The sequence below is a fragment of the Haliotis rubra genome, unplaced genomic scaffold, assembly GCF_003918875.1.
Source record: "Haliotis rubra isolate DU_JTF1 unplaced genomic scaffold, ASM391887v1 Scf973, whole genome shotgun sequence".
Classification (NCBI taxonomy): domain Eukaryota; kingdom Metazoa; phylum Mollusca; class Gastropoda; order Lepetellida; family Haliotidae; genus Haliotis; species Haliotis rubra.
Window position 1 is genome coordinate 148,787 of NW_025767716.1, and position 52,568 is coordinate 201,354.

The 52,568-nt window shown below is 40.7% G+C and overlaps 1 protein-coding gene and 1 long non-coding RNA gene across 2 annotated transcripts; both read left to right on the forward strand.

Moving 5' to 3' along the window:
• The first annotated feature begins 259 nt into the window (after positions 1-259).
• Positions 260-25,662, forward strand: LOC124265354 (steroid 17-alpha-hydroxylase/17,20 lyase-like). Its single transcript, XM_046700129.1, has 11 exons — positions 260-435; positions 4,695-4,908; positions 10,059-10,136; positions 11,570-11,668; positions 12,026-12,119; positions 14,238-14,393; positions 15,212-15,297; positions 15,416-15,544; positions 15,824-15,928; positions 24,170-24,304; positions 24,683-25,662. The coding sequence occupies exons 2-11, from the start codon at positions 4,707-4,709 to the stop codon at positions 25,027-25,029; spliced, it is 1,431 nt and encodes a 476-aa protein (XP_046556085.1). The 5' UTR covers positions 260-435; positions 4,695-4,706; the 3' UTR covers positions 25,030-25,662.
• A 17,260-nt stretch (positions 25,663-42,922) lies between these two features.
• LOC124265352 lies at positions 42,923-43,833 on the forward strand. Its single transcript, XR_006895436.1, has 3 exons — positions 42,923-43,015; positions 43,361-43,445; positions 43,749-43,833. It is a non-coding gene; the product is annotated as an uncharacterized LOC124265352 (long non-coding RNA).
• Positions 43,834-52,568: the final 8,735 nt, after the last annotated feature.

The following is a 52,568-nucleotide window of genomic DNA, read 5'->3' on the forward strand; positions in this document are numbered from 1 at the left end:
TCCAAACTCACCAGCGAGGCCAGTCAGTCGGCAGCTAACCCACACAGACACGTGCAGGCAACTCGCTGTAAAAGTGCAATGATCTTGATCGTGATCTTAAATCACATTTCACGAAGAAATGGTGCACCTGCTGACACCCTCTGAGATATCTACTTTGTCCATACAGACCCTCAGTGCCACAGACTGCTCCAAACTCACCAGCGAGGCCAGTCAGTCGGCAGCTAACCCACACAGACACGCGCAGGCAACTCGCTGTAAAAGTGCAATGATCTTGATCGTGATCTTAAATCACATTTCACGAAGAAATGGTGCACCTGCTGACACCCTCTGAGATATCTACTTTGTCCATACAGACCCTCAGTGCCCCAGCCTGCTCCAAACTCACCAGCGAGGCCAGTCAGTCGGCAGCTTCAAAAATTATCTGCCTGTAAACAGGTAATGTCAACATTGCTTATTTCTGCTTGACGGTGAAGTGTAAAGTCACTAAAGTGCTGAACGAATGAGTTTACACGGTTCAAATAACAAGGTTTTTGATGTTGGCAAACACGACAGAGTTTTCTTTACAGATGTCGACTGCGAAACCAATGTAACACTGTTGAAATGTCATCAACTAACCAGCCTGTCCTTGCTTGTATGGTACATGAAAGTTTACACGATGCGACACATCGGCCTTCCCACTGACCTTCAAACATAGATCCTGTTTTCATTTACGAAAAACTGCGCATTTACAATACATTTTTATAGTTGACGTTGTTATTTTTATTTTTTTGGCATACCAATTGAGTGCACCACTTGCAATGAGACTCGTGATTCGTCTATCGTCGATAAGCGTGACCTATATCTGGCGCATTTTGTGTAGCTAGCACTTGAAATATTGTCTGGGGCGATATAGTAAAGGCGAGATATACTGGAGAGTCTTCCGTTGTGAACGTGTGTCCTGTTTGAACAAGCATGTCAACCTACTTGAATACATATACTGTTTTCGGCTAGACGTAGAAGGGCGGGTCACCTTTACAGACAAAAACAAAGAGGAGAGACCTGCAGGTGAGGGATAAAGATATGGTTGGTTTCAAATACGCATCCTGATTCATATTGGAATTACTTCTTTAAAATGTGTTTGCTACAAACAACTTTTAATGTGTTTTCATTTACACTTATAATAAAAACATGCAAAACTAATATAAGAATAATTTATTTTGTTAGCTCGCGCTCTATTACATAGATATTTTACATCAAAATACTCCTTTATCTTCAAATTATGTATCAAAATTTTAAAATTAACAAAAGACACACACAGAGAGAAATAGCGAAAAATAAGTTTGATTCTGTTAGAGGGTGAAGATTATGACAAAATGTTGTTACATAAATGAGGTCAAGTTATGATGGCATCCGATTGTAATAAGTACTTCATTAAGAGACACAACCAGTAACCAAAATGGTAGCTAAATAACCATTGCCACCTGTCACCAGTTAATAAGCATTTGTAATTTAATACACAGGTTCCACCTTGTGGCGGAACAATGAAATATAGATAAATGGCACCGGTGTTATTATATACTGAGTCAAAAAAGAAACTTCACAAAATGTAATTTGAAAAATAATGAATAATTTTTCTCTGATGATACATCTATGTATCCGAAATGGGATCCCTAGCTTTCGACTCTAGAAAAACGTTAGCAAAACCCACTCAAACCCATCCATTCGTCGTGCAAATGACGTTAGTGCCAAATCAGGTTTTGCACGCGCAGTCGATCGCGTGATCTTCGCATTGAAGTTTTCTTCATATGCACGTGATTGCATTGGCCTCAAGAATTGAAAAAACACTTTTAAACCACAGTTCTAACGGTACTTGAAATGCCACGATTGTCAAATGTGCAACGTGAACGTGTCGTTGGCATGTTGCAAGCGGGAAGATCAGTTATGTTTACGTTGCAAGAGCAATGGGATGTAGCCGTCATACTGTGTATGACTTGCGAGGTCGTCTACAACAAACTGGCACCACTTCTGATCGCCCAAGGTCGGGTCGTCCACGTGTGACGTCACAAGCAGAAGACCATCAAATCGTCCTACGTCACCTACGTGACAGATTTCTGCCGGCTACACGAACCAGGGCTGAGATGTTTAGAGGTCGACTGTCCTCACAGACCATTCGAAATCGGTTGCGGGCTGTCAATCTCTATTCTCGACGTCCATATCGTGGGCCAATATTGACGCCGTTTCATCAACGTCAACGTCTGCTGTGGGCCCAATGTCACCTCCGATGGACCCAGAGAGACTGGAATCGAGTCGTCTTTAGCGATGAATCCAGGTTTACCCTCAGATTCGCGGACGGAAGGCATAGACTCTGGAGACAACGTCGTGAAAGGTATGCCCAATGTTGTGTACAGGAAGTCGACAGATTCGGGGGCGGAAGTTGCATGGTGTGGGGTGCTTTCTGTGGGAACAACCGTTCCCGAGTTCTGGTCATCCGTGGAAACCTCACAGCTGCTGCTCACCGCGACCAGGTGCTCACCCCTGAACTCGTTCCTTTCATGGCGGCTCATGGCCCAGGTCTACAGTTCCAGCATGATAATGCTCGGCCGCATACCGCGATGTTGACACGAAATTTCCTTCAAAACGCTGGAATCAACGTCATGGACTGGCCATCGAGGTCCCCTGACCTTAATCCAATAGAGCACGTTTGGGATGCACTTGGGAGAAGGCTTCGTGGTCTTAGGAACCAACCACAGAATTTGCAGGAACTTGGCGCTGCCTTGCAAGAGCAATGGCGCAGAATCCCCAACCACGTGTTCACAAGCATCAGGCAGTCGATCAGGAGACGGTGTTTGGCAGTGGTGAATGCGCGGGGCGGCCATACACGATATTGAACTGAGAAAGTTAGCATTTTTATTCTTGTGACTTGACATTCTGTATACCCATGTTTTGGAACGGCGGTGTAGCCTAATGGAACTGATTATGGCACTGTCAGTGTATCGAGTACATAACACAGATCTCAGCAATGAAATAATAACAATTTGAACCATCTTACCATCTCTTGCTCTTTTATAGTGCCCTGAAGAAAGAATGTGAAGTTCCTTTTTTTAACTCAGTATAGATTCGTACCTTGGAATAATTAATTCGTGGGATCTGATTGGCTAAACCAACCATTTATGTTTCGTTTATGACATGCTGATTCTCATGTTGAAAAAACCCCAGTTAACCCAAGATATATTCGTAAATGGAATTGGTGTGAAGCCAAAACTAAAAAGTAAAAAATAAAAACAAAGACAGTTGCGCAGATAATAATGGCGTACACAATTAAGTGACTTAATGTTCACAAATCACTACAAAGGAATTGCAATAGCAGTACAAACTGGAGTGACAACACGAACCCAGTGACGGTACAAGAAGAAAGACAATATAATATATAAGCAGTGACTATACCAATATAGAAGTTTATAAATATGACAATACTCGCATAGCTGCTACAGTGGTCAGACTTCCATAATTGGCAATATGGGGCAAAAAGGTGACATTAACACAACTTCTTGTAATATTGTAATGCGAGATGACCAAGACAAAATGTCTGTATGTCTGTTTGTCTGTCTGTATTTATGGATGGATGGATACACGCGCGCACACATGCGCAGACAGAGATAGGTTATAATACGGACTGATATGCCTTGACCTGGGGCATTTGTTTAGTTACTGCCCTAAAACAGCAATTGATTGTGATACAGTGAAGTACATTTATTACGTGAACGCTTTTGTGGTTCTAATCTCTTGCACATTGTAGTCGAAATGCGAATAACAAATAACAGCCATATATTAGTGGTCCCTTTGAATTCGTTAAACCTCTAGTTTACTATACATAGTTGTCTTCAGGCATTTGCGATAATAATTAATAACACTGATAATATTAATGACGTATTTATTTGCAAGATCCTCATGGTCACTAGTAGTGTTGGGAATTGGTTGAAATCTCACAATTGATGATAAGTATAAAGAAAAAAAACATTTGGTTCTCTGTTGTTTTTTGTTTTATTTAGAAACTTACATTTGCAAATTTCACATCCAGTGTAAAATGATTCAGTTCTAGTGTAACATAAAGATCCCAGATTCTTCAAGAAATATTCAGTCATGACTTTTCAGAAAGTGAAGTGAGTTTTCTAAGAATTAAACACGTTTTCCGGCCCTGACAACGTCCTAGATATGTTCCACCATCAAGTATTTCAAACTCTATTACAGCGGTTCCAAAATCGTTTGTGTTCGATTATGAGAAAATGTGATCGATTGCTTGGTTGTTTGGCCACTGAGACCAATCTTCGATTATTTCAATTAATCGAACACCACTAGTCACTAGTATGGTGATCTACCTTCTGTTGGCGATCTATAGCCTGTTGTTATATTATGTATTGTCCAAATAGTACTATTAGTTTTAACTTCACATGCTAGTTTTAATTCGAACTGTCAGGGCCTAGTTGTTTTACTTTTCTTTGACGACAGGTTTTATCATATATAATCATTCTATATAAACGTCAAATTTGTTCTCGTCAAGATATGGCTGAAACATTCCGATGTGACGCTACATATTAACTCACTGACTCACTATTTGCAAACTTCAATACGCTCATGCTTATGTTACACATGAAAACCGGGATGTATATTTGTACTTCAATAAACGATGTCGATGTGTGTTCTTTTTGTGTTGGCAGTTGACTCTGGACATGGAGCTGATGGAGAACGCCCCCTACCTGGACCAGCTACTGGACTTTCTCAAGGGGAAGGAGGAATGGTTACCTAGGAGTCTCACCGGTCGGGCTGTTCTGGTGGGATCAATTGCCGGAGTAACCGTTTATCTGATCACAAAGAAGAGGTACAATTTACCGCCTGGGCCCCGAGGATTGCCGTTGCTTGGGAACCTCCTAGGTCTGTTGGTTTAGATGTATTTTATCAAATCAACTTTACCCTCACTGATAAACATGATATCACATGAAATATCCCTTGGCATACCCCGGGACTACAACGTATATCCGATACCTCTACCTCAGGAAATATACTCTTAAAAAATAGTAACGCAAAAGTGAACGTTTCCTTATAAATTTAGATATGTGGAAACCTAGCGTTACGAACGCTGAATATGTTGTGTTATGGAGCTTACAAAATGCAATTTAGTCACAATAATCGTTTGGAAATCGATGACTTGGTAAACAGATGGTTAACAGTGATTAAATTACATTTGTGACGTCATTCCATTGTCTTCTCGCCCCATAATTTTCAGTTTCAAATTAAAACCTTCATTTTGTGATTTTATGTTGATAACAGAAATATTCCCAATACTTTGAATGTAATTTAAGTAGGGTAATATCCTCGTAACTCTCCATCCCTTAAAATAATGTGCCTCGGCCCCTCCGGAACCTCGGCTCCATTATTTTTAAGTAATGGAGAGTTACTCGGACATTACCCTCTACAAAATCGCAAAGACGCAACTGCTGTTTTGAACCACTTTCGCAAAGGCATGGTATGCAAGTGCAAAAGGCACAAAAAGCTCTATGAAGGTGCAGAGTTCTCGATGTCGCTTCACCTCGGTTAAAGCTCTCAGCACAGATTTCATAATGTCAGACTGAACGAAGCTCAGAGGAACAGCGCCATCGGACAATTGCAAAGAGGAGAGTCCAGATCAGAGGTTGCGAGTTTTGAAATGTCTCCTCTGGCACCATATCGAGGCTATGGAACCGCTACCAGCAGCAGGGATCAACACGTGGCCTGCATGCTTGACTGGATAAAAGATTTCTTGAGGGATCGAACTATACAAGTTCGCATTGGAACTTCTCTGTCGGATGTATACATGTTAGAGAATGGAACACCTCAAGGTAGTGTTATCAGCCCAACCTTATTTAATGTTATGATTAATGACCTGTTTGAGAATATCAGTAAAATGGTCGAAACATCACAGTTTGCAGATGATGGAGCGTTGTGGAAACGGTCCAGTAATTTTGACACTGTCTTTAACGGCATTCAACAATCTCTTCATCTTGTACAGACTTGGTGTGTCCATTGGGGTTTTAAGATTTCAGCTTCTAAATCGTCTGCAATCATTTTTACTCGGAAGAAGATTCCACATAATTCAAAATTGGTTTTGTGCGGTTCTCCTTTGGAGTTTGTGGATAAAGTCAAGTTTTTGGGACTCTGGTTTGATAAGAGGCTTACTTGGAAACCTCATATAGACTATTTGATTCAGAAATGCACTAAAGTCCTGAACCTTCTGAGAAGTATTTCCAGTACCAAATGGGGTGCAGACAGGACGTGTTTGTTACTGTTGTATCGTGCCCTCATTAGATCACGACCTGATTTCGGCTGTCAAGCCTATGGATCTGCATGTGCTACACAAAAGGCAAGACTAGCTGTTGTTCAGTCAAAAGCCCTACGAATATGCCTTGGAGCATTTAGAACTACCCCTGTTGAGGCTCTCCATGTTGAATCTGGTGAACTGCCTTAAGATCTCAGACGTGAACTGTTAGAAGTTCGGTACATGCTTAAATTGAAATCTTTTGGAATGAAACACCCTACTTCAGCTGTATTGGGAGATTGTGTTGAGTATTTCCTAGATCCTTGGAAAGACGGTATGGGGCCTTATGGGATGCGTTCTCAGAGAACTGCTTTCCATCATAATGTCCGTGATGTTGCCATAGCTGATGTTAGTGTTCTGCCAAAGAAGCCACCATGGTTGCTTGACCTTCCATCAGTTTATCTTGACGTTCTGGAACAAGCAAATAAATCTGATCCGGCGCCTCTTGTTAAAGCTCTTGCCGAGGAACATATCCGAAGTTTACAGTGGATCAATGCAATGCAGATTTACACTGATGGATCTAAGTGCTCAGTGTCCGGTCGTGTTGGTGCAGGTATCTTCATAGCCACTGATAAAGAGAAATATCTCTACGATTAGCTGATCACTTATCTGTATTCTCTGCTGAACTTGCAGCAATCATTGAAGCTTTGCGGTGGATTCATTTTTTGAGACCTGTATCAGCGGTCATTTTCAGTGATTCTGTCAGTTCTTTACAAGCAATCCAGACAGGTGCCTCCTCAGCAAGACAAGACTTGATCAATATTATCCTTGATCTTTCTAATGAATTAAGTAAAGACCTGTTAGATGTTGAGTTTTCATGGATACCAGCTCATGTTGGAATCTTTGGAAATGAAAAAGCTGATCATTTGGCAAAAGCTGCATTAGATTTTGATGTCTCAGAACAGGATGAGACAATATTGCCCTCTCCTGCAGAATTATGCACTGTCAGTAAGACCCATGCGCAAGTGAAATGGCAACAGAGATGGACCTCATCCTTAAAAGGACGCCATCTTTATGGCATTGAGCCTTATATAGCTAAAGCAAAATTATATAGAAACAATCGTAGGGAAGAGGTTCTTTTATCCAGACTTCGTCTTGGGCATTGTGGTCTTGGTGCATATCTAAACATTATTAATAATGATATTCCTGCAAATTGCACAGTGTGTAATCAGCTAGATGATGTTGCTCATTTTTTTACTGCATTGTCAAAAATATGTAACTCATCATAAGGCGATGGTGGGATCTTTGACAGCGCTTAATATTGACCTCTCCTTGACTGGATTGTTGTGTAATATCACTCGCAATGATGTTAAGAATGTCATTCTTGCTTACATTAAAGCTTGTGGCAGCTTTACTACTTTGTAAACATGTATAAACGAAGCAAACCTTTATGATGGGCAAGGTGTAAATGGGCCCAGTTGCCCGAACACCTATCAAACTTTCAATTATCCATCCATCCAACACGTGGCCTTCCCAGATGCGGTGGACCACTTGTCACCACTCCTGCCCAAGACCGCTACATCCGGTTGCGCCACCTACGCAAAAGGACGACAACTGCTGCTTCTACTGCATCCTCAGTACCTGGACTGCGCAGAATCTCGGACCAGACTGTCCGGAACTGTCTACGAGAGGCAGGGTTGCGACCAAGACGTCCTGTTAGAGACGAGATTTTGTCCAGGCAGCATCGCCAGCTACGACTGGTGTCGAGCGCATAGGGTATGGGCTTAGGGACGATGGAGACACGTATGGTTCAGCCATGAATCCCGATTCATGCTCTGCAGGCAGGAAGTGGACAGATTTGGTGGCGATGATGTCATGATGTGGGCAGATATCTTGGTGCACATCAGGGGGAACTTAACAGCACAGCGTCAATGTCTATGAGATCTTGCGTCAGCACGTCGTCCTCACCATGGCCCACGTCAACGCTGATTTCCAGCAGGACAATGCCCGTCCTCAAACAGCAAGCATCACCGCAGCCTTCCTAGCAAATAACAACATCAACGTTCTGCCATAGCCTTCCAGATCCCCAAATTAAAACCCAACTGAGCATCTTTGAAATAAATTGGATAGACGTCTGCGACGGCGACAACAACAACTACAACAGCTGTATGCCGCTTTGACGGCTGAGTGGGCTACAATTCCCCAGGCTGTCATCCGTCCATGGGCAGGCGGTGCCAGGTGCTCAGAGGAGTCACACGTTACTAACTGTACGTGACGTCAATGTGACGTTGGGACATTCGATGACTGTCGCTAAAGCCTCGGTTGATGTTGTTTATGTGTACAAAATTTCAAACTGCTTTCATTTTTAGTTCATGTAGTAAATGTCTTTGAAACATCCAATGAAAAAAATTGCTTTGCACTACTTTCTTGAAGAGTATATATTTACAATGTATTCATTTGATCACGGTTACAATTCTCACGGTCTCAGTATTCTTTTCAAAAGGCTGTAGGAAACATGAACGATCCATTTCCAAATTCGACGCAGAAGTGGCAAAAGTGATGTCCCGTGGGATTCCTTATTGATTTGTACCATGTGTTCCCGTGTTTATTTCAAGTGGACAGTTTACTTGCCGTTGTGTGTGTGCTTGTGAGTGCCAGCAGTGAAGTACATTACACTCAAATTTTCTCAACCATCATAAGGGATAACTATTTCAATGTAAAAACTGTTAAGGATCTATTTACAAATGTTCATTTTCATTTAATGATTGTTTTTTAAAAGAAATTGATTTGATTGATTCATTTTGATTGATATGTTGTACAGATAGATGCATTTTATAATTGGTATAGTTTAAATTAGCAACTGAGATTGTTAGTGACTGTATTCTCAAAGGGGATTAAATTACTGTAAGAGTACTCCTGAGAGGGTACGTAAGTCCCAGAAATTCAAGATAAATTTATTCTTACCACCTTTTTAGTCGTAGAATATCTGTCATTTTTAATGTACGCCTAGATTTGACTGAATTGCTAACAGCTGAAAGGATGGTGTAAATCCAGCTAGGGTCCAAGCAGGAAGCATATGTACTGTAAGTACCCATGGTCCTTAGTATGGTGATCTACCTTCAGTTGTTGGCAATATATAGCCTCTTTTTATATTGTTTTGTCTTCTATAGTTAAAGGTTTTTGGTTTTTCATACTAGTTTTATATCTATATCTGTGATCCTCTAGTTATTTTACTGTCCTTCGTTGACAGGGTTTTATTATTTTACTTTATTTATTACGGCTTTATTTTCAAATCCTCATCACGATATGACTGCAATATTGCCTATGTGACGTTAAATTTTAACTCACTCACATTTTATCAAACTTTAGGTGGCCTAACTGACGGTGATTTAAAAAAACACGTGCTCATTAATCATTTGGAATTGTTCAACTGACTCGCTTTGGCAGATAGTCCGTATGATTAAGGATTTCGTGTTGACATTTATAAACTATGTGCATTAACAGCCATAAATGTCAATCTCATGAATGTTTACGCACATGTGAACGCATGTCTGAATCAGCTGTAACACGTATCTTGTTCCAGCGACAGCAGCTACTGTACACAATGTTGGAAGAAATATCATACAGACATGTGAGTTTTCTGTAATGTGAAATTATGCTTACACTCAGTTTATGAAACACAGTTGCTAATGCACATGCGCCAACGTAGGAACCAACATCACATACATTGGTAGGGATAGAAATTGTCCCTTTGAAAACAAGGTTTAAAAAGAAGTCATTTTAACTTCAGAGTTCCGGAACGCAAGTATCTACGAGAAGTTGACGGAGTGGAGGGCTAAGTATGGTCCAGTTGTGAAGTTTAATATCGGTGTGTAAACAGTCACAAGTCACGGATATTTTTTAGCACTTGAAACGGTTTCAAAAGCTTTTTGTTCAGAGTAAAATATATCCATGTCATCACCACATTTACCCTTGTCGCATTTGCAACTACAATTTTGTTTTGTGAGTGATTAGATAGCGAAATGACGATGGTGAAGTCACCTGTGTGAACCTATGTAACTGGGTCAAGAGGGTTCAAGTGTACAGAATAGATATACACAAAGAACTTAATAAAGCACCCCATGTATTTTTGCAATGATAGGTTTTCAACACGTACATAAAACATCATGAGTTTTTCTGACCCGTATGATCCTTTGGCTCATAAAAAAGGCCAAAATGAATGGAATCCATGTTGATTTTATGATGATAATTCCACATTCATAAAAAACCATGTCTGTACAGGTATGGCCCTGGGATGTTTAATATTGAATTTATTGGTGAAAGTGAACATTCAAAATGTCATTTTGTGTGTCCTGCACGATTCAGTGTCAATACCGAGTGTAACCTCCATGTGACTGTATGACAGCCAACACTCTCCTCCTCATACCCCCTGTCAGTCTCCTGGCCCTCTGAAGGGGCAGTCTACGCCATTCTACGTGTAAAGCGGCTTCCAACTGGGCCAGGTTCTGTACAGGAGGATCCCTTTGTTGCACACGACGACCAATCATGTCCTAGATATGTTCCAAAGGGTTGCGATCGGCGCTCATTCAATCGTGAGATATGTCAGGGGGTGCTTAACTAACTTCTTTGTGTATATACACTGGGTGTATTATACTGGAGAATTCCAAGCTGAAGTGACAGCAGAAGTATTTGTAATAAAGAATGCAACTCGTAAAGTCTTAGCAAAATTCATTGTCTTCAAATCAATATTCAATTATTTGAAACAAATTGTGTTGCTGTGTTGAAAATAGATCATTCCCTTGACTCACAATATTCGTTTGAGGGAACCTCTTAAGTTCTTCATTGATCCGGGTTACAATTGGTCTTCAGCAACCTATACTTGTCGTAAAAGGCGATATATTATGTCCATTTTGTACAAACGAAATAGAAGATGGGTACCACGTAATCAAATTTGTCCAAAATATCGAGATATACGCAAACAATATTTGAATACTATTCTTCGAAATTGTGAGTATGTTTAAGCTTATCATATTGTGAAATGTGAAAACAGTTTTGAAGTATTTAAAACTGCGAAGTGTATTGCTTATATCTTAAATGAAAGAAAAAAAGTTGATTTTTTGTGAAACGTTTACACATGTCCTTACTCTTGGACAATGATAATAATAATAGTAATATGATTGTTGTCTATATGTGTACCTCGCCATGTGCACAGGCACATATTCCTTTGAGCTAAATTGTATTGGTCTTTGACCTAATACAAATCTTGAATTGTATTGTCTTGATGAATATTTCTCGTCACAGGACACATTACAATTGTGGGACTGAACCGCATAGACGTCGTCATGGAGGCCATGGTTAAAAGACAGGCAGACTTTGCTGGGCGGATTCAGTTGTATTCCAGTAAATATGAGAAGATAATTTCACCACAATTTCATCCAAAGCGATAGCACCAGACACGATTTTGTTCATTTTAGTATAATGCTATAATCATTCTATAAACTGCTTTAGTGACCTGTACATCTCGAAGTGATTGGCATATGGCTTCATGAAGTAACGTATGTACAGTTTGTATATTCAACTGAACAAGAACAGTTCGTACAAAAAGACGATTTAAGAAAAAGGAAAAAAAAGACTATTGATTTCAACCATTGATGATATACACGTATGATTCATGCCATTCAATTATGAAATATAAGCAAACTATGGCAAATAAACTAAATGTACTCACGCTTGCACATATACGATGTTTCTCCGTAGCACTACTCCTCAGTGATGGAGGGAGGAATATCGTCTTAGGCGACTACAGTCCTACATGGAAACTGCACAGAAAGTTGGCAACAAAAGCACTGAGGTGAGCACGAAAGTGAGTGAGTGAGTTAAAAATTAAGTCACATCGGCAATATTTCAGCCAAAACAAATTTTGAATTCACCATAAATACATGTAAATTATAAAAACATGTCATCGAAGGACAGTAAAACTGACTAGAATATCACAGTATCAAGAAATAAAACTAGCATCTCTCTCTAAAATTGGATTTTAAATTTGGACGATGCAGTATAGATCGCCAACAACTGAAGGTAGATCCACCTACCAGGGACCATGAGGACTTATAGTGCTTTTCCTACCTGCATGGATGAGCACGAAAGACTTTGATGAAGTGCATCAAATATGTCCCGCCCAGTTATCTAACATAAAACATAGGTGAAAGCAAAGCAATGAAACTATGTGTTAAAACATCGAGTACATGAAATGTCATGATTCATACATTATAAACAGTTGTGAATGAAATCACTGAATAATGGTATTGTTGATAATAGAAGCTGGTTACAGAATTGCATGGAAGGTAATATGAAAATAGAAAATAAATTGGGAATCAGGTGGTTAAAACTCTGAACGTGTGACTGGGATGTTGAAATTAAGTGACATCACTAAACTTGACTGATTTCGAAGAAGTTAACCCGTCATGGTCCGGTTCAGAATATTGATAACCAGTAACCCATGCTTGTCGTAAGAGGCGACTAACGGGATCGGGTGGTCGGGCTCGCTGACTTGGTTGACACATGTCATCGGTTCCCAATTGCGTGGATCGATGCTTATGATGTTGATAACGGGATTGTCTGGTCCAGACTCGATTATTACAGACCACCGCCATGTAGCTGGAATATTGCTGAGTGCAGCGTAAAACAATAAAAGCTGGTTACAGAAATGCATTGAAGGTAATATGAAAATACAAAACAAAATCTGGGGTGATTATAACTGTGAACGTGTCCCTGGAATGCTTGCAATTAAGTGTGTTTTTTATTTCCCTTTGCACAAGATGATAGCAAGAAAGCACTGTGGCATAAGAAATACTAGTTTCATAATGTGATTTACAGGTTTTAAGCAAACATGGAAACACAAGATACAATAGGTGAGTTGACATAGGGTTTAACGCCGTACTTTAGCTCATATGACAACGTGCATACGTGTGTATGTGTGGCTGCTTATACTAGTCCAGAATTAAGCTGGTTTTATAGACACCATGCCGCGCGCAGTTAAGCATGAATTTTGTGATAATCTAGTAATTTTACTGTCCTTCGTTGACAGGGTTTTATATATTATATGTATGTATTATGAATTGAGAACTAGTTTTAGTCACGATATGGCTGAAATATTGCCAATGTGACTTTAAATTTTAACTCACTCACTCAATGTTGACTCTTCTTCCGTTATTAAACTGGAGTGAATACAGCCAACAATATGATCGATGAAAGTCGAAATTGATAACAAGCTTTGTAATGAACGGGCGCGTGATGAATGTAACAGGATACATACCATTTTTATTTCATCATAGGACATCGGAAATGCATAACAGGAAGACACAACAACAATCAAAGGGTCACTTAGCAAGTCGAAAATGATGTATTTGTTCGTTTGTGTCCTTTCAATATTTCAGTGTGCCAGCCTGGTCGCGTGGCGAAGTATTTTGACGATCTTAGTCAGCTGCTGGATCTTAAAATATATCTGCCTGGATACCATATGATACAGTGCAACAGTAGTCTGCAAAAAGGGCAATATAATGGGGGCACGGTGGGCGATGTGATCCAGCGAGCTTGAGGTGACCGGATCGAGCCCACCTGTGACCGGGTGTAAAAACCTTGGAGTCAACTTGTGTGCAGACTCTTTCAGGGTTGTCACAACCCCTAGTGTACAGTACATAACCCTATGCTCTTAAAAGAACCCACGAATCCGTTGGTAAATGACCAGATGGTGGCCACATGAATACATGCAAACACCTAGTTGCGGGTACAGCAACGTGCAGTAACTAGGACAAAGTACTGTGGCTATGTTTCTCAGTTCACCCAGCTGTGAATGGGTACCTCGTAAGGATGGGAAAGCAACATTTACTCGGTGCGCCTAGTGGCTGCAATAGTTGTATGCTTGAATAACATGCTCTGATTCTGTTTTCTGTTCTCTCTCATTGTACAGACACTACATGACGGGGAACCACCTCGACGAGGGAATAGAGCGCTCACTGACCAAAGGCATCGCGAAGATAAAGGAGATGAAGGGGCCCTTCAATCCTCATGACGTCGTCTCCCTCATCGTGTTCAACATCATCAACAACATCTGCTTTAATTTCACGTAAGTAGAACGGTACCCGGTGTTCTACGATGGGTACTGAAGGTAATAATATTATTGAAACATACGTGAAAGATCAAAACCGACTTGAAGGTTTTGTTTGAAAAAGTAAGGGAAGTTGAAAGGGCCGATAGAACCAGGTTTTGATCCTACCTATAATAGCAATGACATGAACAATTGAAATTAAAGCATTTCGTTGGCAAGAAAAACAAGGCATCAATTGTCTATACTGTTGAAATCAACTGGGATGCGACTGGCAGTCGATACCTTGCCTTGCACGCGCTACCTGCAGCTGTGTCTTGCACGTGCGCTGCACGGACTGCCTGTCTTGTGAAGAACACATGGTTCATACTGACGAGCAATCCTAACTTTCACAGCGATCCTTAGTAGCCTAGTGCATAAAATTACCAAGCTAGTAAACGAATGGTTGGAGGTTTGAAACCCGGCAACGACACACTATAGTGAATGTTCTCAATATTGTGATATTTTACGATCGCATCAATGACAAGACAAAGTTAAATCAATCTTCAAACCATGTACAAGTAAAATACTTCAAACTCAATGGCTATTACTTAATAAATCCTTGGAAATTCGCAGGGAATGCCTGGGAAACTGACTGCTGAGGTTTGTCCTGTAAATGAAGAACCCAACTGAAAAAAAGTCACGTCACTAGAGGTTTATAAATTAACTTATATCATTAGGGGCTTATTGTGTCACATCACGCGCATACCAGTACTTCATAATAAGGGCTTATCCAGCCACATTACTCTGATACCTCACGACATTTTCACTTGTGGTCTTAACCGTAACCATTCCTTCAGATGTGAGATTAGAGACAACTACTTCAAAGACATGCTGCACATTTTGGATACGTTTCTGGACGACTTCGGCAACGGCTTTCTTTATAGTTGGAGAACAGCATAACAATCGCTATTAAACATAGTAACATAAATTAACTCATGGCTATAACAGTATTGACGTGCGTCCCACTATCAGTCGTTCTGTTTCTTACGTTCTCAAAACAGATGACATCCGTGATTTCTGTGATGCCCTATTGGCGACTCAAGAAGAAGCCTGTCAGGAGGAGGACCCGGATGTGATGTCACAAATGAGCGACCGACATATCACACAAACTCTTGGCGACATATTTGGTGGTACATATTCAAACCTAAGTTATCGTAATGTTTCAGTCGATCCAGTGTGACTCTTTTACTGAACGTGTTGGCATTCAGTTAAAGCGTAAGTAAATAGTTTTGTATCAAACAGGAAACACGTTTCCGCACTCCGGTCCGAGATGAAATGGTTGATCCATTGATAATATGTACAATGCAAATCACAGTAAGTTCAGCTTAGAAGGATCAGCCATTCAACATATTTTGTAGTCGTTTATTCCAATCCTTTAATGATATATGTGATGTACCGTATGTCCACAGCGGGAATGGACACCTCTCGCCACACCCTGCTGTGGACGCTACTGACCCTGGCTCAGCATCCAGACATTCAAGACAAGCTTCACACTGAGGTCGACCATGTTCTGGGTATGTATGTTCCTCGATTCCATAAGGTGGTATTTTGTGACGCTGGCCACGATTTATTGGTGACGTATTTTTCTAACATTGTTCATAGTCAGTTACCTACTTACAAATATGCAAAATTTTAGACAATAACCTTTAAACGATTATGTCTGTAGAAATATTGAAACACCTGGACATATTTTATATAACAGACAAATTTCATATTAAAATGAATTATGAATATATGCTCTTACACGGTATCAGCCTCTCTAACCATTACAACATCTGCATCACCTTCATTTCCTGTACATTGTAACAGATATCTGCATCCTTCAGATAATAGGTTAATGCTACTATGTTTGTCCTTCTTGGTGGCAAGAAGACCGCTTTGTTCAGATGGTACAGGTTAGGAAGAGAATGTTATGGATCTCAACTTCTTTATTATGCACAACGTTTCGGGGTATATTCTTACTCCTTCATCAGGTGAGCATAGGGCTGGCCATGTAGACTTTTAGTAATTTTGCTGCCTGCATGGACATAAGTCTTGAAGGATTTGCTCCACTTTCATTTCACGGTGCTATTCTGACCAGGAGCTGTTGGTGGTTTTCGTCAAGGCTCCCAAGGAGTCAATATACTGAATGGTCGCATGTACTGACAACAGCCACTTGGTCTTGGCATCTTCCCTGTGATACTAAGAAATCTCCATTGTGTCTCTCCAGCCTTCATCAGAGACTGTTCTATGGTCATGCCACTCCACGTGCCACGCTAGAAAAGGTTACTCTTACTGAAAAGTGAGTGCGTTAAACTTTTACATCGCATCGGCAATATTACAGCCATATAGCGATGGAAACAAGGTAAATTTAAAATACCTGTAGACAAAAGACAGTAAAAACAACTGGACTATCACATATACTGAGTCAAAAAAGAAACTTCACATTCTTTCTTCAGGGCACTATAAAAGAACAAGAGATGGTTAAATGGTTAAATTGTTATTATTTCATTGCTGAGATCTGTGTGATGTACTCGATACACTGACAGTGCCATAATTAGTTCCATTAGCCTACACCGCCGTTCCAAAACATGGGTATACAGAAGTCAAGTCACAAGAATAAAAATGCGAAATTTCTCAGTTCAGTATCGTGTATGGTCGCCCGCACATTCACCACTGCCAAACACCGTCTCCTCATCGACTGCCTGATGCTTGTGAACACGTGGTTGGGGATTCTGCGCCATTGCTCTTGCAAGGCAGCGCCAAGTTCCTGCAAATTCTGAGGTTGGTTCCTAAAACCACGAAGCCTTCTCCGAAGTGCATCCCAAACGTGCTCTATTGGATTAAGGTCAGGGGACCTCGATGGCCAGTCCATGACGTTGATTCCAGCGTTTTGAAGGAAATTTCGTGTCAACATCGCGGTATGCGTCCGTGCATTATCATGCTGGAACTGTAGACCTGGGCCATGAGCCGCCATGAAAGGAACGAGTTCAGGGGTGAGCACCTGGTCGCGGTAAGCAGCAGCTGTGAGGTTTCCACGGATGACCAGAAGTCGGGAACGCTTGTTCCCACAGAAAGCACCCCACACCATGCAACTTCCGCCCCCGAATCTGTCGACTTCCTGTACACAACATTGGGCATACCGTTCACGACGTCGTCTCCAGACACTATGCCTGCCGTCCGCGAATCTGAGGGTAAACCTGGATTCATCGCTAAAGACGACTCGATTCCAGTCTCACTGGGTCCATCGGAGGTGACAAATTTGCTACGTTGATGAAACGGCGTCAATATTGGCCGACGATATGGACGTCGAGGATGGAGATTGGCAGCCCGCAACCGATTTCGAATGGTCTGTGAGGACAGTCGGCCTCTAAACATTTCAGCCCTGTTCGTGTAGCCGGCAGAAATCTGTCACGTAGGTGACGTAGCACGATTTGACGGTCTTCTGCTTGTGACGTCACACGTGGACGACCCGACCTTGGGCGATCAGAAGTGGTGCCAGTTTGTTGTAGACGACCTCGACAGTCATACACAGTATGACGGCTGTATCCCATTGCTCTTGCGACGTCAATAACTGACGTTGCACATTTGACAATCGTGGCATTTCAAGTACCGTTAGAACTGTGGTTTAAAAGTGTTTTTTCAAATTCTTGAGGCCAATGCAAACACGTGCATATGAAGAAAACTGCGATGCAAAGATCACGTGATCGTCTGCACGTGCAAAACCTGATTTGGCACTAACGTCATTTGCACAGCGAATGGATGGGTTTGAGTGGGTTTTGCTTACGTTTTTTCTGGAGTCGAAAGATAGGGATCCTTTTTCGGATACATAGATGTATCATCAGAGAAAAATTATTCATTATTTTTCAAATAACATTTTGTGAAGTTTCTTTTTTGACTCAGTATATATATATATATATATATATATATATATATATAGAAAGTGATGAGAATACCGAGCGTACAGTAGTACATATACAAGAAGAAGTTTTTGAAATAATCACACGACACGGATCTTCACGGGCAAGGAGAAGATCCGTGTTGTGTAATTATTTCAAAAACTTCTTCTTATATATGTAGGGCGGTGGGGTAGCCTAGTGGTTAAAGCATTGGCTCGTCACGCCGAAGACCCGAGTTCGATTCCCCACATGGGCACAATGTGTTAAGCCCATTTCTGGTGTCCCCCGCCGTGATATTGCTGGAATATTGCTAAAAGCGGCGTAAAACTAAACTCAGTCAGTCAGTCAGTCTTATATATGTATATGTATATTATATATATATATATATATATATATATATATATATATATATATATATATATATATATATATATATATATATATATATAAACTGGTAATTAAATCTAAAATACTTTAACTATAGAGGATGATTCGTTGCTGTGAAGAGGCCGTTTTGCAGAGGACGATCACGTCACGGGCATAGGCTTTCAAAATCCTTCAAATATGGTCGACGCAGTTGTTATGTCCAGTGGCAGGAAACGAGGATGCATATCTTGTTATGCATTTAGATGAAACTGTCAGCTCTCTCATACAGACAAATGACATAAAGTTCAGAAAATGTAGCTACAAACTGTAGTCTAGCCTATACATCTGTCATGATGTTGTTGTAGTTTAATAACATCGGTGATAGTTTGCTCGTGTTTCATAAGCTGCTTTTCAAGAGTTCCAGATCTGTCAACAACTGGATTTCTTTGATTACCATTCTGCTGAAAGTCATTCTAGTGTAGCGGCTAAGCAGGTGAAAAATGCATTTAATGATAAAAGCCTGAAACTTTGCAGATTTATAGATTGATACATAGTGAACATTTTAGGATATGGAGGCACTCAAAATAATTTCATTTTACTCGCGCGCAGTAGATAAATAATATTTTGCCTTTTCTGTCTGCTTTGGATACTGCATCAATACCCTACTGGGACGATCTTTTTTTAAATACTGACCAATAAATACTGGTTAAACATTTTGGAAAAACATCTGAGTCAATGTTATGAACATTGGCTCTCGCACCAGTGCATGTAAGTGAGCACTTGCATCGGTTGTTACACCCGTTTGTACAGACGAGATACTAACTCCTGACAAGATTTTGATGCTTGGTGTAGTGTTGTCCAGAATACTGTCCACTTTCCTTCTGTATCCAACCCCAGTCAGTTGGAGATAGGAGTTCAGGCTGTCGAAGAAGTGACTGACCGTACATCTGACCTGCCTGGTAAGCTGCATTGAGTTGAGTTTTTCTTTGCAGATAATCTCTTATTAAAATATCCCCAAAGCATCCTTCCATGATGGTAGGGAGAAGCAACTGCCATATAGTGCTTTTACTTTGTATGGGTTGGAAGCTGAGGGAGGTTCTAGCCAACATCTCTGTATGCTCGAAGTATCACCGATCTCATCTAGAAGGATATATAGCTTGTTCAGCTTGACCTGATCAAGTGAATACTAATGCATTGCGTGACCATGTCACAACTGGTTGGGTCTATTATTGTGAAGGAGTTCCCATTGGTCAGTTGATTGTCAACATGTCCCAACAGCTGAGATATCGTCAGATATCGTCAGCAATGCCCTAACTTTCTTTAAGAAGGAAGCTACAGACATATTGCAGTTGAACATGAAATAGAAAAAGTGATAATTGAACTGGGTGTAGAGAGTGATAGCGAAAGAGAAACGGATTGTGAAAGAAACTAACATCTTTACGTTGTAAACCAGACTAGATAGCATTTGACTGTATAAACAATTTAATTAAAACATTAAATTATTGTTTTTTTCAGAAGTGTTGTTTTCCAGGACAGGTTCTGTAACGAATTCATGTATACATGCTTCGCACGAACGCAACATTAATAACATTCTCTGCTCCCCTATTTAATGAAGTTAACTCGACCTGCCGTTTGTGCGATTTCACCTTCCGGGTAGCGCAGGTCAAGCTGAACAAGATGTAGTTGTTTTGGACACTTAGTTCTGCTGTGACATCTCTCATGAACGGGATGAAGAGCCGTCTTAACTTCTGACGCTCATCCTGCGTATACTACCCATCAAAAGTTTAGACTCACTTAAAGCATTCACTATATTTTACGCATATATATGTGGTTACATCGAAGATGAATTTCTCCACTAACATTGGGGAACCAACCGCAAACTTTATGCATATGAATTGCACGAGGATCATACATTAAATTGAAAAAAAGCATGTGCAAATATCTTGCATGTGAACAGCTGTGTTGTGGCGTACAATTTTTGTAAAAACTTCGCCAATTTTCACTCAGTTTCCTCATTTTTTTAACCCATGACAATAATCTTTTCATGTTGTTTTACAATACATCAGTGCATGTGTAAACAGTACCTTTAAACAGTATGGAAATTTTTGCAAAATCTAGTTTAGATGAGTTGACTTAAGTAAGTGGCTACATTTACACTAGTGAGTCTAAACTTTTGATAGGGAGTATAGATAGCTGCGTAGGACTCTGACCAAACGCAGTGATAAGTCTTCTTTGTCTTCATTGCCAAGTATTGAAGTTCAATAATGATGAGATGTGAAACTGTCGGTCTGGCTGACTTTTGGCAGCAAAACGGAGACCAAGATGGACTGATGCATTAGGACCTTTATCAAATCTAGTGGGGCTGAGGTCTATAGAATGGATATCTGACATTCTGAGTGGGTTTGGAGCCTTCACCATGGTGATGACAGAGCTGATGGGTACTAAGATTGAGCCAAGTCTTGATATTCTTTAAGGTTGTGAGGTTGTATATCTGCTGGAATCCCCTTACTTCTGGTAAATTGGTCAAGACTCTTCCACTTATCATCATACAGGTTTCTGGTTGATCTGCGTAGAGACAGGGAGATTGCTGCTCTGCTGGAATAGCCACGCTTGGTCAAGTTCTTCTTGATCTGCTTCATGTGTACAGATGAAAAGACACCCGGATTTCGATGCTTCAGCTTCATGTGAGCTTTTGACCAAGCTGGAAGTTTTAGAACCGGATTGCCTGCCAGCTGGATGAGTTGGTTGTCCTGGTCATCAATGACTGATAGGACAGTTGAGGGACCCAGTTGTTCATGGTTCGGGTACTGCCTAAGCCTGGTGATTGATATGAAGTAGCTTCTCTTCTGGAGTCCACAGCCCTGCGGTTACACCTGTGTCAAGATTTGCTCCCCAACCCTGTAGAGACGCATCTGCATACAGAAGCAGGTTGAAGCTTTACTCGCTCAGAAGGTCCCTGTGCAAACCTTCGATTTCAGCGTCCACCATTGGAGTTACTGTACTATGTGATGCGGTAGTTGTTGTCCGAAGTCTGTCTGGTCCAGGCGTGAGGTTAAAGCCTCTGGTTGGGTCGTAGTTGCAATCTGCCTCTCTTCATGAGTGATTGGGCTGACATTGGGCAGCAATTGTAGGGTGAAATTCAACTGACGTTTGAGTATAACGGCTTGTTGAAGTGCTTTAATGCCATTGTCTAGGTAGAAGGTGCATCTAATTACCCTGTTGTGCAGGGAGCTCGAGATGGGCTTGGTTTTCTTTGTGAACAACCACAGGCCATGAAAATGCCAAACTGGATCCTTCCACTGGTATTTTTGATGGTTGAACACGAATCGTAGATACTTCCTGGACCCAGGGTGGATTGGCATATGCAGATATATGCATCCCTTCAATCTATGCTTGCCAGAAAGTTGTTCTGTCTTATCATCTGCTTCAGTTGTAGAAGGTGGAAAACTTCTCTGTGTTCAATAAGTAATCGTTGTTGAACTTCTTCATATTACACTGGATTTTCTGATACATTGTTCTTGGTTCATGAAAATTGGGGAACAGAGCCCCGTCACGAGTGAGGTATAACTTCTATTGATTCTTTGGATAGAAATGACTCTATCGCATCTGTGAGCATGGGTTATTGGATTTCTGTGTGATGAATCTGCAGAAGATAGAGTGGAGCGGTGGCGTCGTGTTCACCAGCTACTTGAGCATGCACCGGTTAAGTGGATATGTTCGCTATATAAATATACTAAAAAAAAACCCAAATATCTATTCCAGAAGATTTTTGTGATGAATGCGTCTTCCAGTAGGTCACAGTTTGGCCAATACTTCCTTGTCTACGCAGTAGGTGAGTCCCACCGATTCTGAGCAGATCTTGTCGGAGATAGACTCACGGTACTTCAGCTGGTTGATCATGAACATAAGTTATTTGTCAGACTGTGGATATTTGGAAGTGTGATATCATCGCTTTGTTGATGGTTCTGGCCCACGAAAACTCCTCCGATAATAGTATCAAGCTGAGCCGTGCATTCCGGTAGCTTTGGTTCTTGATGACTTGCAAATTAAAGTTGCTCCAGTTGGAGGTAAGGCGAAGAAGGACGACCCTTCGATGGGAAAGCTATGGGTAACCCGTCTGCAATCCAAGTTGTGTGTTTTTTCTATTGAAGGGGAACACACGCACTTGAATTTCCACTACTATTCGGAAATGAGATGGATAAGCAATTAGTATGAGTCAGGATAAGATAACATTTGCATGTTGGCACTGAGTTAATTGATATTTACCATTAGACAATAAAGCCAACTAAGTTTGATTTGCACCGGAAAATATAACTGCTCCCTTGCTAAAGACAATCTGAAGTATCTCTCCCTTCTTGCCCTTGAGCCATGAAGTTCGGGAATAATCACATAGATTATGATTGCTAAACATATCCACGACTTTTTTAATTGTGATGCCTTTCTTTGGTTACTTATTATGTTCCTTTTCAGCCAATTTTAATCCGATAAATCCCAAGCATACACAAATTTTCTCGAAGAATTCAATAGTCCAGAGTTAAGTCTAGAATTATGTATTTCTTGTGTTTTCATGAACTTGTTAACCACTATTTAAGAAAATTATTTGTGTGTAATAAAGGGCAATATTAAAGAGTTAAGGTTTAACGCTGAAATAGTATGTGAAAGTTTATGTACTGCGCATGCACACAAGATACAAAATTTGAGGTGCCTCTATATCTAAAATTATTTCAGATATCCTTTTATATATGATGACTAATTTTGGTGCTTTTATCAACAAATGCACAATTCTTAAGCAAAGATCTTATGAAAATTTGATCTTAGCCGCTCCACTATTCTGGCTGTATAAACAAACATAGTCGTCGTCAATATCAGTTTTCTGATTTCTGCCATGAAACCTTGCCAGCCCTGTGATACTTAGAAACGGCCATGGCGAGCATGATAGGTGGTGGATAGAGGTTTAGTGCTGGAGTTTACATCAATACATGACATAGATTCATAATTTCCATTCTTTGCATATCCAAGGCAGTTTCTGTCGTGGCCTTTCGCATCAGAATTAAGAACAAGAAGAACAAATCAGTCTTCTTGAGGCCTTCCCACGTTGTTGTTTTTTTTTTTAATGTGACATCCCATTTTTGGCTTTTTGCAACGTATCATCTTTGTCAATATCATGATAGGAGTTGTACTGTTATCATGTAAAATATATATAGCAGTATATATGCATGCATGTATAAAATATGATTCCAGATATTTCCCAAGTAGATATATGGACTCATAGTTCATATATTTATTGCTTATACACCTGCAGAAATCACTTGTTTTTACACACACACACACATACAAACACACACACACAGATACATATATATATATATATATGATGATGCACAGATAATGATGCTGTTGTGTAATGAAACATTGTTGAAGGTACAACAAAAGCAACAGGGAATAAATCCAAACGACTGAAGATGATCTTTAGAATCTACACACAGTAACACTATGCTTACAAATGTGCAGGCGGACGTGAATTCCCCAGTGTATCAGACAGGAGTAATCTGCCTTACACTGAGGCTGTGCTGCACGAGAGCATGAGGTTGCATTCTGTGGTACCAAGTGGAATTCCCCACAAAACACTGTGCGATACCAAAGTCGGTAGGTGTCTTTCCCTGGATACCGGCAGATCAATATTCTGTGTTTGTCACTTGAAAATCTACTTTTTGAAACTTTCAACGGAGAATAAATTATGAACATTCATTTTTTTGGTTAGGGCATTCTTATTATCTTACGTGCCAAATTCACATTTCAGCGGGGGAAAAAACATGTCACATGTTTACAAGTTGTCAATACCTGCTACATGACTTTTTCAGTCTTATTCCGTGATAATGGCAGGTGGATGTATTTGTAAACTATTTCGCTTTTTAAATATTATGTATTAGATAACTGCCCTTTTAAGAAACGAAACATGCTAGTAACTTAACTGGTTGTTCGCCATCAATGCCTAAGAACGTATGTCAAATATTAATTTTTCAGGTGGTTATGACATTCCAAAAGGAACTACCGTGATCATCAACCACTACGCGCTGCATCATGATCCAGAGCAATGGACTGACCCGCATACATTCAATCCAGATCGGTTCCTTGACCAGAATGGCAAGATGGCTACCAAACCAGAGAGCTGGCTTCCGTTCTCCGCGGGGAGAAGAGTGTGTCTCGGAGAGAGCGTGGCCAAGCCAGAACTGCATCTTCTGCTGGCTGGAATCATGAGGCATTTCAAAGTGTCCCTCCCACCTGGAGCTAAGGTGAACACAGAGCCACGCGGAGGATCTTTCGCAAACATACCACAGGATTATGAACTCACCTTTGAATCGAAAGTATAGCTGATATTTCTCATGTGATTGATGTGTAATGACAGGAACACAATTGTATGACAGTCTTATTCATACATATATTCTAGCGTAATCAGTGGTAAGTATCCAACGTCAAAATGAATGCAATAATGCAATTTTGAGTTTTGCAATATTCCAGATACTTGTTATCAGCCTGGTAGGCGCACAAACAGATGCTTAATAGTCCATTCATTCCTAAGGGACCTTATGATTCTAGGTCCTTAATGCAAAGATCCAACTTGTGACACATCTGATGACTTAACTGAACATTTGGAGACAAATGGTCTTTTAACTGAGGACCTTCTGTGACATTCGAGGAACCGCAGTCAAATCAGTCTCGTTGATATTGCTAAGATAATTAACTTATACAGAATAACATACAACTGAAGACATATGAATGAATGTCTCAAATGTCTCTGACGACAAGTTACGAATCTATGATGATAACTATATATATACACCGGGTTTCACGTGCAAGATAAGTACTATTCACTACTCATTTGTTGTATTCAAGATTTTCTCAGGATGGTGTTAATATTGATAATGTGATACATACACTTTCAATGATCAATTGGTATACCGCTCACATTGCGTTTTTTACTCTGTATTATTGTTCAAATCTAAGGGTTTTTTCCTACAAAGTGTAAATGTTTTTAAACAGAATGTGTTGGATCTGATAAATACACCTTCGTATTCTGTACTGTACTGTGTATATGATACTTTGCACATCAGCGCATTGCCTTTATATACCCAAGACGTCATAACATATATATCCTGCGGTCTTGTGCCTTTAAGTTCTGAATAAAGAATTTTCAACAAAAAATTCTGCTTTGGAATGTGGTGGGACCAAACGTAATGGTCATGGATACGCAATTTGTGGTGTGTTATCTGAAATGTGTGAGTAAGTAAGTATAGTTTTAAACCGCTTTTGGCAATATTCCAGCAATTTCACGGCTGGGGACCGCAGAAATTGGTTTCACACTTTGTACCCATGATGAGAATCAAAGCGAGTCTTCGGCGTGACGCTTTAACCACTTTGCTACGGCACCGCCTCTATCTGAAATGGGAAATCTAAGGCTTTGAGTTTAGATTTCTCATGATCATAGCAAAGACTTTGACACTTTTGGTGGAGTGGTAAGTACCGGAGCCCATCCCCAGGTGACCAGTCGAGCAAGTACCAACTGTTAACTGCTCCAATATCTTGAAAACTACTTGAAGTGAAGTCAAAGATTCTTATGAAGTTTCATTATTGGAGAAATTTAACATCGATAGTGTGAAGATTGGTTCAGCTAACATCACACCGTCAGCTTTGATAAAAGATCTTGGTGCTTATATTGATTCGTGCCTGTCTCTAGATTCGCATGTAGATAAGTTGTGTCATACCTGCTATTACCACCTCAGACTCATTGGGACGATTAGGAAGCACATCACAATGGAAAGTGCCCACACTCTTGTGAGATGCCTTGTAACATCCAGATTGGATTACTGTAATAGCCTTCTATACGGACTCACCAACGGACATCTCAATAAACTACAAAAAGTCCAAAATACAGCAGCACGTATTATATCCCTTACCACTAAACGAGACCATATCACCCCTGTACTCTCATCATTACACTGGCTTCCAATCAAGTTCCGGATTGACTTCAAACTTCTTTGCATTGTGTATAAATGTTTGCATAATCAGGCTCCTTCATATCTCTCTGAACTTCTCACTGTGTACTCCCCTACCAGAACTCTCAGATCTCAAGACCAATGTCTTCTCTCCGTTCCTAAAGTTCTCCTTTCTTCTTTTGGCAAGATGTCTTTCCAGTACGCTGGTCCTACTTTGTGGAATTCTCTCCCTCTCCACATAAAGCAGTCTCCCACATTGGAAACTTTCAAAATTAAGTTGAAGACCTTCTTTTTTTCCAAAGCCTATCCCTAAAATCAATCTTTCTGTCATCAATTTCAATGTATACTTATTTTGATATTTTATCCTCTGTATGCATTGTATGTATGCTTTTATGTAGCGCCTTGAGCATGTATCAGTGGGTGGAAAATGGCGCGATAAAAATATCCATTATTATTATTATTATTATTATTACGTTTTGGATGACATTTTGGTCTTTAGCTTAAAATACCCGTGACGGTCCGGGTTAGAATTGATCTTCAGTGAGTGAGTGTGAGTGAGTTTAGTTTTACACCGCACTCAGCAAAATTCCAGCTATATGGCGGCGGTCTTTAATAAATCGAGTCTGGACCGGACAATCCAGTGATCAACAGCATGAGCATCGATCTGCGCAATTGGGAACCGATGACATGTGTCACCCAAGTCATAAATGGTATTTTAAATATGGTAACTCTTAACTCACTCACTCACTCAACCAAGTCAGCGAGCCTGACAACCCGATCCCGTCAGTCGCCTCTTACGACAAGCATAGGTTACTGATGATCAATAGTCTAACCTGGACCTTCACGATATTCATGCTTGTCGTAGGAGGCGACTAACGGGATCGGATTGGCAGGCTCGCTGAGTGGGTTGACACATGTCATCGTATCCCAATTGCGTAGATCAATGTTCATGCTGTTGATCCCTGGATCATCTATTAGTTAAAAACTACTAGAGTTACCTCCTCCTGGATAAGCAGCTAGTCTTGGAATAAACCTGTGAAGTTGACCCGCGTCGTTGTGATTAGAAGACACGTAACATGGTGTCGTTGAGAAGCGATCCTTCAATCGGCGCTATTACTGGACAGTAGAATAGACATCACAACTTTCAACACCGACGTAGATTCACTGAGGTGGTGGTCGTGATGTTTATTCACAAATTTCGAGTCGTTCCTTTCCTCAGAGACCGCCTCCGTGGTGTAGTGGTTAGAGCGTCCGCCCGGAGAGCGGAAGGTCGCAGGTTCAATCCCCGACCGCGTCATACCAACAGACGTTAAAATATTGTACTTGTTGGTGCCTGCCTGGCGCTCGGCATTAATGGGTACAACAAGGACTGGTCGGCTCGGGTATAATGTGTCTGAGTGGGGTATTCATGCTTCACTGCAGCATGGTATCTAAGTGGGCTAGCACTATAAAGCCAGCTTAAGTCGGGGCTAGTACAAGCAGCCGCACATACATAAACACGCATGCACGTCGTCATATGAACGAAATATTCTCAAGTACTACGTAAAACCCAATTTCACCTCACCTCACCACACCTTTCCTCAGACTTGATCTCACAACACGAGCGGCCAGCTTAGGTACGAAAGCGACGACCAGTTATAGACGTGAGAGTTACCCCCTTAGCACGGTGAATCAACTGACTCTCCAAGCACTGTTATTCACTGGATCTGTGATGAAATTAGGATACCTTTTTGTGAACATTAAATCTACGTTTGATTGTAATAATCCTTCCTTTTCATTAAAAAAACGTTCATTAGTAATTGTGAGGTAGCAGACATGCTCCCCCGCCAGTGGAGCTATTGAACCATGTACTAACACTGACTTTGTGTCTGCTATTGGTTGTGTCCGAAAGAAAAACGGTAATCTATATATTCATAATTTGAAGTATCTTAATTCTTGTTGTAGTGTTTGAACTTTTAGAAATGAAGATATCAGAGACGTTGCAGATGGTATTAAACAAACAGATTATACTGTTACTCTTGATGTTAAAAATGGTTGTCATCATGTCCCTGTAGAAGAAGAAGTTTATTTGAGTGTGAAGGTCATCGGCCCCTGTACAACATTTGCCTGTTCACCCTGATGACCGTGACTATTTAGCTTTTACATGGAATGGATGAGTTATTACATGGAGTGTTTTACCATATGGGTTAAGTAAAAATCTAAAATACTTCAACTATTGAGGACGATACATAATAAAATAAGGCTATATAGCGATATTTCAGCTATATAGTGACTATGAGCGTTGTATATTAAAAATAAACATAAACAATATAAATATCTGTCAACGAAGGACAGTAAAATATCTAGATTATCACAGTTGTAAACTTGATCGTCGCCAAGAACTGAAGGTAGATCACCATACTAGCGACCCTGTGGACTTACGGTACTTTTGCTACCTGCATGGACCCTAGCTGGATTTCATCGTATTAAGAGAGACATACCTACAACTTCACACAAACAAACTGTTACAGCTCGATGTTTAGCCCGTGTCTGTGGGCAGTGTGTGTTAGTCTCATGGGCAGTTGGTCAAGGTAAATTATTTCTTAAAGCTAGTTAAAGGCTACTTAGTACCCGTGAAACTACATGGACAGAACTTCTAGTCAGCGCCCTTCATATAATGCAGTTTTCTTGACTCTTCGCAAACCTTTTAATGCACTTGATTCTAGTGGTGTTTTTCGCATTATGGAGATGGTATAAGGTAGTGAGTGAGTTCAGTTTTACTCCGTATGCAGCAATATTCCAGCTATATGGCGGCGGTCTGTAAATAATCGAGTCTGGACCAGACAATCCAGTGATCAACAGCATGAGCATCGATCTGCGTAATTGGGAACCGATGACATGTGTCTGGTATAAGGAAGAACGGACTGTTGGAGCTACAGTTGCAGTTGATAAGGGTATTGACCCTCATGTTGTGTAGATGACTGGTCGCTGGAAGTCGGGGGATGCCGTCTATAGACATTGTGTTCACTCCAGAATATGTAATTGATATTTGAAATTCAAATAGATTTTAGTAAAAATTGTTTTAGTTGTGTCAAGACTGGTCATAGATGATGCAAGTTTCACTAAAGTGTAATCACGTGGCTAGTCCTGTGACTGTAGCAACAGGGGTCGCTATCTTGCTCAGTGTACAGTGTTTCAATATGGAGGAGTCATCTCCCTTTATATGTTGATAGTGAGTCGGAGTACGTTGAGCTGAAATTAGGCATTTTTTAAAAATATATTATGTAATCGTTAATTGAAATACAATTTTTGTGGGTCATAACTGGTCACAATTGGTGTACGTTTCACTAAATATATAACCTACAAAGACGTAAAGATATCTGATATTGATCAGGTTAAAACTGCGCCATACAGTTGTCCTCCCTTTTTTGAACTTTGGAAACAGGTGTCACGCCAACATCTGGCACCCCAGTCACAATCTTCAGGTTTTGTTCAATCGATAAATTGAATATTCGATACATCTGTATCCGATATCTAATTTATTCTTTATTTTACGTTTAACGTGTTTAAATCCAGCTTGAGTGAGTGACTTTAAATGACTGTAAAATAACTCAACTATCGTTGTTTTACACCTAGTATGAAACCTATGCTCCCCGGGCAAGACGATGCGACGGGCACGGCGATGTGAAAATTGACACGCTGCCCTCCACGTCTGCCCACGGAGGTCGGAAACATGGGAGACCCGAGGTAGTGCATAGTGGGATAATTCCGACCTCCACCATGATCAAGCTTTTGGTTCCCTGGGTGCTTAGCTTGTGTAACGGTGCACGACGTTGCTCATGCTATTCTTCATTGGTTCTCCCTAAGATGCTCGATGCGGCCATGGTGTAGCAGAACTGAAACACATTGAGTCTTGACAGGTGGCTCAGAGGCGAATATGCTCGAAGCAAGCTCAAATGTTGGTGTTGCATAGAGGTGAAAGAGGCGATGGCGGCAAAACGGTAGCTGGCGCAGGCAAACCAGTTCGAGTCTCGGTATTGGCTCAGAGGCGACTTGGCAGTAAGCAAGCGCAAATGGTGGTGGTTCCTGCTGGAAGCAGGACGAAATGATGGTGTTGCATAGGAGTGAAAGGGGGACCCTTAGAGGAGAGGCGATGGTGGCGAAACGTTGGCTGGCGCAGGCAAACCAGTTCGAGTCCCGGCAGTGGCTCAGAGGCAACTTGGCAGTAAGCAAGCACAAACGGTGGTGGATTTCTCATGGAAGCAGGACGAAATGATGGTGTTGCATAGGAGTGAAGGGGCGACCCTTAGAGGAGAGGCGATGATGGCGAAACGGTAGCTGGTGCAGGCAAACCAGTTCGAGTCTCGGTAGTGGCTCAGAGGCAACTTGGCAGTAAGCAAGCGCAAACGGTGGTGGTTTTCTGCTGGAGGCAGGACGAAATACTGGTGTTGCATGGGAGTTGAGGGGCGACCCTTAGAGGAGAGAGGATTGCGGCGAAACGGTAGCTGGCGCAGGCAAATCAGTTCGAGTCTCGGCAGTGGTTCAGAGGCGACTTGGCAGTAAGCAAGCGCAAACGGTGGTGGATTTCTCCTGGAAGCAGGACGAAATGATGGTGTTGCATGGGAGTGAAGGGTCGCCTCTTAGAGGAGAGGCGATGGTGGTGAAACGTTGGCTGGCGCAGGCAAACCAGTTCGAGTCTCGGCAGTGGTTCAGAGGCAACTTGGCAGTAAGCAAGCGCAAACGGTGGTGGATTTCTCCTGGAAGCAGGACGAAATGCTGGTGTTGCATAGGAGTGAAGGGGCGACCCTTAGAGGAGAGGCGATGACGGCGAAACGGTAGCGGGCGCAGGCAAACCAGTTCAACCTCCTCCTCTCTACCGACCACAGCCGACTGACTACAAATCAACACATCCTACCGGTCGCCGCACGGTGGCCCCCCAGGGCCAGGAAACACGCAAGTGTTACCTGTGAAACCTTGACTATCATTGACTCATAAATCATCCGAACTGTAGCTCGCTACCATATCAAACCTTTTTCTTTCATCTCATTTGTATATATGCTTTCTCCTGTAAATTTGTTTGTATTTTCATTTGTATATTGTGTACTCTACCCCAGCCCACACTTCCGGCCCCACCCAATCCCAAACCCCACCCCCACCCCCCACCCCGCCATACTACACTATGGCCTCCCCACCCCTCCGGCCTCACTATTCTCCACTCCAACAAAAGAGTTCCCACCCCTTACCTCCCCAATTCATATGGACCCTATCCCCATAAACTTCGGAATCGACATTGATTCCCTATTCCCATCCCTACAAACATCAAAACCACCAGCCCCAGCGTCACAACCCCCAAGCAACACAACTAAATCAATTAAAAGCCTGCACATCTCTCCCTCTGAAAGCTCACAATCAAACAAAAAACAATGCGACAAAGCCACGCCACCCCAAGCCCAAGACAATAAGTTCATACTACTGGCCTTTGCAACCAACACACACACTCCGCTCAATCACACATACTCTATCAACAAATTCGCCCTTTGCCTCAAACAGCACAACATACAATACAGATACATAAACAATTGTGGCCGAGGCTTTAAAATCACATTCACTGACAAACAAGCACTAAACAACACACTTAAACACACACTGATAGACGGAAAGCAAATAAACTGGCAATACCCACGCTGGCAAACATCTATACAGGGAGTCATTTACATAGACACAAGGGAAACTGAAACAGACATCAAACACTACATTGACATCGCAAACACCATCCCAGACCAACCAAAAATCACCAACTTCAGAGCAATCAAAAACAGACAACCCACCACCTATAATCCTAACACACAAACAACCTTCCTTACATTCGAAACCACTACTCTTCCCACCCACATTATATTTGGCGCCCTTACTTACAAAGTACACCCAACACGCAAAAACCCACAACAATGCAAATACTGTTTTTCATACTCACACATCTCAGATTCATGCAATGTCCAAAATGCGGGTCGGACACACACACACTAGATGAATGTCGCCAACAAAAATACTGCATTCACTGCGACACACCCGGCCACACCGCTACACAAAACACATGTCCCATCAAACAAAAGCACATACTCAGGCTCAACAAACACATTAAAAACACCGACCTGCCCAAACCAGCACGCCCAATACTCGCATACAACTCCATCCTCTCAGCCTCATCATCCTCCCCCTCCCCTAACTCGTCATTCTATCCACCACCCCAAACCCAAACGCCCTCCCCCTGCTCGCAAATCCAACCCCCCACCTCCACCTCCCCAAACCCGCCATAAACCACAACCATTTAAACAACCTCTCCCCCACACCCACCCCAACTGCCCCCCAAGCAAACACGCCCCAAAACCGCACCCCCACCATCCAAAACCGTTAACCCACCCCTCCCCCAACATCACCCAACACAAACCTACCACATCCCAACCCACAAACAAAACCCAACCCCCACCCTCCAAACACACCAAGCATCCACCCCAAACCCACACTTACTCTCACACCACAAAAACTCCACCAAAACTTAAACAAAATAGTAGAATTCATCATCGCAGCCAACGTATGGAAAAACCCACAGCAAAACAATTACACACACTCGCACACAAATCCAAACTGTACCATAAAAGCCTAGCCAGTCTCCTTATCGCCATCAAAAAACCCTTTTAAACACAACAACCTCTACTAAAGCACTAAATCCCCACTTTTTCAAATTCATGCCCTACACCATGGTATTTATTCAAATTTTATTCCCAATTGCAGTTACCATGGCACTTATCCAGTGGAATTGTAATAGTCTCCGAGCTCATGGGCATGAGCTTAAGGCACTCATAGCCCATAACAAAATTTCCCCCGATGTTATAGCTCTCCAAGAAACCAGATTATCACCCAAAAACGCCTTCAAAATACCAGGCTACAATTTCATTCGGAAGGATAGACCTCGGCCAACTAATTACCCAGGCCCCCCTGGCGGGGGGGTGGGCATTTACATTGCAAAAAAGTTTAATTATACCATTTTGCAAATTCCTGTTACCAATCTAGAAGTCCTGGCTATGAACACTAAACTAAACAACAAAGCAATCACAATTATTAATGTTTACAAAAGTCCTAATATCAAAATCACTCCCCAAGATTTGGCAATACTCTCTACTTTCATAGCCCCCAATACCATTTTACTCGGAGACTTTAACGCACATCACCCACTGTGGGGCACACGACCCTACACAGACATTAACGAACCCGCCTCGCCGACTGGCTAGGCCAACACAATCTCAAATCACTAAATGACAACCAACCCACCCGTTACCCTCTTTCCCACCTCCACTCACCCACAGCCATAGACATCACATTCACCACCCCCAAACTAACACAAGCTTGCATCTGGGAGGTACACGACACCTGGGGCAGCGACCACTGCCCCATTAAAATCACTATAACTTCACACATCCCCACCTCACCAACCACCACTCCCCCACCCACATCCACAGAAGCCAGATACAACATTAATAATGCAGATTGGAAAAAAAATCACAACACTATGCAACCCAGTAAACACCTCATCCATCTACAGCCCCGATATAAACACATTTAACAGTAATCTTACAAACACTATCCTAAGTATCACAGATAAATGCATTCCCACTTTTCGGTTTAACCCCACAAAAAAACAGTCCCGCGGTGGAGCCATGAAATTATAAATGCCAGAAAGGCTAGAAAAAAGGCCCTAAATCAATCAAAAAGGGACCGTTCAAAATTACATTTAGCTAAACAACTACGTAACAAAACTAGACAAATTATCAAGGCAGCAAAAATCACCCATTGGAGGAATTTCTGTTCTACTCTCAGGCAATCTCATCGAAATCCCAGGACTATGTGGAATAAATTTAAAGCCATCAAGGGCATTTCTAAAAACACCATTTCACCCAACTTTCCGGACCTAACCAGAAACAAAGATAAAGCAAATGCATTTGCTGCCCACTTCTCGGCTACAAGCAGCTCCACCAACTACCCACCCACCTTCCAAAACACTATTAAAAACCACCCCCACCCCCCTACACCCCACAACCTCCTCACACAGACCAACCCATAAATAAAATGATCAACATACATGAACTCAAATCCGCCCTAAAAAACAAACAATCAGCCTCAGTCCCAGGTCCAGATACCATTACATACACAATACTAAATAAACTAACACTTACACTTACTCTCTTTAACCATATCTGGACCACAGGAACTATCCCCAACACTTGGAAAACAGCCAGACTGGAACCAATCCTCAAACCAGGGAAACCCAACAGCGAGCCTGACTCATACCGGCCCATCTCTCTTACCTCCCACCTCTGTAAAACCCTACAAACAATTGTAAACAACAGGCTCAAACACCTTATTTTAACCAACAACTTACTTAAGGACGACCAGAGCGGCTTTACTACAAATCGACAAACTTTAGACGACATTCTACATTTAGAACAAGATATCAAAGTAGCACAAGCTCAGAAACAATATACTATGGCCATTTTTATTGATTTCAGTAAGGCATTCGACATGGTTTGGCACAACGGCCTACTACAAAAACTTCAAAAACATGCCATTCACGGTCGAATTTTAAATTTCATTCACTCTTTCCTAAACGACAGACAAATAACAATCAAATCTCACAACACCATCTCGGACCCATACCCCTAGAAAATGGAACCCCCCAGGGGAGCATATTATCCCCAACTTTATTCAAATTCATGATTAATGACATTTTTCCAGATAAATGGCCAGAAATCACAACTGCCAAATTTGCAGACGATATTTCATTTTGGACCTCCTCCATCTCAGTTAAACAGGCATCACTCAAAATTCAAAAAATGTTAAACTCCATTCAAAACTGGGCCCAAAATTGGGGGTTTCACATCAACGTTAAAAACCCGTGGGCATATTATTCAAAACACAGTATATGCAAAATTAAACCCATAAACTTCACCTAAATAAACAAGAAATTGAATTAAAAAAAGAAGCCAAATTTCTAGGAGTAACTTTCGACCGCCATCTGACATGGACACCCCACATTAATAACTTGGTCAATTCATGTCAAAAAGATCTAAACTTAATGCGAGCCATCAGCGGCACAAACTGGGGTGCCGACAAACATACCCTCATCAACATATATAAAACTCTCATATTATCGAGATTGGACTTCGCCGCCCCGATTCTCCACAACCTCACCTCCCATAATCTTCAAAAACTTAATTCCATTCAATTTAAAGCCCTCAAATTAGCTCTCGGCGCGAGGAGTGGTACCTCTCTTAACACATTACTTCTACTCACAGGCACCTCTTCAATCACACAAAGAATAAACCAAACCACACTCACTTACTGGGCTGGGGCCCAACACAACCCCATATTTAAACTAATCACAAACAAATATAAAAACATTAAGAAATCTACACTTAAAAAGTTCAAATCAAACCCATTTAAAGCATCATGCCTTACTCACTTATACAGTCTGCTACATGCACAACAGCTAAACACCATTCAACACACACCTCCCATTACAAGCTACATTCACGACAAACCCCCACCCACCACAGACATGTCCCTTGACACAATCCTCAAACAACTACCTAAAGACACCCATCAAACCACCATAACTAATATCACAAACAACTACATAAATACAAACTACCCCACCCACACTCACATATATACAGATGCATCAATCAACACAAACAAAACCACAGGCCTAGGCATACATGTTCAACAAACCCCTCCCATCACAACTAATTTCCACTATACCAACTACACCACAATAAACACTGCCGAACTCACTGCTATTCTCACTGCACTACACCTAATACCCACCCTTCCCCAAGCAAACTTCCTCATCTTAACTGATTCACTCAATTCTATCAAACAACTCCACAACATGCACTCTAAATCTCGTCCAGACCTGATACACAATATAGTAACCCAAACGGACTCGCTCGCACGCTCAAACAAAAATATCACATTCACTTGGATACCCAGCCACTCAAACATCACAGGAAACGACACCGCAGACACCGCAGCCAAACTCGCCACATCCCATATATCACCAAATCTCAATTTTCACACATCCAAATCAGAAATAACAAAACTGATTAAAACTAACATATCAAATTCAAGCTTCCAACACAACATCAACACAAACAAATCAACCTGGGTCACCTCCATTATTAAATCTCCAATTAAAAAAATCCCCACATATTCAAATATCAAAAACATAGACACAGCAATAACCAGGCTAATCACAGGCATCACAAACTTAAATTACACACTCTATAAACAAAACCGACACCCGGATGAACTATGCACACATTGCAACACCCATGAAGACATAAACCACATATTCACACATTGCCAGCTGCAACAAACAAACATTAAGCAATTACACAACAACATTCCCACGAAATACCACAATAACATACACCTCCTTCTCAACCCCCACAATCCGTCCAATATCTTCCATGCCATAGCCACTTTCCTACAAAACTCTAACCTACTCCAAAAAATTTAGAACCTCCCAAACAAACCCTCTCATTACCACTCACTTCTAGCTTACATATCCAGATCAGGCGTCAAAATTCCACTTACCCATACTATCATTCTATCACCAGCACACGCCTACACATTTAGACCTGGGAGTCAATTTCATTCATCTATAGTGCTCTAAATCCGTTGCGAGGTCCGCGCCCACCCCTAGCCAATCACACTCCACTAAAACGTAAACAAAGCAGCCCAACCCCTCTAACGCAAGGTCAAGGACACCCACCCAAGCCAGCTTACCTGCAATCTTCACCAAGCAGCCACGGCCCCTCACCCACAGCCTTCTTCGCTCCCACCTCACCCCCCACCAACTTAACCCATTTTTCTTTCCTTATTAAATCCCCCTATACTAATTATGCAGCTTACCTGCATTCCTATACATGCCCCACTATGCTATACTTCCTTATCATCCCCTTTCCCCCCACCCCACCCCCCACCATAGGCCCAACATTTTCATCATTACTATTTAGTAATAACTCTATCTACTATCACTAATAAACTCAAGTGTACTTCTTTCCCTTTCCCTTCATAATATCGGCTTTTTATTTATTTTTTCTCATGTTTTTAAAGTTTTTCACTTCAAAATTCCACTTAGGTTAATGCCCCAGCATTTATATTTTTTTGGGTACGGTGGTTTACTCCTTATTTTAAACCTATTTATTATTATCTTATCTCCCACCTACCCCGTCGGCGACATTGGCTACAGCTAAAAGCCGACGTTAAACCCTAAATCATCATCATCATGTATATCCCACAGCTAGTGTCACTTAATTGCCCAGCGTGATCAATGGAATGAAGCAAAATACACTTAAAAGCGTCGGCTCGTTTACTCCAATACACAAGACCAAACATGGGACAGACCGATTTCTTTGCTGGCGCTCGAGCTTTCCTGAAATTACGTAACTGGACCGTTCCACACTGTGGCCTCATGTTTGCACTAACATACTCAACAAACTGAGATGGTACACAGAAATGTACGATTGTAAACGAGATAGTGGCAAACTAAATTAACATGTTCAAGTATTTATCACATTTATCTGCAATAAATAGTTATCTGTGCAGAGATCATTTAACATAAGGCACATTTGAAACAGTAATGACGTTGCATGATGTATATGGTTATTGTTTATTTTCGGCAACCTGTGTTGGTAAACAAGCATTTTGTGCTTATTAACAATTTCAAACTCGTGATCCATAAAAACTTGTTCCATAAGGTTACAAATAAGCAAATAAGCAAAAGTAAGAGCTTGCTGATCGGTGCAGTTGTCCCAAATCCAAATATGAGAGCAGTAATGAAAAGAAGGATGAATACAAGATTTGTACATGGTGTATATATGAAATGATAGAAACCGTTTTGAGCACAATCGGTTAATACTTTGATTACCTACTTTACTTACCTATGTATTTTTAATACAAATCAAGATAAACCGTTTTTAAAGCAACTTACTTTGCATACATTGAATAAACGTTTCTAAATGTTTAAAGCATGAAACAGCCGATTGGAGACCCATATCCTCATTTCGGTTAAGTGTGTGTTTAGCAATACTCTGTTATCAAATTAGGGTCTGACTCAATTCAATATACAAGACGTACATGAATACAATGGATTGACCAGCATTTCCCTGACAGCGATGATGAGGGGTATAAGAGTGGGCTTGTAAGTAACAACTTCCTTTGAAACGTCCCGTATATGCTTTTAGAACTATTAAAACGTCTCATTAATATATACGACACTTGGCGACGTTCCCGTCACTTATCATTGACCGACAGTTGACGAAAGTTGGAAAGAATGGCAGCTTGGATCTTCGGTGCACAGAGTTCTCACATTTGGATTGTTCGGTGGAAAAGAGGAATGTCAGGTTCTGGCGTTGTATCCGTCCGTTGCGTGCCCCCAAAAAGTTACAGTTGAAGTAAGTTAATTTCTATCAGAAACTAGGCTTGTATTTGATCGTATTGATTCGAGACATGTTCATCAATGGAAATTCTTGATGCTAAACAAAATGTACGCCATGCAATCCGTGTCTACGTAAGCTCTAAAATGCAAATAAATAGAGGAAAATATTGGATAATATTCGATAAGGGCGTTAATCGGTTATAAAACCTTTAATTTCCCTTGAGTGTTATGTGTTTACCATTGCAAATTTCAGCTAGACAGGTGCATCAAGGGTAATGTGAAGAAACTGAACTGCTTGGTGACGAAGTACACGGGAAATGACAGCTTCCTAGATGAGTTAATCGTGGCTCCCGACGCGGCAAAATTCGCTCGGACGTTTTTAATGATTAACGTTTAATAAACAGAATAATCCGCGACGAGCACGGCAGTTTCTGTTGAACCAGTGGGTTTGGAGGAATCACCTGACATCCATGGCGAGGGGTTGGACACCAGCGACTTCCAAGCCGTTGTGGAGGTAATTAGACCACTCCAACACACTTTTTTTGTGATCGTATGACACTGTAAACTCAGTGCTTACATCTATTCCCACAAACACAAAAGGGAAATCCAAATCCGAATACTGACCACTTTACAATCTTTATAATTGTAGACATTTCGGAGACTCCACCCAGCTAACCCCCAATTTGACACTACAGCAGTACTTGACTCCAAACATAAAGAATGGAGAGCGAAATGCATGGCAGCCGTGGGCCTTGAATCGGAGAAGGTATGTACATGTCAAGAGGATCAGTCAGTAGTATATCAATATATTGATTAATATGTCAGCTAGTTGCGGGAATGGAAGGCTTCTTATTTCCCTTTTTGAACATATTGATAGTAATAACAAGTTATCAGAGCGTACGTATCGAACATGCTCATTCAGATGAGATACAGTGTTTTATTCTATTTTAGACATACTTTGGGGGTGCCTACAAGGAACACCTGGCAGTTTCGGTGATGTCTCAGAGGTGTTATGATGCCGCGGCAAACATCATGACACAGTATCGACATAATCAACTCCCGAAACAGACAGCAAAGGCCGTCAACAGGGCGTTGTCTAAAGAAATACCTGGAACACGGGACGAGGAAGCCTTGTACCAGAAATTGATTGACTTCAGGGATGGAAGGACCGGAAAAGAGAACTTTAACCGGACTTTAAAAATAATGAAAAAGGGAAAGGTATGAATTAGTTTTAAATTACTGAAGTTTAGTGTATTAGCTGAGGAAATATATGCTCACATATATTATGGATTTGGGATTACAAGATGACATGATACATTATGTTGCCTCCACACCAGGTATTATATATAGATCCACTGGGCAGACAGACAGAGACGCACACGCACAAACACACACACACACACACAACTCGATGACCGAAAGGATTTTTCATTACAGACACAAGACGAATTGACCTTGAAAAGGGAGAATGAAAAGTTAAAACAAGAACTGAAAAGGCAGCAGGCAATTGTTTCGAGTCAAGAGAAAAGGAATGCGTCCTTGGAAACTGAAATCCAGATACTGAAGGTAGCCAGAATATTATTCTCCGAAACAAATGTTCTTATCGCCATACTCGCCATGTTCTTCATGCTGTTTTGATATGCAATGTTAAATATTATTTCATGCGTCTCATGGCAATGACCAGCCACAAATGGAAACAAGTAACGTGAGTACTATGCACATGTGCACAGATTATCAGACTGCACAGTCATCTCATTATAGAACATTACACTCCTGTAATGATAGATAACACATACTTACAAAGTGCCTGGTCAAATGTAACAAATTTCTGATTACCGGGTACACCATTCTAGTTCACGTCAAGTTCGTACTCATACTCGACACTGGTTACCTTTAATGAAGGGCTTCTCAAAGACGCAACCAAGAATTCACGTTATTACTACCATACAGTTCACATACAAATATGAGTGGCATGGTATACGAAGATGCTTTAGCATTTCTTGATGTGAAGATTATTTACATGAATATTTTTATCTGCAGATTTACGAGTTTCAATCCGAGGATTTATTTCCCGTGGTATGTATAGCGACTTCCGTGTATAGTCGCGTACCGCCATTGTGTAACCTGCTACATATGTTAATGATCACGAAAGGAGTTGTCATGGCAAAGATATTGGCATTTTTCAACGTTTGATTGGCATTTGGAAGTTTAAGGTTATTGTAAAGATAACATATACTTAAAGTACTAAACCTTGTGCCATAGGTTCTTCGATGAGAAACGAAAGTCATCTGTACTACAGGAGACTGATTTGGAAGCAGAACTGCGACATGAAGCAAGCGGGGACGAGAATACGGTATGTGAGTCTTGTATTCCACACAAATGAGTACCCACCTATATTCCATAGCTAATGACTTCTGAATATTTTCTGAATAAAACTTCCATTCATTTCGTTACAGGCAACGGGGACACAACAGCACGAGCAGGTATTATGACGCTCATTATACAGTATCCTCGGATAAAACAGGGGTCATAAGCTATAGCAAGCCATCAACCAATAAAGAATAGCTGATCTAATGTTGAGTATTTTCAGTAAGAAAATTATTTAATTCATTCTTAAGATGAAATCATTTGGATAACTACAGATCCTGGTTTCTCAAGGTTAATTTGACTTTCTAAATGGTACATATGTTATATTTGGGATTACATTTTCTTAGTAAAGTACAGACTCTAATACTTTTTGGGTTGAGTCCCATCCGGGATTCGAACTGACACCCTCAGGGTCAGGCACCTAATCGCTAGCACACAAAGCCGTGCAAATTGACACTTATCAGAGGGGTCCGCAGTCTAGACTACCAGTTGTCCGACTTCCATTTTTGTGGAAGCCGCAGTGGCTGAGCGGTCTAGGCGTCTGACTAGGCGGTGTGCTGGCGATTAGGTGCCTGACTCTGAGGGTGTGGGTTCGAGTAATCCCAAATATAACATGTTACATTTGACCACTTTCTGAAAATGGCATTGTGTATTTCATTTCTAAATGGCATTGTGTAATTTTCGTTGCGTTTAGGTTCAACGCTTTATCGAACAACACCGAAGGAAGGAAGAAACAAATGCTGTGAGTCTTTGCTTTTGGGCTCCGAATTCTCTGTACATGTTGTCACTCTCACAACATCATGCCCGCTCATTGTGAGCTACTAAAGAGCGATTGATCTGTATCATAAATTATAATTATGTAATGTGTGAGACAGATTGCTTAATTTTAAATCTGGTGCTATGACATTTTCACTATTAGTGGATGATATTGTAATGAACAAGCCAACTTTGTAATGGGTGCATACTCGGCTTAAACACACAACATCATGCAGAGCGTTTTAATTATCAAACGGCGTAAACAGTAATCCAAAAGGCATTATCATCAGAGGAATGCCATATGAATATAAACTCTACCTGCGCTCAATATTTGTATTTGATTACGTTTCAGACTACTGAAAAATTGATGGAGGGCAAAGATGAAGACACGGGAATGTGGTAAGAATCTCCCAGCTATATATCTGCTGTCAGCGGAATCTGATGCTGCTGGTTTACCACATTGATGAAAGACAGTGCAGGCAATTCCGAACCCACAGTTACCCTATAATTTACGCATGGCTTCTTCTGGTCGGTGCATTTAAAAGATAATTGCTGAGACGATATGTAAGATACTAAGTAATACCAGTACACGTGACATGGGCTTCTGTTCGATGTCTTCTCATTATGTTGCATTATATTATCAGGTTCAAGGTAAAAATTATACAGGAAGGAAATTCTCGTGTGAAGGTCCATTGGATGAACTATTCAAAACACTATGATTCGTGGATAGAGACGAGCCTCATCAGACCCATCAAGCCAAAGGTTAGTATGATCTCAAGGAATATATTTTTGATTCTCAAATGTGACATGTAGTACCAGCCATGACTGACCCGACAAGACTTCTAGTGTTTTAGATGCAGTTTTAACACAGTTGCAGTGAATTGAGATTTTTCACCAAGAGAAGTGATGTTTATATATAGTTCTGTTATGTAGTTATGCAGTTGATGAAAAGCTGTAAGTAAACAAAATGGATTATGTTCAATTTGATGTCATACGCTTGTTGAAAAAAGCACTTGTATTAAACATTTCCTTTTCCCATTAGACAGATTTTTGTCCCACTCGTATTGCTAGCCACAGAACAATATAATTCACAAATCTGCGCTTCAGTTTGCAGAAGGGGACATGGTCAGCGCCCGTTACAACGTAACGTATAGGACAATGTATCCAGCAACAGTTGTAGCCGTTGATGGGGGTACGTCTATTATATCATTAGGTTTACTAAATGTATTAACATGTCTTTCTACTGTTAGATTTGTCGACATTGTAAATAATATTGTGCATCGTACATAGTCCAGTAACGTACATCTCTTCCATTGGTTATTCTTTTACTCTGTTATATTGAACAACGAGGATGTGACATCATTTGCTTGATAACGGTGTTAGTAGCTACACCGAAACGTCGCTCATAAAAGTAGTGTATATCCATAACTCTCCTCGTTGTTCATCACACCAACTTCTAAATGCCACTCAAACAAGCTCTGTCATATTGTTTCAGACAAGGTGTTTCTTCGTTATGAAGATGGACTGGAAAAGAAAATTCACCAAAGATATGTAGAAAAAAGAAACTAATGTGGGACCGCAGTGTATACAGTACTAGTATATGGTCTATATGTATTGAAACATAGATATCTATTCTGCATTTTATGTCATTTTCTATTTGGAACCTTTTTATCATGTGTCAAATATGAACATTTTTACCTTGATATAGACGTAGGGGTTCCCTTAAAAACGTGAATTATAATATATATGTATGTATGTGTGTGTGAGTGTGTGTGTGTGTGCGCGTGTGCATCACAAATTCGAGTATGCCAAATACCCATAAACACATTTTGTATTTGCAAGTATATACATTCATGAATAAATCATTTTAACCCTCAAAAACGTTTTTTACTTGACGCTATTTGCTTAGCCAAGTGGATGCACCTTAAAGCAAAAGAAACTTCGCTATATGCAAAATTACATAGTGAGATGGATGTTGGTGGATAATGGTGCTGACCGCATGTCACTGTAACACCACAAACTGATAGTTTCTATCTTTGGATGAAGTGAGGACTATTATTTGCGTGCGTGAGAGCGTTTGTGGGTGCATGTGGGTGCATAACGAATAGTTACATGCAGAATATGCTAACATTTCTTCTGGCTGGGCGAAATGTTTTCTCTATCGCCCTAAATTAGCCGAAGTAAGCAACAATGAGCTAAAATATGTGTCATGATACTCATTTACAACCTTGAAAACAACCATGATTTTGAGCAAAAATAGAAAATCTCGCTCTAAATTCGCCGACTTAAGTCACAATGAGTTGAAAATTGTGTCATTACACTCATACACGTGTTTTTATTCATTTACAACCTCTAAACTTGAAAAAAGCATGATATGGAGCAAAAGTAGAAAATCTCGCCCATGGGCCAAATGTTTTCTCGCTTATGGGCGAGATATTTTAATATCGGTCTAAAGTAGCCGAATTAAGTCACAATGAGTTAAATTTTGTGTGGTGATACTTATAAACATGCTTTCATTCATTTACAACCTTCAAACTTGAAAAAACCCATGATTTTGAGCAAACATAGAAAATCTCGCCCATGGGCCAAACTTTCTTTCGCCCATGGGCGAGATATTTAAATATCGCTCTAAATTAGCCGAATTAAGTCACAATGAGGTAATTTTTGTGTGGTGTTACTTCTAAACATGCTTTCATTCATTTACAACCTCCAAAACATGAAGTCTGAGCGAAATTAAACATTCTCGCCCATGGGCCGGGGCCACTGTTCGCCCATGGGCCGGCCCATGGGCGAGGTAGTTTAAATTTTGAGTTTTCGAAACAATTTTTTTTCATTTTTTCATCCTTAGCATATATTCATGACAACTGCATATTTAATTTTGTCAGATCCTTTGTCAGAAAGTGGCCACAGGGCGGAGAGTTTCTGGACTTTTTTCTCCAGAATTAAATTGTGACGTGTTTCAATGTGTTATTCTAACACGTTTGACAGTATGGTTAAAACTCTTACCTTTCAAACAAAGAATATGTCTATTCAACCTGAAAAGAAATTAAAATCTCCTCAACTTCTGGTAAGTGAGTAGAAAGGTGGATGGCACAGATATGATCAAAGTTCGTGCATGGAGCTCGAGAGACTAATGTGAGACTGAGATCCGAACTCCCCACATTTTTTTATTTCTTACAATATTGGGATACAAGGCACAGCACATTTGAATACTCTTTATTTAAACTTGTGTTCAGACAGACAGCTATTTGAAACACAGACGTGGTCTTGTTCAGTTTAGATCGAGGTTTCATAAACTATGAAAGAAACAGGTAGGCATATTGGAGAGGCTAGAATAGAGTTTATAATATCTGTAAACTGTTATATATAAAAGAGTGAGTGAGTGAGTGAGTTATTATTTAACGTCACATCGGCAATGTTTCAGCCATATCGTGACGAGAACATTTGACATTGTAATAGAATATATATAGTTATTATAAAAACCTGCCGACGAAGGACAGTAAAAATACTAGATAATCACAGATATCAATATAAAACTAGCGAACAAAGCTAAAATATTCCAATTAAAGAAGACAATACAATGTAAAAATGGGCTATAGATCGCCAACAACTGAAGGTAGATCACCATACTAAGGCCCATGGGGGCTTACATTACTTTTGCTACCTGCATGGACCCTAGCTGGATTTACACCATCCCTTCAGCCATTGGCGTTTATACTGAGATTTAGCCATACATTAAAATGACAAAAATACTACGATTAAAAACCTGGTAGGCTGAAATTTACTTGAAATGTTTTGGGACTTACGTACCCCCTCAGGAGGACAATAATTTTACGCTACGTCAACCCCCTTTGAGGGCACAGCCACTAACAATCTAAGTTAACAATCTAAACTACCAATCATTAAAATACATCTACTTACAGAGCATATTAATCAAAAATCAGTGATCAAATCAATTTCTTTTAAAAAACCAAGAATTAAATGAACATGAACAGTGGTAAAAAGATCCTTAACAGTTTTAACATTAAAATATTTATCCCTTATGATGGAGAATTCGACACAGTCAAGCAGGAGAAGCTTGACTGTGACTTTCTCATCACAAGGGATACAAAACGGAGGATCTTCACCTTTCAACAAGTAGTTGTGAGTATACCTTGTATGGCCAATGCGACATCGTCGCATAATGACCTCTTCAAATCTGGACTGACAACCCAAGTGAGTGTAACCAATATAAGGTTTTATTTCATGGAAAAATCAATACAGTCAAGCAGGACATGTTTGACCGTGATTCTCTCATCACAAGGGATACAAAACGGAGGATCCTCACCTTTTAATAAGTATTCATGTGTATATCGCGTATGGACAATGCGACATCGTCGTATGATGACCTCCTCCAATCTGGACTGACAAACTAAGTAGGTGTAACCGATAGTTGGTTTAATTTCATGTAATTTATTTATACCTACTTGAGTGTCCCACTTCTTCTGCATCAGATCACGGATGTAAGTTCCAATGCAAGCTTTGTAATCAGAGTAAGGAATAAGAAGTGGTGTCACAGATTTGTTGAGTGCTGCCTTAGCAGCAAGATCAGCCATTGTGTTCCCAGAAATGCCAACGTGGCTGGGTAACCAACAAAAGACGATGTCGCATTGGCCAGTAGCAAGTTCATTATACAATTCAATAATTTCTAATAAAAGTGGATGCTTACAAGAAAGATTTTTAATAGCCTGAAGACAAGAAAGAGAGTCAGAAAAGATGATATATTGTTTATGTTTGGGATGTCGTTGAATATATTTAAGCGCCGTTAATATGGCGTTTGCTTCTGCTGTAAAAATGGAGCTGTTATCTGGTATTCTAGAAGATATTGTTCTGGATCCAATGACCGTGGCACATGACACCGCGCCACCGTCCTTGGACCCATCTGTAAATAAGGATTTGTGTGTACTATATTTAGTTTTTAGTTGATTATATTCTTGTTTATATTGTAATTCATTAGTTTCAGATTTCTTAAACTGTGTCAAAGTAAGGTCAACTTCAGTTGCCAGTTGCCAAGGAGGAGAAGAAAGAAGACGGGAAGGAGCTATATTTCCCAGCTCAATGCCGGCAGCGGACAGGAATGGCTTAATTCTGTGCCCAAGAGGCGGAACAAGAGAAGGTTTTTTATTGTATAAATCTTCATAGACGGGATGAAAGACACAGTTAAATGCAGGGTTAGACTCGTTGAATATAGTTTAGTAATGTATTGTAAGGATAATTTTATCCGACGTTGTTTAAGAGAAGGCTCATCTGCTTCAACATGTAGACTATCAATAGGAGAGGTTCTAAAGGACCCAAGACAAAGTCTTAGGCCTTGGTGGTGGACAGAATCAAGAAGTTTTAAGTTGCTATTGCAGGCTCCACCATATACGATGGAGCCATAATCAAGCTTCGAGCGGACCAATGATCGATATAGGTGGAGCAGGGTAGCTTGATCCCCTCCCCACTTTGAGTTGGAAACAACAAGAAATCAAGTGCCTTCAGGCATTTGGCTTTAAGTGATTTAATATGCAGCAAAAAGGTTAAATGGGAGTCGAAAATTAGACCCAAGAATTTGGCCTCCTTAACAACTTTGATGGGAGTGCCATTTAAAGATAGTTCTGGATCTTTATGCGGTTTATATTTTCTACAAAAGTGTAGACAATTAGTTTTGGATTTGGAAAATTTAAAACCGTTTTCAAGACACCATTTATTTATTTTATTTAAACACAACTAAGCCGTTCAATAGTATGCATATTTTTACCACGACAAGAAATGTTAAAATCATCCACAAAAAGTGATCCATCAATGGAATCGTTTAAAACCTTGGATAAACTGTTAATCTTGATACTAAATAAAGTGACAGACAAAATGCTGCCTTGAGGGACACCCTGATCCTGATTGTAATGATCAGACAGGGTTGAACCCACTCGGACTTGAAATTGTCTGTCTTTCAAAAACCGTGATATAAAAAGAGGCAAACGGCCTCTCAATCTAAAGTCATGTAAATCCCTCAAAATGCCATGCTTCCAGGTCGTATCATAAGCTTTCTCAAGATCAAAGAAAATTGATACAGCATGTTGTTTACTTACTATAGCATTCTTAACAAAGGATTCCAAGCGTACCAAATGATCAATGGTACTACGATTTTTCCTGAAACCACATTGAATATTGGTTATAAGGTTATTGGTTTCAAGATACCAAGTTAGTCTATTATTCACCATACGTTCCATGGTTTTACAAACACAGCTAGTTAAAGAGATCGGTCTGTAATTAGACGGATCTGTATGATCCTTGCCAGGTTTTGGTATTGGGACTACAATGGCATTACGCCATGAAGGAGGAAATTCTCCAGACGTCCATATTTTGTCAAATATATCTAAAAGTGTCATCAGACATGGTTCCGGTAAGTGTTTCAGTAGCTGGTAATGTATATTGTCATCACCTGCTGCAGTGTCATGAGCTTGCTCAAGAGCAGTATGTAGCTCATGTAATGAAATCACTTCATTATAATCTTCACCGTTATTTGATTCGAAATTAAGCTTGGTCTTTTCCTTTTGTTTCTGATATCTCTGAAACTCAGGGACATAATTTGCCGATGATGAATTTTTGGCAAGGGTTTCACCAATTTTATTTGCAATGTCAGATTTATCAGTTATCAAGTTATCACCATCTTTAAGATGGTGTACAGCTGATTTTGAACCTTTGCCTTTTATTCGCTGAACCATGTTCCAAACCTTAGACATTGGCGTGCGCGAATTAATTTTGGAGACATAATTTCTCCAAGATTGTCGTTTGTTTTGTTTAAAGGTACGACGCGCCTTTGCATTGTGTATTTTAAATTTATTTAAGTTATGGACAGTTGGATGATGGCGGAAATAACGCTCTGCCTTTTTCCTCGCTTTTCTGGCTTGTCTACAATCTGTATTAAACCATGGTTTTCGTACATGTGGAGTCGTAGAGGACTTTGGTATACACTCATCAGCTATTTGCTTTAAAACGTCAGCAAAAGTTTGAATTGGATCAGTAATATTACTGAAACATTCAGGTCGCAGTTTCGATTTACATATAGTTTGATATAAGGACCAGTTAGCCTTTGAAAAATTCCATCTTGTATACGATGGAGTATCAGATGGAGTTATTTCTGAAAGAATAGTTGGGAAGTGGTCACTTCCACAAAGGTCATTGTGAACTTCCCATTCAAATTCATTGAATAGATAAGAATCTGAAATGGACACATCTAAAGAAGAGTATGTGCCTGTCGCTGGATGCAGATAAGTGCTTGAGTCGTCATTAAATATGCACAGGTCATTATTAGAGATAAAATCTTCAAGTATTTTACCTTTGGCGTTTGTGTGTGAACCTCCCCAGAGTGGGTTGTGGCCATTGAAGTCGCCCATGATAACACAGGGCTTCGGTAGTTGATCATAGAGAGACTGCAGATCAGCCTGTTGAAGTGCTGACGAAGGGGGGGATATATAGAGAACATAAAGTAAAAGCAACACCCAGAGTAAGCCGTATTGCTACAGTTTGAAGATTAGTTTTGAGTGTAACAGGGCTGTGAATAATATCTTGTCGCACAAGGATAGAAGATCCTCCACTGGCTCGATCACCCGGAGGAGAAAAACAATGATAGGCTTTTAACTGACGTAAGGTAAAATTGTCTGTCTGTTTCAGGTATGTTTCCTGCAGACAAAATACCGCTGGTGTTATATCCTGGATTAATAGCTGTATTTCATGGAAATTAGTTCGCAGTTCTCTACAGTTCCACTGCACGGTGTTGGTAGAAAAAACTATCTTTTGGGTGGGTTAATAGGGGATCTACCCCTCACCTGTTTCGAGGGCGACAAGCTATGTTCCCTGGGATGGAAGTTTTCTGACACTTCCATGTCCTCAAGCGATCCATATTTATTGTACAATTTGACTGGATTATCTGAACCCTTCGGGGGTCTGCCACTCTTTTTTTGAAGATTCTGTTTTTGAGTCGGTTTTACTTTGAACAGTATTCTTCGAGCTTGTTTTTGCTTGAGACTTTTGAGTTGAGTGAGACAAAGATTGTTCTCCGGATACAGATGAAATCTGACTACAGGGCTCTGATGGACCTTTAGTGAGTGAGTGAGTGTTGATAGAAGAGGTCGAGGTCTGAGTAGACTGTTCAGGTGCAACAAACTGAGCATTAGTAGTTTTAACCCACGTCAAATCTGTTTGGCAATGTATCGACGAGGTGGTTACTTTTGACATGTTTTCAGAATGTGTTCTGACGACTGATGCATATGATTCAGTCGGTACTGCAGATTCCACAAGTTTTTGGCATCAGCAAAGCTGATGTTCTGGAGTGAATTTAATTTTATTGATTGCCATTTGTTTCTTCCAGATTGGACAGTCTTTGGAGAAAGAAGAATGATTTCCTGAACAATTTGTACACTTTTTAAGGTCACTGGTACAGTCTTCTGTGACATGAGTAGTCTCACTACAGTGGGCACATGTTATGGGGTTTGTACAAGTATTAACTCCGTGCCCATATTTTTGACATCTAAAACATCTCAAAGGATTTGGAATGTAGATGTCAACTGAAATATTGCAGTAACCTGCTTTGACAGACTTCGGAGGATTTGGAGATGAGAATGAGAACAGATAAGTATTTGTTTGGATTGATTCGTTGTTTCTGCGGGTTGTGAATCTTTTAACATATGTCACACCCTGATCCTTCATCTCAGAAACAATATCTAGTTCTGATATATCAGCCAACAGTCGATCTCTGTCTCTGATTATGCCTTTACTAGTGTTCAGAGTTCTGTGGGCAGTGATAGAAACTGGAATTCCAACAAATAATTCTGTTGACATCAGGTTAATTGCTTGCTGTTTTCTACTGCATTCAACCAGCAGAGAGCCTGAACGCAAGCGTTTAATGTTTTTAACCTCACCTGCAATGCCATGTACACCCTTGGAAATTGCAAAAGGGTTCAGCTTCAGTGGAGCCTTGTCTACAGTCTCGATAACCAGAAATCGTGGCCAATAGTCGATTGAGTTGGAAGGACGTTCGTCATCATCATCGTTGTCAAGTTGACGCTTGTTTCGTTTTAGGGGGGTTTTGTATTCCATAGTTAGTGTATAAGTTTCATCATCCGAGCTCCCCACCCACCACGGAGTATCACAAGGACAATGCTAAAACAAGTGGGTCTCCAACTTGCAGCACCAAGGATACTCGGATGATATACTCAAGCAGAAAAACTAAAAGATTAATTCTTCCACCGGATTGGCCCATGAGCCACCGCCTTCTGGGCATAAGACTCTAGGCAAATGAAATAGGTCACATGTCAAAATCAAGTAATGTATAGACAAAAAGAGCCAAGACCTAAAGTCAATAAATACAGTCCAAAATAGAATTTGTGCAAATACAAAGAATGAACAGGGCTCGACATGACCGGCCGAATGGTAGAACCGGGCCCATTCTACCACCCGTCTAGGTGAAGTTAGGGCCGAAGTGGTGTGTTGGGCAAAGGAACACTGATCCTGGAACCAGTGCCCTCAACCACCAGACTCCCTTCCTCCACCGACACAGGGGCGCAACCCACGGCCAACAGGTTGGTGGACCAAATATCCCCCCGGTCCACAACGGGGGTTGAAGGGCGCTTAGCGTGACCCAGCACCCACCACGAGGAGGTGGCCCTTCATGGGTGCCATATATAAAAGATGAATATCACTACTGGTTTATTTGTCATAAACGTCACGCATTGTGACGTGTGTACAGCCCTTTTATGAATATCCATAAATTTGATGTGCAAGCGGCTTGAAACATTTGTCTGTTTATACACACCAGTCTATGTTACTGAAACAGTTTATATTACAATTTACTTTCTCATATTTGTAATTCTTAATATGAAAACCTGGGTCTATGGTCAATATTAATTCCTGAAATAAACCATTCGATTAATGGAAAATTTGAAACATATCATGGGATTACCTGAGGTCCGCATCTGAACTACATACACTATTATTACTATATCCACTTGGGCATAGATTAACCTACATTTTAACACACCGTCCTGGTCTATTTGCTGACACGAGAGTTACATAAAGCGTACAATACAGGCTTTCATCTCGCACAGACACAAGGCCAACCACTTTTGATGCAATAAAAACATCGTGACTATTGTCTTTTCTCCTCATAAACCTGTCAAAAATATACCGCACGAAGAGAGGTTTCAACGTTCGGTTATTCGTAAAGCTGGCAGATTACTTTAAAATGTCACAACCATATGCGATTGCCTGGACTATAGTATTTTCGATCTATTCCGAC

Excerpts from the sequence above, each read along its gene's own strand:
- LOC124265354 (XM_046700129.1), top strand. The coding sequence starts at position 4,707 with ATGGAGCTGATGGAGAACGCCCCCTACCTGGACCAGCTACTGGACTTT. Across the intron at positions 10,137-11,569 it reads AGTTGTGAAGTTTAATATCG|GACACATTACAATTGTGGGA; the intron begins GTGTGTAAACAG and ends TTCTCGTCACAG. Across the intron at positions 14,394-15,211 it reads AACATCTGCTTTAATTTCAC|ATGTGAGATTAGAGACAACT; the intron begins GTAAGTAGAACG and ends CCATTCCTTCAG.